Genomic DNA, 72089 nt, shown 5'->3' with positions numbered 1-72089 from the left:
TTCAATTGCTTCCTTTGTAATGGGTCACCTGTAGGTTTTTAAGCCTTGATATGTGAACACCAGGAATCAGAAGCCGAGGAAGATGTATGCTGCAGGCTCTCTCTAGACTTTACAGGAACTTAGTGCACAGATATGGAGGGAAAAATCCCAGTGGCCTGTGCAGCCCTTCCTCAGGAGTGTAAGGACAAATACAAATTGAAATAACACCAAAGCACCAAACCAATTGCAATCAGATTGCACTCCAAAGGTTTTTCATGGCCATGACCTTTTCAGAAGCGGATCGTCGTGTCTTTCTTCTGAGGCACCTCTGGGTGGGTCCAAACCACCAACCTTTTGGTTAGTAGCCAAGCACTTAACTGTTTGTACCACCCAGGGACCTTAAATTGAAAATCCGTTGTTGTTGTTAGTTGCTGTGGAGTTGATTCTGGCAAATTTTCTCTGTTGAAAATAAGGGAAGAAGTTTCCTTCCTCCTTTGTTCTTTCAGAACTCACTTTCAATAGCTTGTAATCATAAAATCTTCCCCTGTCTCTATGGAAAGTACCTAAATATAAGGTGTTAGCTCAAGATCTAGAAGCCAATTCTTTGAAGTGTGACTTCAGGTAATCTTCTCCTTCCAGGAAACTGGGAGGAGATTAGCATGACCTCAAGAGGCTCAGGCCCTTAGCTGCAAATCTACCTCCAGCCAAAAGGATACTAGAAAATTAGCAATTTTATCCTGATAACATGAATTCACTCATTGCAGTGGTTAAGAGCTTGGCTGCTAACCAAATTTTGGAAGTTCAAATCCACCACCCATTCCTTGGAAACCCTACGGGGCAGTTCTACTCTGTCCTATGGGGTCATTATGAGTTGGAATCGACTCAATGGCATCAATTTTTGTTTGTTTGTTTTTATCTAAAGGGCAAGGTTTCTTTCTGTCTTTGCAATTTCTTTAGTGGATGGCCTATGATGCATCACATTCTGGTTTAATGCTTATTATAATAAAATCTTTCTTTCTCTTCTATATTTGTGGAGAGGTTTTCTAGTTTAAGAGTAGATTATATTCTTAACTTTATTCCTCCAACAGGAGCCAGGCTTAGACAGAGTTTATAGGCACTAAGTACCGATTTCTCCTCACCCAGAAGAGATGGCAAAGTGCACAGCAGGCACTTACAAATGTTCGTAAATGCTTCACAGAGCATCATCAGTTACTGAGTTTCTTTCTGGAGAGGCTGAGATTCACTCCAGAAACATTTGAATTAACCTGCTTTATAGCATTCCTTCTTTCATATGTCAGCTTCTCCTTTGAGGCCCTTTAGGCTTCTCCTTCACTTTCTCATTCTTCACTGGTACCTAACCAGTTCCATCTCCTCCTCCTGCTCAGAGCCTCCTGTGGGCTCCCATGACACATTCACTTGGCTTCCTACCTGACTACAAATCTTTAAGAAGTAAAATGAATGTGGAGACTAGCCCGGGGCTTCAATGAGAGCAAGAGGTGACTCCTACACAACAGGGACACATGCTAGGTCATTGTTGACACTCCCTTGCCTCCTTGCTGGACTCCACTAAGAAAGCCATGAGAATGGCCAGAATTTCTCTTTGGGACTAGCATTGCAGGCGGACCTTCAAAAAGTCACTCCACTGAGCACTTAGGAGATTCCTAGATCCTAGATCAAGATTCTTTTGCTCAGGTCACTATGATGCTAAGAAATCAAAGGTGTTCTGGCTTTCCCAAAGCCTTGTCTTTTTCCTGGGAGAATGTCTCTCCACTGCGGTACCCAGTTCAGGCTCTGCTTTGGACCCCAGCAGCTTCCAGAGCCTTGTGCTGCTCAGCTCCCGCCCCTCCTCTCACTCTGTTCAGCCCTTCGCCTGGCCCTCCAAGACACTGCTTCCCCCTGAGAGGCTACCAGGGACACTGATCCCTGTATCTGGTAACAGTGTGTGGTGGAAAAAGGGAGAGAAGGGAGTGATAACGCTGAGATCTCCATTTTCATCAATTAGAAATAAAGTCAACTCAGTGACTTTCCCATCCCAGGGAGTGCCTCACAGCACACCCCAAATGCAGTGCACACCCCTTTCTGAGCTACATTTTTGGAAACACCCTCACCCCTGGATACTGGCCCCACCTGATGTGTGGATATATGAAGGTGGCATTTTAGGTATAAATTTCCTCGCTTTTTGTGATGAAGGTCACTGGAGTGATTTTTCCAGATATAATGCAATTTCTAGAGAACCAGCTCTCTAGCCATTTGTCCCTAGAAAATCTTCCTGTGACAGAAACTACCATTTGTCTACCAATATCAGTTTGCCCTTCTTCCTTAACTTCAAAACCTCTACGTTATCAAGGACAGCAGAGAACCCAGTGGGATGGGGGTGGAAGCCGACACATCTCAGCTTTCCTTGGAGATAAAGGTGGCCAATGAAATAGAGCATATGTCTAAAAGTGGAGCTTTAGGAAAGTTTAATGAAAGGGCTTACTGAGCTGGTAGACACTTTATAGCCACCCCTCTTCTCTCCTTCCCACCTGGGCTCCAGACATGATTGCAGCCCCAGCACCCAGTGCTCTGGTAATTTTATGGAAGGAAGCCAGCACTTAGAATGGAAGAAGAGAAAAGGAAAAAATTATATCCAGGTCTTTGATGACATCATGGTGCTCCCAAACAGCTCTAGACTACTTCTCTCTAGATTTTATGGTATGTGAAATAAAATAACTTTTTTTTTCTAAGTACTGTTAATTCAAATTTCTGTTACTGGCAGCCAAACCGACTTTCTAACACAGACCTATACACAAAAACAAGAGAAAATACAAATACAGACACACCAGAGGTTATGCTAACGTGGAAAAAAAAAAACAAAACGTGGAAGGAGCTGATAAATAAAGGATCTTCTCATCATGAAAGAAGCCCAAGAAGCTCAGGACAACACTGGGGAAGAAGGGGTAAGTTGCTCTCACTTACTGTAGATGACCTGACCTCAGACTAACTTAGGTTCCCTGTTAAGTGCTTCTGTACACAGTCTTTATTGTAACTGTTTAATATTCTGTCTCTTCCACTGGTCTAAAAGCTTTATACTCAATATACAATGCCCATATCATATGAACCATCAGTTGACCTTGAGTCAGTTCCATCTCATGGCAACACCATGTATGTCAAAGTAGAACTGTGTTCCATGGGATTTTCCATGGTTGATTAATTGGAAGTAAATACCAGGCCTTTCTTCCAAGGTGCCTCTAGGTGGACTCAAACTTCCAGTCTTTTGGTTAGCAGCTTAGCTGAGCACAGTAATGATTTGCAACACTCAGGGCCTCCATATGAAGTCTCCAATAAATATCTGGTAAATAGATAAAAATATGAAGGTATTTTTCCTTGAGAGTACAGAACATTTTTAGAAGCAGCTGATATGCAAATTAGAGATGAACTTATAATATTATGTCGATGCTCCTGTTATTGATGATGATGATGATAATGTGTGGTGTGGTAATAGTGGTGAACAAACCTCTTGGTCATTCTCTTGTATATTCTTGCTTCCATACGTGGTGCCATCACCTGAACAATTATCAGTGGTAAAGGTGATGTTTATTGATGGTCATAGTCTTAGCAGTTTCACCCTCTCCCTTCTCTTTTTCCCTCCCTTACCTTATATTACTTGAATAAGATGTCAGTGTTTATGTATCTATTCTCTTAATGCTGGATATTTAGACTATCACTGAATATTCCTAAACTATAAATTCTGCTCTAGACCTGCTTTTATGTATATCCTTGTGTTCATATACAAGCAGTTGACTAGTAAACAGACCAAGAAATTAAGTTGTTGGGACACACAGTATGGCAATTTTCATTGTTATAAAATAAATAAATAAAAATTTTCATTGTTATAGATGTGGGAAATTTACCTCCATGACGATCACAATTAATACTCCCGTTTATAATCTATACAAATATCTCTTTCCCAAACATAGTCAATAGTTTATATTATAAAGCTTTAAAAAATTGTCTTGACAAATAGAAAGGCAAAAATGATATCAAATTATTTATTAAATGCAGTTCTGTAAATACCTATGAGGTTTAGAATCTCTTTTTACATTTATTTGCTATATGGATTTTTTCTAATGTATGAGTCCTGTCCATACACTTGTTCATTTTTCTTGGAATTATTTTTCTTTTTTTGTAGGAATTTATATGAGTCATTTCTATATTCTAGATTTATTCCCTTGTCTATTTATGTGTATTGGAAATTTTCCCTCAATCTATTGCTCATGTTTCAACCTTTTAAAGGGTAACATGGCCATTATAATCACACTGATTAGCCTTTTACTTTTTGACTTTGTGTGCATTAGAAAAGAAAGTATACTTGGCTGCTGTTGGGTGGAGTGTTCTCTGCATGTCTATGAGGTCAAGCTGGTTGATTGTGGCACTTAGATCTTCCATGTCTTTATTGAGCTTCTTTCTGGATGTTCTGTCCTTCACCGAACGTGGTATGTTGAAATCTCCTACTATTACTGTGGAGCTGTCTATCTCACTTTTCAAAGCTGTTACAGTTTGTTTTATGTATCTTGAAGCCCTGTCATTGGGTGCATAAATATTTAATATGGTTATATCCTCCTGGTATATTGCCCCTTTAATCATTATATAGCGTTCTTTCTTATCCTTTGTGGTGGATTTAACTTTAAAGTCTATTCTGTCAGAAATTAATATTGCCACTCCTCTTTTTTGATTGTTGTTTGCTTGATGTATTTTTTTCCATCCTTTGAGTTTTTGTTTGTGTCTCTAAGTCTAAGCTGTGTCTCTTGTAGGCAACATATAGACAGATCATTTTTTTTTAATCCGTTCTGCCACTCTCTGTCTCTTTATTGGGGCATTTAGTCCATTTGCATTCAGCGTAATTATGGATAGGTATGAGTTTAGTGCTGTGATTTTGATGTCTTTTGTGTGTGTGTGTGTGTGTGTGTTGTTGACAGTTTCTTTTTCCCACTTAATTTTTTGTGCTGAGTAGTTTATATATTGTCTGTTCCTATTATTCATTGTTGTTGATTTTGTTTTTGCTGAGTCTTTATGTTTTCTTGTATTTTATTTTGATGAGTAAGATTATTAGTCTCCTTTGTGGTTACCTTAATATTTACCCCTATTTTTCTAAGTTTAAACATAACTTTTATTTCTTTATATCATCTTGACTTCCTCTCCATATGAAAGATCTATGACTACATTTCTTAGTCCCTCTTTATTGTTTTAATGTTGTCTTCTTTTACATAATAACATCGCTATTTCCCTGTTTTGAGCAGTTTTTATCTTGATTTATTTTTGTGATTTCCCTATCTGGGTTGACACCTGATTACTCCTTCCTGTGTTCTAGTCTTGGGCTGATATCTGATATTATTGATTTTCTAACCAGAGAACTCCCTTTAGCATTTTTTGTAGTTCTGGTTTCATTTTTACTAATTCCCTAAATTTCTGTTTATCTGGAAATGTCCTAATTTCACCTTCATATTTGAGAGACAGTTTTGCTAGACATACGATTCTCGGCTGGCAATTTTTTTCCTTCAGTGCTTTATATAAGTCATCCTTCTTGTTTGTATGGTTTCTGCCGAATAGTCCCAGCTCATTCTTATTGACTCTCCTTTGTAAGTGACTTTTTGTTTATCCCTAGCCACTCTTAAAATTCTCTATCTTTAGTTTTGGAAAGTTTGATTATAAATATGTCTTGGTGAATTTCTTTTGAGATCTACCTTATGTGAGGTTCAATGAGCATCTTGGATAGGTATCTTCTCATCTTTTAAGATGTCAGGGAAATTTTCTGCCAACCAATCTTCAACAATTCTCTCTGTATTTTCTGTTATCCCTCCCTGTTCTGGTACTGAAATCACTTGTAGGTTATTTCTCCTGAAAGAGTCCCACATGATTCGTAGGGTTTCTTCATTTTTTTTTTAATTCCTTTATCTGATTTTTCTTTGAATATATTGGTGCCGAGTATTTTATCTTCAATGTCACTAATTCTACCTTCCACCTCCTCAATTCTGCTCCTTTGACTTCCTTTCGAGTTGTGTAATTCTGTAATTTTATTGTTAATCTTCTGCATTTCTGATTGCTGTCTCTCTATGGATTCTCACAGCCTATAAATTTTTCACTATGTTCTTGAATAACCTTTTTAATTTCTTCAACTGCGTATCTGTGTATTCTTTGGCTTGTTCTAAATTTTGCCTAATCTCCTTCCTGATGTCTTGAAGAGTTCTGTATATTAATCTTTTGTATTCTGCATCTGGTAATTCCAAGAAGACACCTTCATCCAGGAGATTCCTTGATTCTTTGTTTTGAGAGCTTGTTGAAGCCATCATGATCTGCTTCCTTATGTGATTTGATATGGACTGTTGTCTCCAAACCATCTGTAAATTATTGTATTTGTTTATTTTATATTTGCTTACCATAGCCTATCTTCTTGCTTTGTTCGGTTTGATATGCCCGAATAGGCTGCTTGAGTGAGCTAGTCTGATTATTTTTGCCTTTGAAGCTCTAACGTCCTGTCACCAGATGGCTAGAGCTGTTACCAGGTATATTAGCCTAGGAGTCCATTCACTTTTCTTGTATGGATTCAGCTCAGGTGTCCAGGTAGTTGGTCATCAAGTGTGTGGTACAGGCTCTGTCCTACAGTCTTAGAGGAGCAGTGGTGATTGGTGTAGGTACAGGTATCTGGTTGCGGCAGGGAGTCATGCTCTGAACAAGACAGGGGGCTGACAACTGTCCCCTGAGTTTGAGGAAAGTGTGTCCCTTTTCCCTTGAGCACACAGATGACTGGGTTCTGCAACCCGGCCATGAGCACCCAATGCTTTTTTTGTAAGGACTGGGAGGTACCACTTATCCTTGAACCTCTGTCACAGGTGGCTAGGTGACATGAGTGGAGCCACCAGTCCTTAGGTCCCTGATGTGGGTAGGTGAGGCCTCTGTTTAATAGGCAAAGTGGTGTCAAACATTAAACACCTACCTCTCCACTGTACAGCTGAAATAGTTGCTGTCTGTCAACAAGTGCCTATTCTCCTGAAATGGGCCCACAGAGGTCCATACATGGATGAAAGGTACTCAAAGTCCATGGACCATATGTGCCTGGAAAAGAGACGCTTCTGTCCTGAGCTCGCCATCTTAGTGAAGCTGGCAGATTATCTTTTCCCCCAATTGTTAATTTATTCCTTCTCCAAGTCCGCGAGAATGGCTCAGTGTGTGAGGCAGGACCATCTCAGGCCCAGGGAAATCAATAGCCACTGAAGCCAGCTTGGGGACTGCGGATGCAGTAAAATAAAAACCAAGTAATTAGCTTTTGCCAAGAGTGCTGTTCTCTGGTTCTGGAGGTGTGAGTAGGCTGTGCGACTCACTGTCTCTCCCTGAGTAAACCATGTCTGGAACCCTACCACCAGCCTGGCTGTGTTTGCTCCAGGGAATGCTGCCTGAGGGTTCCTGGCCATTCAGGTCCAGCAACTCCCCACTGCTTCTGAGCCTTCTGTCCCTCCCTCTGCAGCTCAGCCAGTTTTCTAAAGTTGCCTTTGATGTTCAGGGCTCCTAGCTTGTCATAAATATGATTGTTTCACTTGTTTTTTCTGGTCTTTGTTGTAAGAGATAACTGGAAATATCTGATTACGCCACCATCTTGGCCTCTCTCAAAAAAATTTTTTTTAACTTTTATAATATAAAATATTGACTAAGTTTGGGAAACAGATATTTGTATAGATTATGGTGGGAGTGTTAATTGTGATCGTCATGGAGGTAAATTTCCCATATCTATAATAATGAAAATTGCCATATTGTTTGTCCCAACAATTTAATTTCTTGGTCTGTTTACTGGTCAACTGCTTGTATGTGCACACAAGGACATCCATAAAAGCAGGTCTAGAGCAGAATTTATAGTTAAGGAATATTCAGTAATAGTCTAAATATCCAGCATTAAGAGAAAAGATACATAAATCCTGACATCTTATTCAAGTAATACAAGATAAGGGAGGGAAAAAGAGAAGGGAGAGGGTGAAACTGCCAAGACTATGACCATCAATAAACATCACCTTTACCACTGACACATGTTCAGGTGATGGCATTAGGTATGGAAGCAAGAATAGACAGAGAATGACCAAGAGGTTTGGTCACCACTATCATCAACATCATCATTGCCAGTAACAGCAGCATGGACTACTTATTATAAGTTCATCTCTAATTTGCATATCAGCTTCTTTCTAAAAAGCTCTTTCTGTACTCTCAAGGAAAAATACTGTCATTCTTTTATTTATCTGTTCACCAAATTTTCACTAGAGAATTCATATAGAGTCCCTGAGCATTGCAAATGCTTAATGTGCTCATCTGAGCTGCTAACCAAAGGCTGGAATTCTATTAGTCCCAGTAGCTTTCTTGTGGAGTCGCGGGGGTTTTCTATATGTATATGATCATATCATCTGTGACAGTTTTACTTCTTCCTTACCAGTTTGGATGTCCTTTATTTCCCTTTCTTGCCTTATTGCTCTAGCTAGGACCTTCAGTGCAATGTTGAATAAGAGTGGTGATAAAGTGCATCCTTGTCTGGTTCCTGCTGCCAAGGAGAATGATTTTAGTGTCTGTCCATTGAGTATAATGTTGGCTGCTGGTTTTTGTCCAGGCATGGGCCAGTACCTTCAAATTTGTCTCCAAAACGAGGGTGCTGAGAGATTGAAGAAAGAGGCAGGCAACTCCAGTGTGGTGGCAAAGGAGTTTTATTAGGGAGACTTATGTACAAGCCAGTTCCATGTGGCAACAGGATCTAAGTAAATCTCCACACCCAGCAGTAGGGGGTGGGGGTTTTATGGTGATCAAGGACAAAAGTGCCTACATGCCAGGGAGTTACATAAGACTGCCTCAGCGAGGTCCCATAACAGTGGCTTGGAAAAGAGCAGTGAACTAACTGAAAGGACAAAGAACTAATGGAAAGCATGAGAGCAGTCATGTACTGTTGTGTTCGGCCTCAGAAAGCCATGTGTTTCCCCTTCAGTTTTGCATATGTGTTGAGAAATATCCCTTCTATCCTGATTGTGCTGAGAGTTTTTATCAACAAGAGGTGTTGGAATTTATCAAATGTCTTTTCTGCATTGATCGAGATGATCATGTGATTCTTGCTGTTTGTTTTATGTGATGAATTACATTGGTTGACTTTCTAATGTTGAACCATCCTTGCATACCTAGTGTGAATCCCATTTGGTCATGATGTATTATTATTAGTTTGATATGCTGTTGAATCCTATTGGTTAGAATTTTGTTGAGAATTTTTGCATTTACATTCATGAGAGATATTGGTCTATAGTTTTCTTATCTCATCGTCTGGTTTTGGTATCAGGATTAAGCCAGCTTCATAGAGTGAATTTGGGAGTATTCTGTCCTTTTTTACTTTCTGAAATAGTTTGGATAGTATTGGTGTCAACTCTTCTCTGAATGTTTGGTAGAATTCTCCAGTGAAGTTGTCTGGGCCAGGGTTTTTTTTGTGGGGGGTGGGAGTGGGGATTATTACCTCTTCAATCTCTTTTCTCGTTATGGGCTTATTTAGATTTTGTACCTCAGTTTGTGTTAGTTTGGGTAGGCAATGATTTTCTAGACATTTTTCCATTTCTTCAAGGTTTTCAAATTTGTTGAGGCATAATTTTTCATAATATTCTGTTATGATTCTTTTTAATTCAGTTGGTTCTGTCATAATGTCATCCGTCTCATTTCTTATTTGTTTTTTTGTATCTTCTTGTTTTCTTTTGTCAATTTGGCCAGCATTTTGTCAATTTCATTGATCTTTTCAAGGAACCAACTTCTAGTCTTGATGATTCCTTTGCTCTTTTCTGATTCATTTATTTCTGCTCTAATCTTTATTTCCTTTCTTCTGGCAGATGTGAGCTTCTTTTGCTGCTCTTTTTTCTATTTGTTTGAGTTGTAAGGTTAAGGCATTGATTTTGGTCCATTCTTCCTTTTTAATATGTGTATTTATTGCTCTAAATTGACCTCTGAGCACTGCTTTTGTTGTATCCCAAAGGATTTATTATGTTGTGCTTTCATTTTTGTTTGATTCTAGCAATTTTTTAATTTCATTTTTGATTTTTTCTGTTGCCCAGTGTTTTTTTAATGTAGTTCAGTTCCCACATATTTGATTTTTTTCCTTGATCTTCCAGTGATTAATTTCTAGTTTTCTACCACTGTTATCTGTATTATTTTAATATTTTTGAATTTATTGAGGCTTGTTTTCTGGCCTAAAATATGGTCTATTCTGGAGAATGATCTATGTGTGTTAGAGGGGAATGTGTCTGTGCTGCTGTTGGGTGGAGTGTCCTACATATGTGTATGAGGTCAAGTTGACTGATTGTGATGTTCCAATCTTCTGTATCTTTGTTGAGTTTCTTTCTAGTTGTTCTGTCCCTCATCAAAAGTGGTGTGTTAAATTCTCCTACTACTATTGTGGAATTGTCTGTTTCTCTTTTCATACTGTTAGAGTTTGTTTTATGTAGTTTTGATCTCTGTCGTTGAGTGAGTGTGATGGTTCTGTGTCAAGTTGGCTTGGCCATGATCCTCAGTGGTTTGCAGTTATATAATCATGTAATTTGCAAGATATGGAATGATATAGCTATCCTCTATTTTGTGATGTAATGTATCAACTCTGTGATGTGGTCTAATGTGATCAGCCAGTCTGTTGTAAGGGGAGTTTACTCAGGGTGTGCTTTACATCCAATATATATGGATATTCTGAGAAAGCTCATTGGCTTTTGCTCACTCTGGATCCTGACCCTGGCTTGTCATCATCTGACCTCTTGTTCTTGAGGCTTGAGCCAGTGGTCTGCTGTATTGCCTGCTGATCCTGGGATTTGTTGTCATCCAGAGTCTGTGAGCCAGCAGCCTGACGTCTGACCTACTGATCTTGGGTTTTTTCAGCCCCTATAGCTATGTGAGTCAGCAGCCTCCAGCCTGAGGCCTGACCCATGGACTTGATACTTGCCAGCTTCTACAACAGCATAGTCCATTTCCTTAAGATAAATCTCTATCCCTTTATATACATATTGCACACTCCTCTGCCACAGGTTTCACTTCTCTAGAGAACAGCCTAATTCAGTGTGTAAATATTTATTATGCTTCTGTCCTCTTGGTTGATTGACACTTTAATCATTAAATAATGCTCTTCCTTGTTTTTGTAATGGATTTTGACTTAAAGTGTATTTTATCAGAGGTTGTTATTGCCACTTCTGCTTTCTCTTGGTTACTGTTAGTTTGATATATTTTTTCCATCCTTCAATTTTTAACCTAGTTGTGTCTTTTTGTCTAAAGTGTGTCTGCTATACACAGCATATTGATGGGTCATTTTTTAATTTTTTTTTAATCCATTCTGTTACTGTCTCTCTACAGGTGCATTTAACCTCAGTGTGATTATCAATAGGTGTGAATTTACTGCTGTCTTTTTTTTTTTTTTTTTTTGTGGTGTTGATGGTTTCTTTGTTCAGCTTACTTCTCCATACTGAGGTCTTTTTTTTATAGATTTTCTTTTCACTTCCTTTGTTGTTTTTGATTTTGAGTTTACTGAGTCCTTATGGTTTTCTTCTTTTTTATTTTGGTGAGTAGGTTTATTAATTTTTGTGGTTACTTTGAGATTTATCTTTATCTTCCTAAGTTTAAAATGGTCCATCTTAATATTGCCTTGACTTTCTCTCCATGTGGAAGTTCTGTAGCTACACCATTTATTCCCCCTTTTTTATTTTGAAGTTGTTGTTTACAGATTGATATCTCTGGTTCCCTGTTTTCTGTCTTGTAGATCTATTTTATTTTTTGTGAATTCTTTGCCTTGTTTGGTATCTGGGTGATATAATGTGTCTTAATCTCAGGTTGTTGTCTGATGTTGTTGGTTCACTATCTGAACAACTCCCTTTAATATTTCTTGTAAGGGTGGCCTAGTTTTTACAAATTTCCTTAAATTCTGTTTATATGAAAATGTCCTAGTTTCATTGTCATATTTGAGAAACAATTTTGCCTGGTATATGATTCTTGGTTGGCAAATCTTTTTCTTGTAGGGTTTTCTATATGTCATTCCATTGCTTTGTTGCCAACATGGTTTCTGCTGAGAAATCAGAGCTTAGTCTTATGAGTTCTCCTTTGTAGGTGACAGTTTGTTTTTCCTGTGCTGCTCTCAGAATTTTTCTTTGTCTGTGGTTTTGACAAGTTTGTCTATGACATGCCTTGATGGCTTTCTTTTGGGCGCTATCCTGTATAGAGTTTGTTGCACTTCTTGGATGGATATATTCCATCTTTTATGATGTTAGGAAAGTTTTCTGCCAGCAAATCTTCAAACATTTTCTCTGTGCTTTTTTTTTGTCTCCATTCTGGAATTCCTATCATGCATAAATGATTCCTCGTACACTGTCCCACATAACTCTTAAGTTTCCCCATCTTTTTTCATTCTTCTTCCTGAATGTTCCTCAAATAAATTAATATCAAGGAATTTGCCTTCCAATTGCTGATTCTATCTTCCATTTATTCAATTCTACTTCTACATCCCTCCACTGAGTCACCTATTTCTGAAATTTTGTTGTTAATCTTCTGGATTTCTAGTTGCTGTTTTATAAGTTTTCTAATTGTCTATTTTTGTGTGTGTGTCATTTTGTTCTTGTATTTTTTTTGGAATTCTTCTAGAATTTTTGTCTCTGTTTTCCTTGATTTTGTCTTTGTTTTCCTTGACCTTTTTTTAATCACTTGTAGGGTCCTATATATATATCTCGAATTCCTTATCAGTTAGTTCTATTACCATTTTGTTCTCTCAGGAAGGTTTTCTGACCCTGTATCTTGGTCACTTGCTTGAGCCATCTTTTCCTGCTCCTATATGGGATTTGATATTGTCTGTTGTCTTCAAGGCATTAAGGTGTTATTATATTTATTGATTGATTGTATGTTTGTTTATTTTGTCCTGATTTTTTGTTTTAATATATCTGGGATGGCAGGGTGTGTGTGCTACTCTGGTTGCTAGTCTGGTAACACTGGAGTGCTCACCACCTGTTTCCAGGTAGGTGGGGCAGAGGCTGAGGGTGTGAAATCCTTGATGACTTCAATATTTTCTCTTTTTGTCATGATGTTATTTACTAGTCCAGTTATGAGGATTCTGTTTTCTTTATGTTGAAGTGTAATTCATACTGAAGGCTGTGGTCTTTGACCTTCATCAATATGTGCTTCATGTTGTCTTCATTTTTGGCAAGTGAGATTGTGTCATTTGTGCATTGCAGTTTATTAATGAGTCTTCTTCTAATCCTGATGCCGTTGTTTAGTTTACCGATTGCATAAACAAGGTGAAATGATACAGACCTTTGGACCACCTTTTCTAATTTTGAACCCTTCAATATCTTCTTGTTCTGTTTGAATGACTACCTCTTGATCCATGGGTATGTTCCACATGAGCAAAATTGAGTGCTTTGGAATTTTCATTCTTCATAACGTTAGCCTTAATTTGTTGTGCTCCACACTATACCTGGTAGACCCCCAAATCTGTCATTGAGGGAAGGCCTTGTGGTTGGGTCTTAATGTGAATTTCTACCAACATTTGAAAACCCCACTAGAATGGCCTCACCCACCAGAATGCCTATGATTAGTGATTATATGTATTATTTTTATTTCTTAAACCTGTCTCCCCAATGGAATATAGTTCTTGGCAGGCAGAGATTAAATCTCTTTTATATCATCTTGAATTTCCAGAGTTGGCCACACAATCAATAAATACTTGCTCAGAGTGTATGGGAGTGGATTCATGAAATTTGATTCTTGATCTTTTGGTGAGACAGTTCAAGAAGACCTTTGAATTTTCCCCTTTGGACAAGCTTTGCTCTTTTTATTCACCCTAGCATACTCCTCTCTCATTTATTCTCATAAGACGTGCTTGATTTTGATTTACTTTGCTCAGCACGGTTTCTTTGGGAATAGTTTCTTGGTCAAGGGCATTCCAAGGCATGATACACAATGATTGCTTAAGGTTTCACTAATTCTAACCTATTTATCTAAAACATCTTCTAATTCTAATAATTAAAATGATTTTATACTGTATATAAATGATCTTAGTTGCTGAGGTCATTTATGTACATATGAGTGTGTGCGTTTGTGTAGTGATGGTATCTGTGGTGAGCAAAATAAGGTCCCCCCACAACAATCAGGCCCTATTCCTGGAACCTATAAATGTTAACTTTAAAGGAAAAAGGACCTTGGCAGATGTAATTAAGTTCAAGATCTTGAGATGAAGAACTTGTCCTGAAAAATCCAGGTGGGCCCAAAATGCAACATATGTATCTTTATAAGGCAGAATGAGATTTTATGACACAGAGCAGAAAAGGCAATATGAAGATGGAAAAGAGAAAGATTTCAAGATGATAGCTTTGTAGGTATGTTCAGAAGACAGAGAATGATATGTCCACAAGTGATAGAATGCTGGAACTCCCCAGAACCTGAAAAGGCAAGGGGCAAATTCTCTCCTGGAGCTTCTAGAGGGAGTGTGGCTGGTGACAAAAGCATCAACTCATAGAGTCAGAGATGTGAAGGCAGCCTTGTCCCAAAAACACAACTCCATTCACCCTGGGCTTCAGGGGAAAATGGAGGGGGGTGTTTCCCTGAAGTGAGGGAGAAAGGGTGAGTAGGGGTCATTAGAAATATGATCCAAGAGAAAGAAGAAGGACTGACAGTGACAAAGACATGAAATAATAGTTTCCACCTCACTTGGGGTAAAGTAACAATCCTTGACAGAACCTTTGGACAATACTTGAGGGACAGAAACATCTATTTATTAAATCCTGCATCCCAACACAGCTGTAACGCCAGGAGGACAGGAGAAGAAGCGTGAGGCTGGGATGCCCGTGGTCTTTGTACTTTGGTTCCTCAGAAGTGTGGTCAGTAGCAGCCATGACCCAGACCACTGCCACATCAGCTGGAGCTCTGGGAGCCTGTGGTGGCTCAAGCAGTAGCTGTCCCCAGTGCTTATAAGATATGCTAACACCAAGCTCTGAAGTGAGTTTTAGCTCTAGTGGGAACAGGGCAAGTGAATGATCTGGTAGTCCCTTGCCTTTTGTTTCCTTCCCAACCTGGAAGGTCATGGACATTGTCTTGCTGTCCCTCTGGTGCCCATGAACCAGATGGGACTTCATCAATGAACCAATATTGTCCTGGGCTCTGGAGACTCACTTCCCTATTACCATCTCTCCTTAGGAAACTGGACGTTTAAATTATCCAGAACTTGAAAATAAGTCAAAACCTATTTTTGATCATTCTTTCAAATTTATATTAGACTCTACTAAGTAACAAGCCCACCTAAGGGTCATATGACTCTCTAGGGGATATTTTATTTGTTGCACTTTTGATTAGGTCTCAAACACTAAAGGTAAATTTAACTTAAAGAAGATTTATAAGTTCCAAATTATTTGTGTCTAGTAGAAACGATAACCCAATGGTTTCATTGCTCTTTGAGACATGAACTAATTTTGCATCTAAATTTGCAATCTTATTTCAACATTCTTTCTTTCTCTGGCAATATAACCTTTAGACTCTCATATTCTCCTTGGGGGCCTTGGTGATACATTGGTTAAGATCTATGGCATGCTACAGCTGCTAACCAAAAGATGGGCAGTTCAAATCCACCAGCCACTTCTCGGAAACTCTGTGGAACAATTCTACTCTGTCTTATAGGGTCATTATGAGTCAGAATTGACTCCATGGCAATGGGTGTTGGTTATTCTCTGTTGAACCAATATCACCATCCTCCAAACATTTGATTCAGAGTCTTAGATATGTGCATACGTACAATACCAAGAAAAAAAGAGAAAACAAACCCACTGTCGTTGAGTCAATTCTGACTTATGGCAACTCCTTTTGTTACAGAATAGAACTGAGCTCCATGGGGTTTTCTTGGATGTAATCTTTACAGAAGCAGATTGCCAGGTCTTTGTTGTGTGGCAGTGCTGGATGGATTCAACCTGTGAACCTTTAAGTTAATTAGTAAGCACAAATGGTTGTGCCACCCAAGGGCCTTATGTTCACATACATTCTCATGTCCATACAACACACACACACACACACACAGCTTTGCTTCCTCACTTACACGATGGTTACAAACATATTTGTTGAAAGAATGAGGAAACTGAGGGTGATACTACTAAGAAGATGCTGAATGAACCAATGCATTCTAATCTCACTGGGAGATTCAGAACTATACCCAAAACCCAGTGTCGTCTAGTCGATTCTAACTCTTAGCGACCATATAGGTCAGAGTAGAACTGCCCCACAGAATTTCCGAGGAGCTCCTGGTGGATTCGAACTGCTGATCTTTTGGTTAGCAGCCATAGCACTTAACCACTACCCCACGAGGGTTTCCTTTTAGAACTATATAAGTATACAAATTCTAAACATATGTACTTATTATGTGGTGTGTTCTTTTCTGAGTGCTTGATGTGTGATTTCTTAATTTACACAACAATCTTTTAAGTAGTTACAATTATGAGCCACATTTTTTAGATCAAAAAATGGAGACAGATGATTTAAAAACTTGCTTAAGGTTTCATAGCAAATATCTGGTTCTCAGAATTTGAACCATAGTCGTTCAGTTGTAGAAATTTGGTCCTCACCAGGTGTCTGTAGTTGAACTGAGAAGGACCATACTATTTCTAATATGTAATATCCAAACAGTTTAGAATAATTTCTTCTCAATCAGCTAGACTCAGACCAACTTTTGCCTTCTCTCTGGCCCCATGAGCAATTGTTTCTGGGCTAGTTCCCACACTGTACAGAATACATTTCTGTTTCTCATGCCCTTCTCTTCTTCTTTGTCCCTCTGTATTTTCTTCAATCCATTCTCCCAGTGGGGCTCTCTATTTGCCTGCCCCACTCTTGCTCAGAGCCAGTTCCACGGCTCCCATGGATAAACTCACAATAATGATGGATGAAGAAAAGGAGAGGTCCCTGACAAGGCAAAACAGATGAAGGAGAGAACTATGACCAGGAATCCCTTAAATAAGGGGTCCTGGACCAGGCTCCAGGGTGTGTCCTGGCTGTGAAAGAAGGGGATATGACTCTTTCACATAAGGGTACATGCATACTTATTACTGATATTTATGTCTCCTCTCCTTCCCTCCAGAAAGTCATGGAAGATGTCAGACTGCCTAACTTTTATCCAGAAACTAGATGTGATTTCAGTAAGGATTGAGACACTAGTCAATGGCTGCAGGTACCCAGGTCACTACTTGTCTATCCTTTTTTAGGAAACTGTGGGTCACACCCTAGCCTCCAGGCCTGGTCTATGAGCTGGGGCCTGAAGATGTGGATTGTCTGTTTTGAGTGGAGAGAAGAGGTTGGAATGAATTGAGAGATGCATTTACAAGAAAGAAACTGTAATGTAATTCATCCATTTTTTGTGGAAGGTAGAGAGAGATGAATGGATGGCATTGGTAAGGTTCCATACCTGGTGAATAGGAGAGGTGTTGCTACAAAAAGAGAGTATATTTGGGAGGTGAGTAGGCTTTGTGGTAGAAGGAGTGTAATATTACAGCAAGGCCATTGCATCTCTACGAGACATTTGGCAGGATCAACTTGTAGGTCAGTGACTTTCTAAGCAAAGGGAAGGTGGTTAAAGGGAAGTATCTCAAATACTCCCCAGGTCATTCTCCTAATAACATTTAATTCATGGATTCATTCATCTAATCAGAATTCCATGAACAGTTGCCAGACTCCCCAGGTAAGGAACACCTCGAAGTTCTCACGTTCTGGTGATGTGATGTGATATGTTGTGATGTGATGGTGATATGGCGACTGTAGAAGCAGACCCAAGAATACCTAGAATTCTTATACGCTGGTGCCAAAGGTCATGATGACTTGATTCCCAACACTGGCTGTTTATATTAGATTACAAAATGATACATAGAAGAAGTTTTACCTTCTGATGCTGGCTTTCTGGTGATGGGGTGCCCTTCGGCTTCTATCCAATCCCTCATCTACAGCTCTGAGTTTGTGCATGAGCATGTTAACATGCATTTGTACAGACACTGTGTACACATGCCAACCATAAAGGCACAGCTTTCTCATTCTCTTCCTTCAATGTTGCTATCATCTCTGTCTATGAGAATGAGGAAAACTAGAATGACATCACTGAAGGCATTGTCGGGTGAATCCATATCCCAAGAATCCCACTAGGAAATGGTGGCTCAGGCAAATCTAGGCCCTAAACCTCATCTTCTTTGTGCAGATGGGTTTTCACAGTAGTCTTCAGAATGCCCACTTGACTGTGAGTGCCTGGAGGTCACAACACACACATTCACCTCTATAAACCTAAGTGTTTGGGCAGAACGTGCACTCAACATCTAGTAGATATTCAAACAACAATTTTTTAATTAATTATGCATGTCCACAAATCAAAAATTTTCTCATTTTTTCTGAAAACCCTCAGGGTAGGGGACTATGACTATATACGAGACTAGATAATGAACAAATTTAAGAAAGGCCATGTCTTAGTCAGATATACATTTAAACATCATCTACTCTCACCTGCTAGATGGGAAATGTGAAGGAAGAGATTGTCTCTCTTTTTCCAAGGTATATTCCCAGTTCATGCCATACATTACAGTAAAGGTTTGATGAATGAATAAAATGAATCAATTAATGGTTGAATGAGCTTAATGCAAATCTACCTTGTCATTTAATAACAAGATTAAATAAACCATTTAATTCCCATTATCCCCTGGCTGGAAATAATTTTATTTCTTAGGATCCTGAAGTCATAATGTCATTTTCCAGAATTTTTACTAGCCTAGTAATATTTTGAAATAAACTTCCTGAGGGTAACAACTGAATATTTTCCATCTCTCTGTCTCACACACCGACCACACTAAGTGCCTGGATCTAGCAAACATTCTTTAAAAATTGATGTTCATTAAGAATCTTCTTTGTGCCTTCTCAGGTCACAACAAATCAGTGAAGAAGGCAATAACCTGCCTGTTTTACAACTGAGGGCTTATATTGTCTAAAAGAATATCTCGAGGTACTCCAGCCCATAAATGGCAGAGTTATAATTTGAACCCTGATCTCCTGATTGCAATTTGGTAGAATATTTGCTTTATTAGTCAGGGTTCTCCAGAGAACAAAATAGGAGACCTATCTACCTACCTACTTACTCACTACCTACTGACCGACCAATGTATCTATCTATCTATCTATCTATCTATCTATCTATCAAGAGAAACTTATTTTAAAGAATTGGCTCTCACCACTGTAGTTGCCGTTAAGTCCAAAACCCATACAAGGGGCAGCAAGCTGGAAAGGCTGGGAGGAAAACTATGTTACAGTCTTGAGGCAGAATTCCTTCTCTCATGAAACCTCAGTTTTGCTCTTAAGGCCTTCAGTTGATTGGATGAGGCCCACCCATTTTATTGAGGGTAATTGGCTTTATTTAGAGTCAACTGATTTTAAGTGTTAGTCACATCTACAAAATTTCTCCACAGCAACATCCAGGCTAGTGTTTGACAAAACAACTGGGTACTATAGCCAAGCCAAGCTGACACATAAAATTAACTGTCATGATTGTCTTATAAAAATTGCCTTATAACAAAATATGCACTGGATTTTTGTAAGGCAAGGGGTTCAGTCATAATTATCGCAGTAAAAACAAAACAAAAAAAAGCTGAGTAATCCACCTTGATCCATCTAAAGTCCTGTCAGCAGGGACCTGAGGGCTACTGAAGGACCCAGAGTCAGGAGGTCAAGGAGGGTGGGTATATGGAGGGTCACATCCTAGGAAGGAGAGGTCCCCTGGTTCTGTGTTCAGGAAAAATCAGCCTGATTGTGGAAACAGGGATTGGAAGATCATCCTTGGGGATGGGAGGAAGATGGAGTAAAATATTTCTACAAAGACATTGTGGTGTGGACCTCAGTTTCCTCAGAGCTCATCTGCTAAGCCTTTGTCCAGGCCCTGGCTCTTTGGGAATTCCCAGGCAGCTTCTCTGAGATCTGGCCTACGGCAGGCTGTAAAAGGCCAAAGCCTCTCTAGACTCCAGCCCCAGAAAGCATCATGGAAGCTCCCAAGGCCTCCTGGGAATGCAGGGACAGACAGGAATGGGAATGTCAGGAATGACCCAGCAGGTTCCCTGGTTGTACAACAGTTGCCACCTGCCCCTCTCAGAGCCAAGCTGGGAGAACCCCTATAAAAGCCATGCCTGGCTGGAGCAGCTCATCTACTCGAACTCCCCAGGGTTGTGTCTGTGCTAGTGTCTGTGACCAGGGTGAGTGTGAGAGGGGGAGCCCCAAGGGACTCTGAGAGGACTAGGGAAGAGTTGACATCTGGGAAGTGGAAGGCAGTAAGAGGGATGTGGAGGAAGAGGGGAGACTGAGGAAAGAGGGTCCTGCCTTGATTCTGTGATATGCTGAACAGAAGTAAGACTCAGGCTGAACCAAGTCTGCAGAAATCTGTCCTCATCTCAGGCATGTGTGGGTCCCTCAGTTTGGTTAGGGGCATTACTCTCTTGTTAATAGAATGGGCACATCAGCGTGTGAATACTTTCTGCTGGCTCAGGAAGGATAAGAAATCCTGGCTACTTATTGTATACAAGAGTGAGAAGCTCCTTACTATGTCTGATTGTTGAGACTGCGTATTTTATTCAGGGGAAAGATTTCAGTTTTTTCTTTTCCTTACTGATGTGTATATGCTAGATATCCTTAACTATCACCATGTGATTTCATTTTAAAAGAGACCAAATTATCTTTCTTGCTTTAGGTGTCTAAAGAGTTTCATTATTCATTTTCAGGTTGAAAAGTCCTGCTAAGATGTCCTGCCAGCAGAGCCAGCAACAGTGCCAGCCCCTTCCCAAATGCCCCCCCAAGTGCCCTCCCAAGTGTCCCACACCCAAGTGCCCCCCAAAGTGTCCCCCAAAGTGCCCTCCAGTCTCTCCCTGCTGCAGTGGTAGCTCTGGGGCTAGCAGCTGCTGCCTGAGCCACCACCACAGGCCTCATCTCTTCCACCGGCACAGGCACCAGAGCCCTGACTGCTGTGAGTGTGAGCCCTCTGGGGGTTCTGGCTGCTGCTCTGACTCTGGAGGTTGCTGCTGACTCAGACCTTGGGCATCATAGAGAAACACTTATGAAGCAACCCCAAGACATGGATCTACCCTAGGGTGATGCTTCTCCTGCTCTGTCTTCTCCTGTTCATGGGGCTGATGATCCTATGAAAGAGTTCTGTGTGTTCTAATGTTCCAAGTCCATCCTGGATCCTGATCATCTCTTCCTCCTTTACTTCATACAACAATAAAGCTCCTATTGTGTATTCAGAAGGTATCCTGGTCATCGTCAATTCTTTCATTCTTTCCAAGTCCCTAAAGCCCAGACCTCCAGCAACGCACTTAGGGTGCCTTGGTAAGAGTAGAGTCTGAGAAAGGGATAAGCTAGAAACAGTTTCCAGGGATACAAGCATCTAAGAACAATCTTACATTAGAGTATTGAATGGGATTATCTCTGCACACTTGATCTTCTTGGCCCCGGCAGTAGTAGGAAGGGTCTGGGAGCCCCAGGGCTGAACACTTTTGGCTGTGAGCCTCCTGGCCAGCTTAACCCACTGCACTCAAAATTATTCTCATTTTCTCTGTGTGCCACACTTTAAGAAAATTTGAAACTTCTTTGGAATTCTAAGGAGATGGACAAAAGTGTATTTAACAGAGCTGTTCCATTTGGTTAAAAAAATGCTTTGCATAGAATTAAAATCTTGATCTACTTCTGAAAGATCAGCCATTGAGAACTCTATGGAGCACAGTTCTACTCTGAAACTCATGGCGTTCCCATGAGTTGGAACTGACTCAATGGCAACTGGTTAGGGACAAGCTTAAGTGACAACACATTGCCACTAACCTGCTTGCCAGGGAAGGTAAGTCTGCTTAGCTCTTGCCTTTATTCATGTTCCAGCCCCTCATCTGAACAGCTGTTAAATAAATATTTAAACCATTTAAGGCTGGAGAAGCACCCAAGTATGAATCTACCCTGTCCCACTGACTCAGTCCATTGCTCAGTGAGACGTAGAATGCTCTGAGGGTCACAGGGTGTGAGACTGGAATGTAGGCCAATCCCCCACTATTATTCCTGCCACCTGCCTCACCTGCTGAGGCTGAGGCCTGGTGGATGAGGAGGGTAATTAATAGAAATGATGCTGTCATATACCTGCAAAATGAGCTTCACAGCCCAGCAATCCAGACTGGGCCTGGCCTTCCTTAAATTCACATCTTCTCAGCTCAATCACTGACAATTTTAGGGTACAGAAGCAGCTTGCTCTGATGGTTGGGACTCTGTGACTGGAGGAGGAGGTTTGAAGGAAAGGTAAGGACACCGTGAGCGGACATACAGAATCATAGTCTATCAGCCAGGCTGAGAGGTCTCTATGTAGAAATGATCGACTCAGATTGGAGCGAGACCCTGATGAGGCTGGGCTCCCTAAACAAGGCTTCCCACCCCCTTCTCTGGATGAGAGCAGTAGCTACTACCTTACATCTCTATAAGCTGCCACTCTAATTCCTTCCCTATAATGCCGAGGGCTTTTTCCTTGTTGCTTTTTGTAATTGCAACTTTGTAATTGTTAATTTAATTTGAAATTCTGTACTAGCAATTTTGGGAGTACCTGGGTAGTGCAAATGGTTAAGCACTCTACTATTAGCTGAAAAGTTGGCGGTTCAAACCCACCCAGAGGTACCTCAGAAGACAGGCCTGATGATCTGCTTCAGAAAGGTAATAGCAGTGAAAACCCTGTGGAGCAGTTCTACTTTGCATACGTGGGGTTCCCACAAGCCATAATCGACTCAAGTGCAACCAACAACAACTTGTTCTTATTAACGTAATTAATTAATACCTAATTGCACCAGAATCATATATTTACATTTTATCCTTTTCCTACTTTTCTGAACTATCACCTGTGCCATATGTCAAGGGCACAAATGTAGGTATACCTATCTCTAGGCATTCTATTCTGTTCCATTTTTCTATTTGTCCACTCCTGCTCCAATATCACATTGGTATAATTAATATAGTTAAATAGAAAATCTTGGTATCTAGTAGATACCCAATCTTGTTCTACATCAAGAATGACTTGACACTTTTGGTTGTTTGAACTTCTATACATGTATTCCAATTTTTGTGGGTTTTTTAAATTGTTAAAAAATGAAAAAAATAATAAAACTCTCATGTATATGCATATTTATTGATATAAATTGATCTCTGAGCACTGCTTTAGCTGTGTCCCAAAGGTTCTGATAGGAATTGTTTTCATTCTCATTGGGTTCTATGCATTTCTTTATTCCATCCTTCATGTCTTTTTTCCAAGTCGTTTTTCAGCAGGCTGTTGTTCAGTTTACAAGTGTTTGATTTGTTTTCCCTGCTACTTCTGTTATTGATTTCTACTTTTATGGCCCTATAATCAGAGAAGATGCTTTGTGATATTTCGATATTTTGGATTCTGCTAAGGCTTGCTTTATGACCTAATATGTGGTCTATTCTAGAGAATATTCCGTGTGCGCTGGAAAAGAAAGTATACTTGCTGCTGTTGGGTGGAGTGTTCTGTATATGTCTATGAGGTCAAGTTGATTTATTATGGCGTTTATATCTTCTGTGTCTTTTTTGAGCTTCTTTCTAGATGTTCTGTCCTTCACCAAAAGTAGTGTGTTGAATTCTCCTACTATTATTGTGGAGCCATCTATCTCACTTTTCAATGCTGTTAGAGTTTGTTTTATGTGTCTTGAAGCCCTGTCATTGGGTGCATAAATATATAGTATGGTTATATCCTCCTGTTATATTGTCCCTTTAATCAATATACAGTGTCCTTCCTTATCCTTTGTGGTGGATTTAACTTTAAAGTCTATTTTGTCAGAAATTAATATTGCTACTCCTGCTCTTTTTTGATTGTTTGCTTGATATACATTTTTCCCATCCCTTGAGTTTTTTTTTTTTTTTTTTTTTTTGAGTTTTAGTTTGTGTCTTTAAGTCTAAGGTGTCTCTCATAGGCAGCATATAGACAGTGTTTTTTTAATCCATTCTGCCGCTCTCTGTCTCATTATTGGTGCATTTAGTCCATTTATTTTCAGCATAATTATGGATAGGTACGAGTTTAGTGCTGTTATTTTGATGTGTTTTGTGTGTATTCTTGACATTTTCTTTTTCACACTTAATATTCTAATGCTGAGTAGTTTATCTTTATATGTTGTCTGTTCCTCTTGTTCTTTGTTGCTGATTCTGTTTTTCCTGAGCCTTTATTTTTTTCTTGTGTTTTATTTTGATAAGTAGAATTGTTAGTCTACTTTGTGGCTACCTTAACATTTACCCCTATTTTTCTAAGTTTAAACCTGACTTTTGTTTCTTTATATCACCTTTACTTCCTCTCCATATGAAAGATCTATGACTACATCTTATAGTCCCTCTTCATTGCTTTACTGTCATCTTTTACATAATGACATCACTGTTTCCCTGTTCTGAGCATTTTTTAATCTTGATTTATTTTTGTGATTTTCCTATCTGGGTTGACATCTGGTTGCTCTGTCCTGTGTTCTGGTCTTGGGTTGATATCTGATATTGATTTTCTAACCAGTGAACTCCCTTAAGAATTTCTTGTAGTTTTGGTTTGGTTTTTACAAACTCTCTAAACTTCTGTTTATCTGGAAATATCCTAATTTTGCCTTCATATTTGCGAGAGAGTTTTGCTAGGTATATGATTCTTGGTGGGCAATCTTTTTTTCCTTCAGTGCTTTGTGTAAGTCATCCCTGTGCCTTCTTGCCTGCACAGTTTCTGCCAAGTAGTCCAAGTTTATTCTTATTGACTCTTCTTTGTAGGTGACTTTTTGTTTATGCCTAGCCACTCTTAAAATTCTCTCTTATTTTGGTTTTGGAAAGTTTGATTATAATATGCCCTGGTGACTCTCTTTTGAGCTCTATCTTATGTGAAGTTCAATGAGCATCTTGGATAGATATCTTCTCATCTTTCATGATATCAGAGAAGTTGTCTGCCAACAACTCTTCAACAATTCTCTTTGTTTTTTTCTGATATCCCTCTCTGTTTTGGTACTGCAATCACTAGTACATTATCTCTCTTGAAAGGGTCCCATGTGATTCTTAGGGTTTCTTCATTTTTTTAAGTTCTTTTTTCTGGTTTTTCCTCTACTATATTGGTCCCAAGTGTTTTACCTTCGGTCTCACTAATTCTGCCTTCCAGTTCCTCAATTCTGCTCCTCTGATTTTCTATTGAGTTGTCTGATTCCATAATTTTATTAATAATTTTCTGAATTTCTGATTACTCTCTTTGGATTCTTGTAGTCTATTAAATTTTTAATTATGTTTTTGAATAGCCTTTTTAATTTCTTCCACTGCTTTATCTGTGTGTCCCTTGGCTTTTCTAAGTTTTGCTTGATCTCCTTCCTGATGTCTTGAATAGTTCTGTATATTAACCTTTTGTATGCTGCATCGGGTAATTCCAGGAAGACACCTTTATCTGGAAGATTCCTTAATTCTTTGTTTTGAAAGCTTGTTGAAGCCAGCATGGTCTTCTTCTTTATGTGATTTGATATTGACTGTTGTCTCCCAGCCATCTATAAGTTATTGTATTAATTTATCTTATGTTTGTTTACTGTAGCCTAGCTTCACATTTGTTTTGTTTTGATATGCCCAAATATGCCGCTTGAGTGAGCTAGCTTGATTATTTTCACCTTTGAAGTTCTAATGTTCTGTCACCAGAAGGCTAGAGCTCTTACCAGGTATATGAGCCTAGGAGTCCATTCACTTTTCTTGAATGGATTCAGCTCGGGTGTACAGGTAGTAGGTCATCAAGTATGTGATACAGGCTCTGTCCTACAGTCTTAGAGGGGCAGCTGTGATTGGTGCTGGCACAGGTATCTGGTTGCAGCAGGGTGTCATGCTCTGAACAAGGCAGGGGGCTAACAACTGTCTCCCGAGTGTCTGTGAAGAAAGCACATCCCTGTTCCCTAGACTGCATAGGTGGGTGGGTTGTGTAGGCAGGCCGTGGACACCAAACACTTTTGGTTGTAAGGACTGAGAGGTACCACTTATTCTTGGATCCCTGTTGTGGGTGGCTAGATGAGATGGGTGGAGCCACCAGTCCTTAGGTCCCTGATGTGGGTAAGTGAGGACCCCGTTTAGTAGGCAAACTGGTGACAAACATCAAACACTCACCTATCCACCACACAGCTGAAACATTTGCTGTCTGCCAACAAGGACCTATTCTCCTGAAATGGGCCCACACAGGTCCATGCATGGGTGAAAGTTATTTAAAGTTCGTGGCTCATTTGTGCCTGAACAGGAGCTGCTTCTGTCCTGAAAGAGCCAACTTAGTGAACCTGGCAGATTATCTTTTCCCCTAATTGTTAAATGACTCAGACCTATCTGAGGCCCAGGAAAATTGACAGCCACAGAAGCCAGCATGGGGCTGGGGGTGAGGTAAAATAAAAGCAAGTAATTAGCTTTTGCCAAGAGCACCATTCTTTTCTGGTTCTAGAGGTATAAGCAGGTTGTGTGGTTCCTTGTCTCTCCCTGAAGAAACTAAGTCCAGAATGCTACCACGAGCCTCACCGTGGTCACTCAGATCATGCCTGAGGGTTCTCGCAGAATCAGGTCCTGCAGCTCCTCGCCACTTCTGAACCATCTCTCCCTCCCCCTGTCCCTCAGTCTGTTTTCTAACTTTGCCTTTGCTGTTCAGGGCTCCTAGCTTGTCATATGTACAATGGTTTCATTTGTGTTTTCAAGTCTTTGTTGTAAGAGGGATCACCGGAAGCATCTTACTACTCTGCAGTCTTGGCCCAACCTCCAGAAATCTGTTTAACATTTTTCAGGAACTGTCAAACTGTTTCCCAAAGTGAATGTGTCCTCTTACATTCCCACCAGCAATGTTTGAAGGTTCCAATTTCTCCGCATCCTTGTCAACTCTTGTTGTTGCATGTCTTTTTGATTATAGCCATCCTAGTATGTGTGAATGATATTACATTGTGGTTTTTATTTGCATTTCTCTGATGTGTTTCTTTTCATGGGCATTTGGCCACTTGTATACCTTCTTGGAAGAAATGTCTGTTCAGATACTTTTCCTATTTTTTAATTAAGTTATTTGTCTTTTTATTATTGAGTTGTAAACGTTCTTTATATATTCGGGATATAATCTCTTACCAGATATACGGTTTCTAAATATTTTCTCCCATTCTGAAGACGGTCTTTTCACTTTCTAGGTAGTGTCCTTTGAAGCACAAAGTTTTAACTTTTGATTAAGTTTAATTTGTCAGTTTTTCCTTTTGTCACTTGTGAATTTGGTGCCATAGCTAAGAAACCATTTCCTGACCCAAGAAAATAAAGATTTATACCTATGTTTTCTTTAAGAGTTTAATAGTTTTGGGGTCTTATATTCAGGTTTATGGACCAAATTGAGTTAATTTTTCTGTATGATGTGAGAAACAGGTTCAACTTCATTCTTTTGCGTGTAGTTATCCAGTTGTCTCAGCACCATTTGTTGAAAAGAGTATTCTTTGTTCCATTTAATTGTTTTGGCACCTTTGTCAAATTAATTAATTAATTATAAATGTAATAGTTTATTTCTGGGCTCTCAATTTCATTTCATTAATCTCTATGTCTGTTCTTATGAGCTCTGGAGACCCAGTGCATAAAAGCTTGGCTGCTAACCAAAAGGTTGGCAACTCAAATCAAACACCCTTTCTTGGAAACCCTGTGGGGTGATTCTACTTTCTCCTATATGGTCTCTGTGTGTCAGAATAGACTCGATGCCAACAGGTTTTACTCTTATGGAATATCACAGTCCTGATTACTGAAGCTTGATAGTAAGGTTTTAAATCAGGAAGCATAAGACCTCCAGCTTTGTTCTTTTTCAAGAATGTTATGGCTATTCTAGGTCCCTTGTATTTCCATAAGAATTTTATTATTTTTTCATTTTTTAGCAATTTAACAAGTTAAGGGAAATATATATATAGAAGTTCAAATGGTCAAAAGTGTCAAGTCATTTTTGATGTAGAACAAGATTGGATATCTACTAGATATCAAGATTTACTGTTTAACTATATTAATTATAGCAGTATGATATTGGAGCACAAGTAGACAAATAGAAAAATGGAACAGAATAGAATGTCCCACATTTGTGCCTTTGACATATGGCATAGGTGATAGTTCAGAAAAATAGTAAAAGGATAAAATGTAAATATATGATTCTGAGGCAATTAAGTATTAATTAAGTTAATAACCATTAAGAAGTTGTTGTTGGTTGCCTTTGAGTCTATCCTGGCTCACGGAAACCCCATGTCTGCAAGGTAGAACTGCTCCACAGGGTTTCCATGGCTGTGACCTTTCTGAAGCAGATCTCCAAGCTTGTCTTCTGAGGTACCTCTGGGTGGATTTGAACCACCAAATTTCAGCTAATAGTAGAGTGCTTAACCATTTGCACTACCCAGGTACTCCCAAAATTGCTAGTACAGAATTTCAAATGAAACCAACAATGACATTACAAAATGCATTACAAAACCATAATTACAGAAGACAAGGAGAAAGCCTCAGCATTTCAGGGAAGGAATTAGAGTGGAAATCCATAGAGATGTAAGTTGGTAGCTACTGCTGTCACCCAGAGAAGAAGGTGGGAAACATTTTTTAGAGAGCCAAGTCTCATCAGAGTCTTGCTCCAATCTGAGTCAATCGTTTCCCACATAGAGACCTCTCAGCCTGGCTGATAGACTATGATTCCGTATGTCCCCTCATGGTGTCCTTACCTCCCTTCAAACCTCCTCCTCAAAACGTAGAGTGACAACCATCAGAGCAAACTGCTTCTGTGCCTTAAATTCTAAGTGACTGATCTGAGAAGATGGGAATTTAAGGATGGCCGGTCCCAGTCCTGATTGCTTGGGTTGTGAAGTTCATTTTGCAGGTACACAACAGTGTTGTTACTATTAGTTATCCTCCTCATCCACCAGGCCTGAACCTCATTAGCTGAGCCAGGTGGCAGGAATAAAAGTGGGGTGTGGGTCCACATTGCAGTTTCACACTCTGTGATCCTCAGACCACTCTACTTCTCACTGAGAAATGGACTGAGCCAGTGGGAATGGGTGGATTCATACTTGGGTACTTCTCAAGCTTCAGGTTGTTTAAATATTTAACATCTGTTCAGAGGTGAGGCTGGAACATGAACAAAGGCAAGAACTAAGAAGACTTACCTTCCCTGGCAAGCAGCTAAGTGGCAATGTGTTGTCACTTAAGCTTGCCCATAACCAGTGCCATCAACTCAGTTCCAACTCACAGCAACCCCATGAGTTTCAGAGTAGAACTGAACTCCATAGAGTTTTCAATGTCTTGTCTTTCAGAACTAGATCGGGATTTTATGTCTATACAAAGCATTTTTTTTTTTAATCAAATGAGACGGGTTCTGTTAAATACAACTTTGTCCATCTCCTTGGATTTCCAAAGAATTTTCAAATTTTATTAAAGCATTGCACACAGAGAAAATGAAAATAATTTTCAGCATGGTGGGTTAAACTGGCCAGGAGGCTCACAGCCAAAAGTGCTCATCTCTGGTGCTCCCAGACCCTTCCATCTACCACCTGGACAAAGAAGATAGAGTTCACAGAGATAATCCCATTGAATGCTCTAATACAAGATTGTTCTTAGATGCTTGTATCCCTGGAAACTGTTTCTAGCTTATCCCTTTCTCAGACTCTACTCTTACCATGGCACCCTAAGTGTGTTGCTGGAGGTCTGGGCTTTAGGGACTTGGAAAGAATGAAAGAATTGACAATGACCAGGATAACTTCTGAATACACAATAGGAGCTTTATTGTTGTATGATGCAAAGGAGGAAGAGATGATCAGGATCCAGGATGGACTTGGGACTTTAGAACACACAGAACTCTTTCATAGGACCATCAGCCCCATGAACAGGAGAAGAGAGAGCAGGAAAAGCATCACCCTAGGGTAGATCCATGCCTTGGGGTTGCTTCATAAGTGTTTCTCTGTGATGCCCAAGGTCTGAGTCAGCAGCAACCTCCAGAGTCAGAGCAGCAGCCAGAGCCACCGGAGGGCTCACACTCACAGCAGTCAGGGCTCTGGTGCCTGTGCCGGTGGAAGAGATGAGGCCTGTGGTGGTGGCTCAGGCAGCAGCTGCCAGCCCCAGAGCTACCACTGCAGCAGGGAGAGACTGGAGGGCACTTTGGGGGACACTTTGGGGGGCACTTGGGTGTGGGACACTTGGGAGGGCACTTGGGGGGGCATTTGGGAAGGGGCTGGCACTGTTGCTGGCTCTGCTGGCAGGACATCTTAGCAGGACTTTTCAACCTGAAAATGAATAATGAAACTCTTTAGACACCTAAAGCAAGAAAGATAATTTGGTCTCTTTTAAAATGAAATCACATGGTGATAGTTAAGGATATCTAGCATATACACATCAGTAAGGAAAAGAAAAAACTGAAACCTTTCCCCTGAATAAAATATGCCGTCTCAACAATCAGACATAGTAAGGAGCTTCTCACTCTTGTATACAATAAGTAGCCAGGATTTCTTATCCTTCCTCAGCCTGCAGAAAGCATTCACACGCTGACGTACCCATTCTATTAACAAGAGAGTAATGCCCCTAACCAAACTGAGGGACCCACACATGCCTGAGATGAGGACAGATTTCCACAGACTTGGTTCAGGCTGAGTCTTGCTTACTTTCAGTATATTACAGAATCAAGGCAGGACCTTCTTTCATCAGTCCCCCATCCCTCCCTCACCATCTCTCTGCCTACCTACCACCTCCCAGCTGTCTCATCTTCTCTGTTACTCTCAGAGCACCTTGGGCTTCCCACACTCACACTGGTTAGAGACAGGAGCACAGACACGTCCCAGGGAAGTTCGAGTAGATGAGGTGCTCCAGCCAGGCTTGGCTTTTATAGGGGTTTCCCCAGCTTGGCTCTGGGAGGGGCAGGAGGTAACTGTTGCACAACCAGGCCACGTGCTGGGTCATTCCTGACATTCCCCTGCCTCCCTGTCCCTGCAGTTCCAGAAGATCTTGGGAGCTCCCAGCACACCCTCTGAGGCTAAAGCCTAGAAGGGCTTTGGCCAGTCGCAGCCTGCCACAGGCCAGGTCTCTGAGAAGCTGCATGGGAATTCCCAAAAATCCAGGTCCTAGACAAAGGCTTAGCAGATGACCTCTGAGGAAACTGAGGTCCACACCACAACTTCTTTGTAGAGGTGTTTTACTCCATCTTCCTCCCATTCCCATGGTTGATCTTCCAAGCCTGCTTCCATAGTGAGCCTGGTTTCTCTGAAACAGAGAAACAGGGAATGTCTCCTTCCTATGATGTGCTCCTCTACATACCCACCCTCCTTGCCCTGACCCCTGATCCTTGAGTAGCCCTCAGATTCCTGCTGACAGATTTCTAGATGGATCAAGGTGGTTTCCTCAGCTTTTTTTTTTTTTTAATGGTAAAGATTGTGACTAAACCCCTCCACTTGCAAACAAACTGAGTGCATATTTTGCTACAAGTTAGTTTTTATAAGACAATCATGACAGTTAATTTTATGTGTCAATTGGCTGGCCTATAGTGCCCAGTTGTTTTGTCAAACACTAGTCTAGATGTTGCTGTGAAGAAATTTTCTAAACGTGATTAACATTTACTATTAGTTGACTCTAAGTAGATTACCCTCAATAATATGGGTAGGACTCATCCAATCAGCTGACGGCCTTAAGAGCAAAAACTGTGGTTTCGTGGAGAAAAGAAATTATGCCTCAAGACTGTAACATAGTTTTCCCCCCAGTGTTTCCAGTCTGTTGCCCATTCTATGGGCTTTGGACTTACCAGCTCCTATAGTTGTATAAGCCAATTCCTTAGAATGAATTTCTCTTGATAGATAAATAGATAGGTAGATAGCTAGGTAGGTAGGTAGGTTATTATGTAGTAGGTCAGTAAGTAGGTAGAAAGATATATCTCTTATTCTGTTTCTCTGAAGAACTCTGACTAATAAACCAATATTCTACCAAATGGCAATGAGGAGATCAGGGTTCAAATTATAACAACTCTGCCATTTATGACCTGGGGTGCCTCAAGATATTCATTTAGACAATATAACCTCTCAACTGTAAAACAGGCAGGTTAGTACCTTCCTCACTGAATTAGTGAGACCTGAGAAGGCACAAAGAAGATTCTTAATGAGCTTCAATTATTAAAGAATGTTTGCTAGATCCAGACATGTTGTCTGGTCAGTATGTGAGACAGAGAAATGGAAAATACTCATTGCTGTCCTCAAGAAGCTTATTTCAAATTATTATTAGACTAGTGAAAATTCTCCTGGAAAATGACATAATGCCTTTAGGATCCTAAAAAGTAATTATTTCTAGCCAAAGGATGATGGGAATTAAATAATCTTGTTATTGACTGAGAGGGTAGTCAGATTTGGATTAGACTCATTCAATAATTAATTGATTTTTTTAATCATCAAATGTTTAATGTATGGAATGAACTGGGAATATACCTTGGAAAAAGAGAGACAATCTCCATCTCACTTATCCCCTCTAGCAGGTAAGAATATATGATGTTTCAGTGTATATCGGACTGAGATATGGCCTATCTTAAATTTGCTCATTATCTAGTCTCATATATAGTCATAGTCCCCTACTCTGAGGGTTTTCAGAAAAAATGAGAAAATTTTTGATTTGTGAACATACATAATTAATTATAAAAATGCTGTTTGAATATCTACTAGATGTCGAGTGCACGTTCTGCCCAAACACTTAGGTTTACAGAGGTGAACGTGTGTGTTGTAACCTCCAGGCATTCACAGTCAAGTGGGCATTCTGAATACTACTGTGAAAACCCATATGCATAAAAGAAGATGAGGTTTAGGGGCCCAAATTGTCTGAGCCACCATTTCCCAATGAGATTCTTGGGACACTGGTTCACCTCACAGTTCCTTCAGTGATGTCATTCTAGGTTTCCTCATTCTTGTTGACACAGATGATAGTAACAATGAAGGAAGAGAAAGAAAAAGCTGTATCTTTATGGTTGGAAGTGTGTACATGGCCATGCACAACCTCAGAAATTTAGATGAGGGGTTGGATAGAAGGCTACAAAGCTGATGGGTACCCCATCACAAGAAAGCCAGTATAAGGAGGGGAAAAGTCCTTCTGTGTATCCTTTGGTGATCTAATATAAACAGCCAGTGTTGGGAATCAACTCATCATGACCTCTGGCACCAGCATATAAGAATTCTAGGTATTCTTGAGTCTATACCTACAGTCAGCATATCACCATCACATTACAACACATCACCAGAATGTGAGAATCCGAGGTGATCCTGACCTGGGGAGTCTAGCAACTGTCCATGGAGTGCTGATTAGATGAATGAATCAATGAATTAAATGTTATTAGAAGAATGACCTGGGGAGTATTTGAGATGCTCCCCTTGAACCACCTCTACACTGCCTAGAAAGTCACTGACCTGCAGATTGATCTTGCCAAATGTCTCTCAAAGATGCAAAAGCCTTTCTGTAACATTACACTTACTCTGCCACAAAGCCTACTCACCTCCCAAATATACTCTTTCTTTTTGGCAACACCTCTCTATTCACCAGGTATGGGACTTTACCAATGCCATCCATTCATCTCTCTCTACCTTCCACAAAGGATGGATGAATTACTTATGGTTTATTCCTATAAAATATATCTCTCAATTCAACCTCCTCTCCCAACTGAAAACAGATAATCCACATATTGAGGCCCCAATTCACAGACCAGGCCTGGAGACTAGGGTGTGACCTACACTTTCCTAAGAAATGATGGATACATAGTGACCTGGGTACCTACAGCCTTTGACCAATGTCTCAGTCCTTACTGAAGTCACATCTAGATTCTAGATATCAGTTAGGCACCCTGGCATCTTCCATGACTTTCTGGGGGGGAATAGAGGAGACATGACTATCAGGAATAAGCATGCATGCACCCCTATGTGTAAGAGTCATATCCCCTCCTCTCACAGCTAGGACACACCCTGGAGCTTGGTGCAGGACCCCTTATATAAGGGGTTGCTGGTCATTGTTCTCTCCCTCATCTGTTTTGCCTTGTCGGGGACCTCTCCTCTTCTTCATCCATCATTATTTTGAGTTTATCTATGGAAGTCACGGAAGTGGTTCTTAACAGGTGTGGGGCAGGCAAATAGAGAGCCCCACTGGGAGAGCTGGTTCAAGAAAAGACAGAAGGACAAGGAAGAAGAGAAAGGCATGAGAAACAGAAATGTATTCTGTGCAGTGTGGGAACTAGCCCAGAATTAATAGTTCTTGGGGGCAGAGGAGAAGGCAACAGTTGCTCTGACTCTAGCTTGTTGAGAAGAACTTACTCTAAACTGTTTTGATATCACATGTGATAAATGGTGTGGGCCTTCTCAGTTCAGCTGCAGAGTACTGGTTAGGAACAAGTTTCTGGAGCTGAACTACTTGGGTTCGAATGCTCAGAACCATATACTTGCTATAAAACCTTAAGTGAGTTCTTAAATTGTGTCTTCATTTTTGCATCTGAGGAAAAACAAAAAATCAGGACAACATAAACAAACATACAATCAATAAATATAATAACACCTTAATGTCTCATAGACAACAGACAATATCAAATCACATAAAGAAGCAGAACAAAATGGCTCAAGCAAGTGGCCATACTAAAGGGTCAAAAAATCTTTCTGAGGAAGAAATCTAGTAGAACTAACTGATAAGGAATTCAAGACTTATATAAAGGACCCTCCAAGAGATTAAGAAAGAGAGCAAGGAAAACACAGATAAAACCAGGGAAAACACAGACAAAAATTCTAGAAGAATTCAGGAAAACAATACAGGAACAAAATGACAAGATAAATAGACAATTAGAAACCATACAAAACAGCAACTAGAAATCCAGAAGATTAAAAACAAAATTTCAGAAATAGATAACTTAGTGGAGGGATGTAAGAGTAATATTGAATTAATGGAAGACAGAATCAGCAAATAGAAGGCAAATCCCTTGATACTAATTTATTTGAAGAACATTCAGAAAAAAAGAATGAAGATGGAGAAACCAAAGAGTTGTGTGGGTCATTATAAGAGGAGTAATTTATTCATGATAGGAATTCCAGAACAGATGGAGACTAAATAAATAAATAACAACAACAACAAAGCACAGAATAAATGTTTGAAGATTTGCTGGCAGAAAACTTCCCTAATGTGATAAAAGATGTAAAATATTCAACAAAGAAGTGCTACAAACCCCATACAGGATAAACCCCAAAAGAAACTCATCAAGGAGTATTATAGTCAAACTTGTCAAAACCAAAGAAAAATTCTGGGACCAGCAAAGAGAAAACGAGCTTTCACCTATAAAGGAGAACCAGTAAGACTAAGTAAGCTCTGATTTCTCAGCAGAAATCACGTTGGCAAGAAGACAATGGAATGACATATACAAAACCCTACAAGAAAAAGATTTGCCAACCAAAAATTTCATATCTAGCAAAATTGTTTCTCAAATATGTCAATGAAACGAGGACAATTCCATATAAAGAGAATTTAAGAGAATTTCTAAAAACTAGAGAAACCTTACAAGAAATATTAAAGGGAGTTGTTCAGATAGTGAGCCAACATCAGACAACCTGAAATTAAGACAATGTTATATCACCCAGATACCAACAAGACAAAGAATTCAAAATAAATAAATAAATAAACCTACAAGACAGAAAACAGGGAGCCAGAGATAGCAATCCCTAAACAATGACAACTTCAAAATAAGAAAGGGGGAACAAATGGTGTAACTACAGAACTTCCACATGGAGAGGAAATCAAGGCAATATCAAGATACAACAGGACCATTTTAAACCTAGGACTATAAAGGTAAATTTCAAGGTAACCACAAAAAAAGTAAAAAACCTACTCTCCAAAATAAAAAAGAAGAAAATCATAAAGACTCAATAAACACAAAATCAACAACAAAGGAAATGAAGAGAAAATCCATAAAAAAAAAAGACCTCAATACAAAAAAGTAAGCTGAACAAAGAAACCATCAACATCACACACACACACACACACAAAAAGATGGGAGTAGATTCATACCTATTGATCAACACACTGACGTTAAATGCAACAGTGAAGAGACAGAGTAACAGAATGGATTAAAAATTTAAAAAATAACCCATCAGTATCCTGCCTACAGGAGACACACTTTAGAAAAAAAGGCATAATTAGGTTAAAATCAAAGGATGGAAAAAAATATGTCAAGCAAATGGCAACCAAGAGAAAGCAGGAGTGGCAATAACAACCTCTGATAAAATAGACTTAAAGTCAAAATCCAATATAAGAGACAAAGAAGAACATAATTTAATGACTAAAGGGTCAATCAACCAAGAGGAAATAAACATAATAAATATTTACACACCGAATTCGGCTGGGTTCTTTAGAAAAGGGAAACCCATGAAATTTATATATGCATTTCATGGGTTAGATATATATATAGATATATATAGGGATAGATATATATACAGATATATATATATCTATTCCTTCATATATATCTATATATATGTATATATATATGGAGGGATTTTTTTTTTTTTAGAGATTTATCTTAAGGAAATGGCCCACACTGCTGTAGAATCCGGCAAATCCCAAGTCCATGGGTCAGATGTCAGGCTGGTTGCTTCCCTGACTCAGGTAGCTACAGGGGCTGAGAAAACCAAGATCAGTAGGTCGGATGGTAGGCACACAGGCTGCTGAGACTGATGAAGCCAAGATTCTCATGTAAGACAGAAGACTGCTGGCTCACAGACTCTGCAGGTCAACAAATCCTGAGATCAGCAGGCAATACAGCAGGCCACTGGCTCATGTCTCAAGAACAAGAGGTCAGATGATGACAAGCCAGATGCCGGATCCAGAGTGAGCAAAAGCCAATGAGCTTTCTCAGAATATCCATATATATTGGATGTAAAGCACACCCCAAGTAAACTCCCCTCACAACAGACTGGCTGATCACATTAGACCACATCACAGAGTTGATACATTACATCACAAAATAGAGGATAGCTATATCATTCCATATCTTGCAAATTACATGATTATATAACTGCAAACCACTGAGGATCATGGCCAAGCTAACTTGACACAGAACCATCACACTCACTCAACAACAGAGATCAAAAATACATAAAACAAACTCTAACAGTATGAAAAGAGAAACAGACAATTCCACAATAATAGTAGGAGAATTTAACACACCACTTTTGATGAGGGACAGAACAACTAGAAACTCAACAAAGATACAGAAGCTCGGAACATCACAATCAGTCAACCTGGCCTCATACACATATGTAGGACACTCCACCCAACAGCAGCACAGACACATTCCCCTCCAACACACATAGATCATTCTCCAGAATAGACCATATTTTAGGCCAAAAAGCAAGCCTCAAAAATTCAAAAATACACAAATAATACAGATAACAGTGCTATAAAACCAGAAATTGATAACAGGAAGATCAAGGAAAAAAAAAATCAAATACGTGGAAACTGAATTACACTTTTTTTAAAAAACCACTGGTAACAGAAAAAATTAAAAATGAAATAAAAAATTGCTAGAATCAACAAAAATGAAAACACAACATAATAAAACCTTTGGGACACAACAAAAGCAGTGCTCAGAGGTCAATTTAGAGCAATAAATACACATATCAAAAAAGAAGAAAGGAACAAAGTTAATACCTTAATCCTACAACTCAAACAAATAGAAGAAAAGAGCAACAAAAAAGCTCATATCTGCCAGAAGAAAGGAAATAAAAAAGATTAGAGTAGAAATAAATGGATCAGAAAATAGCAAAAGAATCAACAAGAGTAGAAGTTGGTTCCTTGAAAAGAACAATAAAATTGACAAACTGCTGGCCAAATTGACAAAAAAAAACAAAACCCAGTGCCATAGAGTCGATTCCAACTCGTAACAACCCTTTAGGACAAAAGAAAACTGCCCCATAGAGTTTCCAAGGAGCACCTGGCGGATTCGAACTGCTGACTCTTTTGTAGCAGCCGTAGCACTTAACCACTACGCCACCAGGGTTTCCAAAAACAAGAAGATACAAATAACCAAATAAGAAATGAGACGGATGACATTATGACAGAACCAACTGAAATAAAAAGAATCATAACAGAATATTATGAAAAATTATACCCCAACAAATATGAAAACCTACAAGAAATGGAAAAGTGTCTAGAAACACATTACCTACCCAAACTAACACAAACTGGTAGAGGTAGAAAATCTAAACAAGCCCATAACAAGAAAAGAGATTTCAGTGGTAATAACCCCTGACCCCCTCCTTCCCCCACAAAAAAAATTCTGGCCCAGAGAACTTCACTGGAGAATTCTACCAAACAGTCACAGAACAGTTGACACCAATACTATGCAAACTATTCCAAAACATAGAACAGGACAATACTGCCAAATTCACTCTATGAAGCCAGCATAATCCTGATACCAAAACCAGGCAAAGATGGAAATAAGTACAAAATTATAGGCCAATATCCCTCAAGAATGTAAATGCAAAAATTCTCAGGAAAATTCTAACCAATAGAATTCAACAGCATATCAAAAATAAATAATAAATAACACATCATGACCAAATGGGATTCATACCAGCTATGCAAAGATGGTTCAACATTAGAAAGTCAATCAATTTTAATCCACCACATAAAAAAAATGAGCAAGAATCACATGATCATCTAAATCAATGCAGAAAAGGCATTTTCTGCATTGAAAAGTCCAATGCCTCTTCTTGATAAAAACTCTCAGCAAAATAAGGCTAGAAAGGAAATTTCTCAACATAATTAAGAACATATGTACAAAACTGAAGGGGAAAACAGGCTTTCCAAAGCCAAGCATGACTGTACATGACTGCTCTCACGCTTTCGCTTTGCTGCCATTTAACTTAGTTCAGTGCTGCTTTCCAAGCCACTGTTATGTGACCTCGCTGAGGCAGTCATATATAACACTCTGGCATGTACCCACTTTTGTCTTTGATCACCATAAAACCTCTGCCCCTTTCTGCTGGGCCTGGAGATCCACTTAGATCCTACTGCCACCAGGGACCAACTTGTGCGTAAGTCTCCCTAATAAAACTCCTTTGCCACCACACTGGAGTTGCCTGCCTCTTTCTTCAGTCTCTCAGCACCTTATTTTTGGAGACAAATTTCTAGGCACTGGCCCATGCCTGGACAAAAATCAACAGCCAACCTTATGCTCAATGGACAGAGACTAAAAGCATTCTCCTTGGCAGCAGGAACCAGACAAGGATGTACTCTATCACCATTCTTATTCAACATTATACGGAAAGTACTAGCTAGAGCAATAAGGCAAAAAAGGGAAATAAAGGGCAGGCAAATTGGTAAGGAAGAAGTAAAACTATCATAGATAATATAATCATAATCATATACATATAGAAAATCTCAGAGACTCCATATGAAGGATACTGGAACTAATAGAAGAATTCCAGTCTTTGGTTAGCAGATCAGCTGAGAGCTTTAACCATTTTCAACACTCAGGGACTCCGTACGAAGTCACCAATAAATATTTACTGAATAGATAAATAAAATAATGCAAGCATTTTTCCTTGAGAGTATAGAAAGAGCATTTTTAGAAAGCAGCTGATATGGAAATTAGAGATGAACTTACAATAAGTTGTCTACGCTGCTATGTCTGGTGACGGGATGATGTTTATGATAGTGGTGAGCAAACCTCTTGGTCAATCTCTGTCTATCCTTGCTTCCATACCTGTTGCCATCACCTGAACATGTGTCAGTGGTAAAGGTGTTGTTTATTGACAGTCATAGTTTTGGCAGTTTCACCCTCTCCCTTCTCTTTTTCCCTCCCTTGAAAAAAAAAATTTTTAATTTTTTTCACCTTACATTACCTGAATAAGATGTCAGAGTTTATGTATCTATTCTCTTAATGTTGGGCATTCAAACTATTACCGAATATTCCTTAATTATAAATTTTGCTGTAGACCTGTTTTTATGGATGTCCTTGTATGTATATACAAGCAGTTGACTAGTAAACATACCAAGAAATTAAACCATCAGGACAAACAGCATGGCAATTTTCATTATTATAGTAATGAGAAATTTACCTCCATGATGATCACAAACAACACTCCCACCATAATCTATACAAATATCTCTTTCCCAAACTTAGTCAACAGTTTATATTATAAAACTTAAAATAAAAATTTTGCCAAATTGAAAGGCAAAAATGATACCGAATTGTTTATTAACTGCAGCTCTCTAAATACCTATGAGGTTTAGCATCTCATTTTATATTTATTTGCTATATGGATTTTTTCTAATGTACAAGGCCTGTCCATACACTTCTTCATTTTTCTTGGAATTATTTTTCTTTTTATATGAATTTATGTAGTTGTTTCTGTATTCTGGAGTTATTCCGTTGTCTATTTATGTGTATTGGAAATGTTTCTCTCAATGTATTGCTCAGGTTTCACCCTTTTAAAAGGTAACATGGCCATTACAATCACACTGATTAGCCATTTACTTTTTGGCTTTGAGTGTGTCTTGTTTTAAAAACAAGAAACCCTGACTCTATTAGCACTCAGACCACATTCTCGCCAAGGTCGAGGCAACCACTGATATACTTTCTGCCTCTATAGATTGGCCTATTCTAGACATTTCATATAAATGGAGTCATATAATATGTGGTCTTTTGTAATTGACATCTTTCACATAAAACAGTTTTCAAGGTTCGTCCATGTTATAGTAATATCGCTACTTCATTTTTTTTATCACTAGGTAACATTAAATTGTATGAATATACCACATTCTTTTATCCATTCATTAGTTCATGGGCATTTGGATTGTTACTAGTTTTCAGCTGTTATGAATAACGCTGCTATGATTGTTCACGAACAAATTTTTGAGTGTGTGTATATGTCTTTATTTCTCTTGGAGGCATAACTAGGAGTGGAAGTGCTGAGTAATATGGTACCTCTTTTTTTTTTCTTTACCACTTTTAAGAAACTGTGAAAATGTTTCCCAAGGTGAATGTGTCATTTTAAATACCCACCAGCAATGTATGAGGGTTCCAATTTCCCCACATCCTTGTCAACTCTCGTTGTTGTATGTCTTTTTAATTATAGCCATCCTAGCAGGTATGAATGATATTGCCCTGTGGATTTTATTTGCATTTCCCTGATGACTAATGATGTTGTGTTCCTTTTCATGGGCAATTGGCCACTTGTATACCTTCTTTGAAGAAATGTCTATTCAGATCTTTTGCCTATTTTTTAACTCGGTAATTTGTCTTTTTACCATTGAGTTGCAAGTATTCTTCATATATTCTGGATAAAATCCCTTACCAGATATATGATTTTCAAGTTTTTTTTTTTTTTTTTCATTCTGCAGATGCTCTTTTCACTTTCTTGATAGTGTCTTCTGAGGCACAAAGTTTTAAATTTTGATGAAGTCTAATTTGTCAATTTTTCCTTTTGTCACTTGTGAATTTGGTGCCATAGCTAAGAAACTATTTCTTAACCCAAGAAAACAAAGATTCATACCTGTGTTTTCTTCTAGGAGTTTAATAGTTTTGGGCTCTTCTGTTCAGGTTTATGGACCAAATTGAGTTAATTTTTCTGTAGGATGTGAGAAAAGAGTTCAACTTAATTCTTTTGTATGTGGTTATCCACTTGTCCCAGCACCATTTGTTGAAAAGACTGTTCTTTGTTTCATATAATTGTCTTAACACCTTTCTCAAAAATCAATTAATTATAAATGTAAGGATTTATTTCTGGACTCTCAATTTTATTTCATTAATCTCTATGTCTGTTCTTATGAGCCCTGGAGACCCAGTGCCTAAAAGCTTGGCTGCTAACCAAAAGAAGGGCTGCTCGAATCCACTAGCCCCTCCTTGGAAACCCTGTAGGGTAGTTCTAGTCTGTCCCATGAGGTGCCTGTGTATTGGAATCTATTTGATGCCAACAGGTTCTATTCTTATGCAATATCACAGTCTGATTACTGAAGCTTGATAGTAAGAGTTGAGATCAAGAAGCATGAGACCTCCAGCTTTGTTCTTTTTCAAGAATGTTTTGGCTATTCTAGGTCCCTTGCATTTCTTTCCATTCGAATTTTATTATTTTTTTTCATTTTTAGCAATTTAACAAGTTAATGGAAAATATGTATACAAGTTCAAACGGCCAAAAGTGTCATGTTATTCCTGATGTAGAACAAGACTGGATATCTACTAGATATCAAGATTTACTATTTAGCTCTATTAAGTATAGCAATGTGATATCAGAGCTGGAGTAGACAAATAGAAAAATGGAACAGAATAGAATGCCTAGAGATAGATATAGCAAAATTTGTGCCCTTGACATACGGCATAGGTGATAGTTCAGAAAAGTAATGACAGGATAAAATGTAAATATACGATTCTGGGGCAATTAGGTATGAATTAATTAAGTTAATAACAATTAACAAGTTGTTGCTGGTTGCACTTGAGTCGATTTTGGCCAATGGGAACCCCATGTGTGCAAAGTAGAACTGCTTCACAGGGTTTTCATGGCTGTGACCTTCTGAAGCAGATCTCCAGGCCAGTCTTCTGAGGTACCTCTGGCTGGGTTTGAACCAACAACTTTTCAGCTAATAGTAAAGTGCTTAACTACTTGTACTACCCAAGTACTCCCAATATTGCTACTACGGAATTTCAAATTAAATTAACAACGACATTACAAAATGCATTACAAAGTTATAATTACAAAAAGCAACAAGGAAAAAGCCCTCAGCATTACAGGGAAGGAATTAGAGTGGGAATCTACAGAGATGTAAGTTGGTAGCCACTGCTCTCATCCAGAGAAGAGGATGGGAAGCCTTGTTTACAGAGCCTGGTCTCATCAGGTCTTGCTCCAATCTGAGTCCATCATTTCCCACATAGAGGCCTCTCAGCCTGGCTGATAGACTATGATTCCTTATGTCCCCTCATGGTGTCCTTACCTCCCTTCAAACCTCCCCCTCCAGTCACAGAGTTTCAAACATCAGAGCAAGCTGCTTCTGTGCCCTAAGATTCTGAGTGACTGAGCTGAGAAGATGTGAATTTAAGGAAGGCCAGCCCCAGTCTGGAATGCTGGGTTATGAAGCTCATTTTGAAGATGCATGACAGCATTGTTTCCATTAATTATGCCTGTCATCTACCAGGCCTGAGTCTCAGCAGGTGAGCCAGGTGGCAAGAATCAAAATGTGTGTTGGTCCACTCTCCAGTTTCACACCATGTGACCCTCAGACCACTCTACATCTCGCTGAGCAAGTGGGATTGGGTAGATGCATACTTGGATTCTTCTCAAGTTTTACATTGTTTAAATATTTATTTAACAGCTGTTCAGAGGAGAGGCTGGAGCATGAATAACTAAGCAGGCTTACCTTCCCTGGCAAGCAGGTAAGGGGCAATGTGTCGACACTTAAGCTTGCCCATAACTAGTTGCCATTGAGTCAATTCCCACTCATGGCAACCCCATGAATTTCAGAGCAGAGCTGTGCCCCATAGAGTTTTCAGTGGATGATCTTTCAGAAGTAGATCAGGATTTTAATTCTATGCAAGACATTTTTTTAAATCAAATGAAAAGAGTTCTGCTAAATACACCTTTGACCATTTACTTAGAATTCCAAAGTATTTTCAGATTTTGTTAAATCATGGCACACAGAGAAAATGAAAATAATTTTCAGAGTGGTGGGATAAGCTGGCCAGGAGGCTCACAGCCAAAAGTGCTCATCTCTGGGGCTCCCAGACCCTTCCAATAACCACCTGGGCCAAGAAGATGGAGTGTGCAGAGATAATTCCATTGCAAAGCTCTAGTACAAAATTGTTCTTAGATAATTGTATGCTTGGCAACTGTTTCTAGCTTATCTCTTTGTTAGGCTCTACTCTTACCAAAGCACCATAAGCCTGTTGCTGGAGGTACGGACTTTAGGGACTTGGAAAGAATGAAAGAATCAACAAAGACCAGGATATCTTGAGAATATACAATAGGAGCTTTACTGTTGTATGAAGTAAAGGAGGAAGAGACGATCAGGATCCAGGATGCACTTGGGACACTAGAACACACAGAGCTCTTTCATAAGATCCTCTGACACATGAACAGGAGAAGAGAGAGCAGGAGAAGCATCACCCTAGGGTAGATCCATGCCTTGAGGTTGCTTCATAAGTGTTTCTCTATGATGCCCAAGGTCTGAGTCAGCAGCAACCTCCAGAGTCAGAGCAGCAGCCAGAACCCCCAGAGGGCTCACACTCACAGCAGTCAGGGCTCTGGTGCCTGTGCCGGTGGAAGAGATGAGGCCTGTGGTGGTGGCTCAGGCAGCAGCTGCCAGCCCCAGAGCTAACACTGCAGCAGGGAGAGACTGGAGGGCACTTTGGGGGACACTTTGGGGGGCACTTGGGCGTGGGACACTTGGGGGGGCATTTGGGAAGGGGCTGACACTGTTGCTGGCTCTGCTGGCAGGACATCTTAGCAGGACTTTTCAACCTGAAAATTAACAATGAAACTATTTAGATTTCTAAAGCAAGAATGATAATTTGATCTCTTTTAAAATTAAACCATATGGTGATTGTCAAGGACATCTAGCATATACACATCAGTAGGGAAAAGAAAAAACTGAAATCTTTCCCCTGAATAAAATATGCAGTCTCAACAATCAGACATAGTAAGGAGCTTCTCATTCTTGTATACAATAAGTAGCCAGTATTTCTTATCCTTCCTAAGCCTGCAGAAAGCATTCACATACTGATATACCCATTCTATAATGCCCCTGACCAAATTGAGGGTTCCACACATGTCTGAGGTGAGGACAGATTTCTGCAGACTTGGTTCAGGCTGAGTCTTCTTCTGCTCAGCATATCACAGAATCAAGGCAGGACCCTCTTTCCTCAGTCCCCGCTCCCTCCATATCCCTCTGCCTGTCCTCCACCTCCCAGCTGTCAGCTATTCCCTTGTCCTCTCAGAGCCCCTTGGGGCTCTCACTCACACTCACCCTGGTCACAGACAGGAGCACAGAAATGTCCCTGGGGAGTTTGAGTAGATGAGGTTCTGCAGCCACACATGGCTTTTATATGGGTTCCCTGAGCTTGGCTATTGCACAACCAGAACACCTGCTAAGTCATTCTTGACATTCCCCTTCCTCCCTGTCCCTGCCTTCCCAGAAGGCTTTCAGAGCTCCCAGGATGACCTCCGTGGCTAGAGTTTAGAGAGGCTTTGGCCGTTTACAACCTGTCACAGGCCAGGTCTCAGAGGAGCTGCCTGGGATTTCCCAAAAAGCCTGAGCCTAGACAAAGGCTTAGGGGGTGACCTCTGAGGAAACTGAGGTCCACACCACAATGTCTTTGTAGAAGTGTTTTACTCCATCTTCCTCCCATCCCCAAGAATGATCTTCCAAGTCCTGCTTCCACAGTCAGGCTGATTTCTATGGAACATAGAACCAGGGAACGTCTCCTTCCGAAGACATGCTCCTTCCCCACCCCACCTCCTTGACCTCCTGATCCCAGGTCCTTGTGTAGTCCTCAGGTCTTTGCTGACAGTGTTATTAGACGGATCAAGGTGGTTGTCTCAGCTTTTTTTATTTTTATTTTTCAATGGCAATAATTGTGACTAAACCCCTTCACTTACAAAAATCAAATGCATATTTTGTTACAAGGCAATTTTTAAAAGACAATCATGACAGTCAATTTTATGTGTCAGCTTAGCTAGGCTATAGTGCCCAGTTGTTTTGTCAAGCACTAGTCTAGATGTTGCTGTGGAGAAATTTTATAGATGTGATTAACATTTATAATCAATTGACCCCAAGTAATGAAGATTACCCTCAATAATATGGGCGGGCCTCATCCAGTCAGCTGAAGGCCTTAAGAGCAAGAACTGAGGCTCCCTGGAGAGGAGGAATTCTGCCTCAAGACTGTAACATAGTTTTCCTCCCAACATTTCCAGCCTGCTGCCCTTTCTAAGGGTTTTGGACTTACCAGCTTTTACACTTGTGTGAGCCAGTTCTTTAAAATAAATTTCTCTTGATAGATAGATAGGTAGGTAGGTAGGAAGGTAGGTAAGTCGGTCCGTCGGTCAGTCAGCAGGTAGTAAGTGAGTAAGTAGGTAGATAGATAGGTCTCCCATTTGTTTCTCTGAGAACCCTGACTAATAAAGCAATATTCTACCAAATGGCATTCAGGAAATCAGGGTTTAAGCTATAACTCTGCCGTTTATGAGCTCAGGTACCTCAAGATACTCATTTAGACAATATAAGCTCTCAACTGTAAACAGGCAGGGTAGTACCTTCTTCACTGAATTTTTGGGCACAAACAAGTTTCTTGATGAACATCAATTTTTAAAGAAAGTGTGCTAAATCCAAACACTTTATCTGGTCAGTGTGTGAGACAGAGAGATGGAAAATATTCAGTTGTTGTCCTCAGAAACTTTATTTAAAAAATATTATTAGGCTAGTGAAAATTCCCCAGGAAAATGACATTATGCCTTCAGGATTCTGAGAAATAAAATTATTTCTAGCCAGAAGATGATGAGAGTTAAATGGTTTATTTAATCTTGTTATTGAATGAGAGGGTAGTCAAATTTGGATAAGGCTCATTCAACCATTAATTGATTAATTTTATTCATGCATCAAACATTTACCATGAAGTAATGTATGGCATGAACTGGGAATACACCTTGGAAAAAGAGAGACAAACTCCTCCTTCACATATCCAGTTTAGCAGATGAGAACATATCACGTTTAAATGTGTATCTGACTAAGATATGGCCTATCTTAAATTTGTTCATTATCTAGTCTCATATATAGTCCCCTACTCTGAGGGTTTTCAGATAAAATGTGAAAAATTTTGATTTGTGAACATACACTATTAATTATAAAAATGCTGTTTGAACTCCTACCAAGTGTTAGGTGAATGTTCTGCCCAAAACACTTAGGTTTATAGAGGTGAACTTGTGTGTTGCAACCTCCAGGCACTCACAGTCCAGTGGGCATTCTGAAGACTACTGTGAAAACCTGTATGCATAAAAGAAGATGAGGTTTAGGGACTGGGATTATCTGAGCCACCTTTTCCCAGTGGGATTCTTGGAACACTGGTTCATCTGACAATGCCTTCAGTGATGTCATTCTAGGGTTCCTCATTCTGTTAGGCAGAGATGATAGCAACAATGAAGGAACAGAATGAGAAAGCTGTGCCTTTATGCTTGGATGTGAGTACACAATAGGTAGAGATGCATTTTTGCATGCCCATGCACAAGTTCAGAAATGTAGATGAGGGGTTGGATAGAAGGCTACAAAGCTGAAGGGGACCCCATCCCCAGAAAGCCAGTATCAGGAGGTTAAAAGTCCTTCTGTATATCCTTTTGTGATCTAATATAAACAGCCAGTATTGGGAATCAACTCATGACCTTTGCAGCCAGAGTATGAAAATTTTAGGTATTCTTGGGTCTACAGTTACCATATCACCAGCACATCACATTACAGCACCAGAATGTGAGAACTCTGAGGTGTTCCTTACCTGGGGAGTCTGGCAACTGTCCATGGAATGCTGATTAGATGAATGAATCAATTAAGTGCTATTAGGAGAATGACCTGGGAAGTATTTGAGATACTTACCTTGAACCATCTCTCCTTTTCCTAGAAAGTCACTGACCTGCAAGTCGATTCTGCCAAATGTCTCCTGAAGATGCAAAGGCCGTGCTGTAACATTACACTCATTCTACCACAAAGCCTACTCACCTCCCAAATAAAACTCTGTCTTTGTAGCAACACCTCTTCTATTTACCAGGTATGGGACCTTATCAATGCCATCTAATCATCTCTCTCTACCTTCCACAAACAATAAGTTAATTACTTTACAGTTTTTTTCCTGTAAAATTAGTCTCTCAATTCATTTCAACCTCTTCTGCCCACTGAAAACAGATAATCCAAACCCTGAGGCCCTAACTCATAGACCAGGCCTGGAGGTAAGGCAAGGATGTGACCTATAGTTTTCTAAGGAACGATGGAGATGTAGTGACCTGGGTACCTACAGCCATTGATCAATGGCTCAATTCTTACTGAAGTCACATCTAGTTTCTGGATATCAGTTAGGCAGGTTGGAATCTTCCATGATTTTCCAAGGGGGAAAGAGAGGAGACATGAATATCAGGAATAAGCATGCCTGCACCCTTATGTGTAAGAGTCATATCTCCTCCTCTCACAGCTAGGGCACCCTCTGGAGTTTGGTCCAGGACCCTTATACAAGGGATTCCTGGTCATGGCTCTCTCCCTTATCCATTTTGCCTTATCAGGGACCTTTCCTTTTCTTCATCTGTCATTATTGTGAGTTTATCCATGGGGGCCATGGAAGTGGCTCTGAGCAGGAGTGGGGCAGGAAAATAGAGAGCCCCACTAGGGGAGTGGGTTAAAGAAAAGACAGAAGGACAAAGAAGAAGAGAAGGACATAAGAAACAGAAATGTATTCTGTACAGTGTGGGAACTAGCCCCAAAACAATAGTTCTTGGAGCTAGAGGAGAAGGCAACAGTTGCTTTGAGTCTAGCTTGTTGAGAAGAACTTACTCTAATCTGTTTGGATATCACATATTATAAATAGTGTGGCCCTTTACAGTTCAACTACAGAGTACGGGTTAGAAACAAGGCTCTGGAGCTGAACTACTTGTGAATTCTGAGATCCAGATATTTGCTATGAAACCTTAAGCAAGTTCTTAAATTCTGTGTTTCCATTTTTGCATCCAATAATAATCGTAATTATTTAATAAGATTGTTGTGTAAATTAAGGAATCACACATAAAGTACTCAGAAGAGAAGAGGCCACATAATAAGCGTGAATGCTTAGAATTTGTGTAATTATATAGTTCTGAATCTCCCAATGAGGTTGGAACACTTTGGTTCATTCAACTATCTTCTTGGTGATATCATCCTCAGTTTCCTCATTCTCTTTGACAAATGTGTTTGTAACTACGGTGTAAGTGAGGAAGCAAAGCTGTGTGTGTATATGTGTGTGTGCGAGTGTGTGTGTGTGTGTTTTATTTACAGGAGGATGTATGTGAACATAAGGCCCTGAGTGGCACAACCATTTGTGCTTGCCTACTAACTAAAAGTTTGGCAGTTCAAATCCACCCAGCAGTACCACACAACAAAGGCCTGGAAATATGCTTCTGTAAAGATTACAGCCAAGAAAACCCCATGGAGCTCAGTTCTACTCTGTAACAGATGGAGTTGCCATCAGTCAGAATTGATTCAACGACAATGGGTTTGTTTTTTCTTTTTTTTTTTTTGTATGTGAACATAAGTATGCCCATACATAAGACTCTGAATCAAATGGTTGGAGGATGGTAAAGTTGGTTCAAAAGAGAATAAAACAAAACCCATTGCCACTGAATCGATTCCAACTCATAGTGACCTTATAAGACAGAATAGAATTGCTCCATAGAGTTTCCAAGGAGCAGGTGGTGAATTCAAACTGCCGAACTTTTGGTTAGGAGCTATAGCTCTTAAACCACTGAGCCACCAGCGCCCACAAAAAAGAACAGGATAGTCCAAAGTATATATAGCCAGAGAAAGAAAGTTGAAATAAGATTGCAAACTTACGTACGAAATTAATTAATGTCTTAAAGAGCAATGGAACCATTGGGTTATCATTTCTACTAGACACAAATAATTTGGAACTTACAAATCTTCTTCAAGTTAAATCAGTGCTTAGTGTTTGAGCCCTAATCAAAAGTAAAACAAATTAAAAATCCCCTAGAGAGTCATATGACCCTTAGTTGGGCTTGAAATTTAGTAGCATCTAGTATAAATTTGAAAGAATGATCAAAAATCTGTTTTTGCCTTGTTTTCAAGTTCTGGATAATTTAAACCCCCAGTTTCCAAAGGAGAGATGGTAATAAAGAAGTGAGTCTCCAGAGCTCAGGACTACATTGGGTCATTGCTGAAGTCACATCTGGTTCATGGGCAGCAGAGGGACAGCCTGGAAACTTCCATGACCTTCCAGGTTGGGAAGGAAGAAAGAAGCAGGGGACTACCAGGTGATTCACTTGTCCTGTTCTCACTAGAGCTGAAACTCACTTCAGAGCTTGGTGTTAGCATATCTTATAAGCACTGGGGGCAGCTACTACCTGAGCCATCACAGTCTCCCAGAGCTCCAACTGATGTGGCAGTGGTCTGGGTCTTGGCTACTACTGACCACACTTCTGAGGAACCAAAGTGCAAAGACCAAGGGCATCCCAGCCTCATGCTTCTTCTCCTGGCCTCCAGGCATTATAGCTGTCTAGGAACTCAAGGGTTGATAGGTAGACATTTCTGTGCCCTCAAGTATTCTCCAAAAGCTCCGTCAAGGAATATTACTTTACCCCAAGTGAGGATGAAACTATTATTTCATGTGTCCCATTTGTCTTGGTCACTGTCAGCCCCTCTTTCTCTTGGAACGAATTTCTAATGACCCCTATTTAGCGTTCTAGCCCCTCGCTCGAGGGAAACATCTCACCTCCATTTTCCCCTGAAGCCCAGGCTGAGTGGAGTTGTGCTTTTGGGAAAAAGTCCCCTCCAAACTCTCTGACTTTATGAGGTGATGCTTTTGACACCAGCCACACTCCACCTGGAAGCTTGAGGAGTGAATTTGCCCCTTGCTCCTTCAGATTCTTGTGGCTGCCAGCATTCTTTGGCTCTTGAACATATCATTCTTTGGCTCATGGACATACCTACTAGGCTATTACCTTCAAATCTTTCTCTTTTCCACCTTCGCATTGCCTTTTTTTCACTGTGTCATAAAATCTCATTCTGCCTTATAAGAATAAAAGAATATATACGGTATATTTAGGACCCACCTGGATAATTCAAGCCAAACTCTTCATATCAAGATCTTAATTACATCTGCCAAGGTCCTTTCTCCTTTTAAGGTAACATTTATAGGTTTCAGGGATAGCACCTGATTGTTTTGGGGGGATATTATTTTGCTCACCGCAGATACCATCATTACACATACACACACACACACACACACATATATACCCCAATGACCTCACAGACTGTTACCATTTGTATACAGTATTAGATCAATTTAATCGTTAAAATTAGAAGATGTTTTAGATAAATAGGTTAGGATTAGTGAAACCTTAACCAACCTTTGTATATCATGACTTTGAATGCCTTTGACCAAGAAACTATTCCCAAAGAAACTGTGCTGAGCAAATTAAATAAAAATCAAGCAGGTCTTATTAGAATAAATGACAGAGGAGTATGGTAGGGTGAATAAAAAGAGCAAAGCATGTCCAAAGGGGAAAATTCAAAGGTTTTCTTGAACTACCTCACCAACAGATCAAGAATCAGAGTTCACAAATTCACTCCCACACACTCTGCCATTTCAGTTAGTTCACTGCTCTTTTCCAAGCCACTGTTATGTGACCTTGCTGAGGCAGTCTTATGTAACTCCCTGCCATGTAGCCACTTTTGTCCTTGACTGCCATAAAACCTCCACCTCCTACCACTGGGTGTGGAGATCTACTTAGATCCTGCTGCCTCCTGGAACTGACTTGTACAAAAACCTCCCTAATAAAACTCCTTTGCCACTACACTGGAGTTGTCTGCCTCTTTCTTCAGTCTCTCGGCATCCTATTTTTGGAGGCAAATTTCAAGGTACTGGCCCATGCCGGACAAAAACCAACAGCCAACATTATGCTCAATGGACAGAGACAGAAGGCATTCCTCTTGACAGCAGAAACCAGTCAAGGATGCACTTTATCACCACTCTTAGTCAACATTGTACTGAAAGTCCTAGCTAGAGAAATGAGGCAAGAACAGAAATAAAGGCCATTGAAATTGGTAAGGATGAAGTAAAATTATCACAGATGATGTGATCATGTACATATAGAAAATCCCAGAGACTCCACAAAAAAAGCTAGTAGAACTAACAGAATTTGTCAAAGTGGCAGGATACAAGGTAAACATTAAAAAATCAGTTGGATTCCTCTATACCAACAAAGAGAACTAGAAAAGAAAATTAGGAAAACAATACCACTTACAATAGCCCTCAAAAAGGTAAAATTCTTAGGAATAAATCTAACCAGGGACATAAAATACTTATGCAAAGAAAACTACAAAACGCTACCGCAAGAAACCAAAAGAGACTTGCATAAATGGAAAAACATACCATGCTCATGGACTGGAAGACTTAACATTGTGAAAATGTCAATACTACCCAAAGCAATCTTCAAATGTAATGCAAGTCTGATTCAAATTCCAACAACATTCTTTAATGAGATGGAAAAACTAGTCACCAACTTTATATGGAAAGGAAAGAAGCCCCAGATAAGCAAAGAGTAAACATATGAACACCCATGTTCATTGCAGCATTATTCACAATAGCAAAAAATGGAAACAACGTAAGTGTCCATCAGTGAATGAATGGATAAACAAACTGTGGTAAATACACACAATGGAACACTATGTAACAATAAAGAATAATGATGAATCCATGAAATATCTCACAACATGGATGAATCTGGAGGACATTACACTGAGTGAAATAAGACAATCACAGAAGTACAAATATTGTATGAGACCACTATTATAAATAGCCAAGAAAAGGTTTACACACTGAAAGAAATATTTTTTATGGTTTTCAGGGATGAGAGGGGAAGGGAGAGAAAATTACTTACTAGAGAGTAGACATGTGTTAACTTTGGTGAAGGGAAAGGTAGTACCCAATAAGAGGGAAGTCAGCACAACAGGACCAAGGCAAAGGAAAACACTGAATGGTATGCAAGAATAAAAGGCAATGATGGTAAATACTATAACATATACAATCCTGCAACAACAATAATAACAAATAAGAATTTATGACAGGATACATAGGTAGATGTTGTTGTTGTTAGGTACTCTTGAGTTGATTCTGAGACATAGCCACCCTATAAAACAGTGTAGAACTGCCCCATGGATTTCCAAGGAGTGGCTGGTAGATTTGAACTGCCGACCTATCAGTTAGCAGCCAGGCTCTTAACCACTGCACCACCAGGGCTCCACATAGGTAGATACATATGCTTAATAGGTGTTGGAGGGTGTATGGGAGTACACCCATGTGCATATATAGGTTTGGCTGTGGACACTTCTTCATACATGTTTGTATGTGCTGCATGTATATTCATATATGTATATAATAGAGCACGCAGGGGGCTCAGTCGTGGAAACATCCTAGACATAACCAAACAACTTGCAGGACTGAGTTACTGGGCTTGAAAACCAAGGACCATAGTCTCAGGGGACATCTAAGTCAATTGGCATTACAGTTCATAAAGATCTTTGCAAAATTTTACTTGTGTGTGATATAATTGATATCACTAGATAATTTCCAAAATCTGTTGGATCACCTTTCTTTGAAATGGGTACAATTATGGACCTCTTCCAGCCAGTTGGCCAGGTAGCTGCCTCCCAAATTTATTGGCATAGACAAGTGAGCACTTCCAGCACTGTATCCGTTTGTTTAAACATCTCGGTTGGTATTATATTAATTGCTGGAACCTTTGTCTTAGTTATCTAGTGCTGCTGTAACAGAAATACCACAAGTGGATGGCTTTATCAAACAGAAGTTTATTCTTTCACAGCCTACTAGGCTGGAAGTCCAAGTTCAGGGTGTCAGCACCAGGGGAAGGCTTTCTCTGTCAGCTCTGGAGGAAGGTCCTTGTCATCTATCTCCCCTGCACTAGGAGCTTCTCCACAGAGGACCTCTGGATCCAAAGGATGCACTCTGCTCCCAGCACTGCTTTCGTGGTGGTATGAGGTCCCCCTGTCTCTCTGCTCACTTTTCTCTTTTATATCTCAAAAGAGATCAGCCCAAGACACAATCAAACCCTGCAGATTGAGCCCTGCCTCATTAACATAACTGCCCCCATCCCACGTAATTAATATCATAGAAGCAGGATTTACAACACTTAGAAAAATCACACCAGATAACAAAATGGTGGACAATCACACAACACTGGGAATCATAGCCTAGCCAAACTGATAGACGTATTTTGGGGGGTCACAATTCAATCCATGAGAGCCTTGTTTTTCACCAATGTCTTCAGTGTAACTTGGACTTCTTCCTTCAGTACCATCAGTTCTTGATCATATGCTATCTCCTGAAATGGTTGAACATCAGCCTATTCTTCTTGGTATAGTGACTCTGTGTATTCCTTCCATCTTCTTCTGATGCTTCCTTGTATTGTTTAATATTTTTCCAGTAGAATCCTTCAACATTGCAAATCAAGGCTTGAATTTTTCTTAGGTTCTTTCAGCTTGAAAAATGCCAAATATGTGCTTCCTTTTTGGTTTTCTATCTCCAAGTCTTTGCACATTTCATTATAATACTTTACTTTGTTTTCTTGAGCCTCGCTTTGAAATCATCTCTTTGGCTCTTTCACTTTGTCATTTTTTCCTTTCGCTTTAGTTACTCTACCTTTAAAAGCAACTTTCAGAGTGTCTTCTGACATCCACTTTGATCTTTTCTTTCTTTCCTGTCTTTTTTAATAATGTTTTGCTTTCTTCATCTATGATGTCCTTGATGTCATTCTACAAGTTGTCTGGGATTCTGTCATTAATATCACACAAAGTCAAATTTTGCTAAATCATTCAAAAGTGGTTGCAGTTGCAGCAGTGTGTTAACAGGGAACTGCCAGAAATTCAGATCAGATTCAGAAGAGGATGTGGAACCAGGGATATCATTGCTGATGTCACATGGATCCTGGCTGAAAGCAGAGAATACCAGAAAGATGTTTACCTGTGTTTTATTAACTAAGCAAAGGCATTTGACTGTATGGATCATAACAAATTATGGATAACGTTGTGAAGAATGGGAATTCCAGGACACTAAATTGTGCTCATGAGGAACCTGTACTTAGAATAAGAGGCAGTCATTTGAACAGAACAAGGGGATATTACATGATTTAAAGTCAAGAAAGGTGTGAGTCAGGGTTGTATCTTTTCACCATTCTTATTCAATCTGTATTCTGAGCAGATAATCCCAGAAACTGTACTGTATGAAGAAGAATGTGGCATAAGGACTGGAGGAAGACTCATGAACAACCTGCAATATATACATGACACAACTTTGCTTGCTGAAAGTGAAGAGGACTTGAAGCACTTACTGATGAAGATCAAAGACTACAGCCTTCAGTATGGATTACACCTCAACAAAAATGAAAAAAAAAATCCTCAACAATGTCGTGACAAAGGGAGAAAATATTGAAGTTTTAAAGTGTTTCATTTTACTTGGATCCACGATCAACACCCATGGAAGCAGCAGTCCGCAAATCAAACAATGCATTGTATTGGGCAAATCTGCTGCAAAAGATATCTTTAAAATGTTAAAAAGCAAAGATGTCACCTTAAGGACCAAGGTGTGCCTGTCCCAAGCCATGGTGTTTTTCGATCTCCTCATGTGGATGCAAAAGCTGGACAGTGAATAAGGAAGACCCTTATTGATGCCTTTGAATTATGTTTTTGGCAAAGAATATTGAATATACCATGGACTGCCAGAAGAACGAACCAATCTGTCTTAGAAGAAATACAGCCAGAATGCTCATTAGAAACAAAGGATGGTGAAACTCTATCTCGCATACTTTAGACATGCTATCAGGAGGGACCAGACCCTGGAGAAGGAGATCATGCTTGGTAAAGTGGGGGGTCATAGAAAAAGAAGAAGACCCTCAACAAGATGGATTGACACAGTGGCTGCAACAATGAGCTCAAGCATGGCAAGGATTGTGAGGATGGCACAGGAGCAGGCAGTGTTTCATTTTGTTGTACTTAGGGTCATGATGAATTGGAACCAACTCCATGACACCTAACAACAACAGTTCATAAAGACAATGTTCTACATCCTACTTTGGTGAGTAGTGTCTGAGGTCTTAAAAGCTTGCAGGCAGCCATCTAAGATTGGTCTATTTCCATGCAGAGAAAAGAATGAAGAAAACAAAAGACTCAAGGAAACAATTAGTCCAAAGGCCTAATGGACCACAGGAACCAAGGCCTCCACTAACCTGAGACCAGAAGAACTAGATGGTGTCTGGCTACCACTACCAACCAGTCTGACTAGGATCACAATAGAAGGTCCCAGTTGGGGTGGGAAACAATGTAGAAAAAAATCAAATTTATAAAAAAAATTAAGACCAGGTTTACTGGCCTGAGAAAGACTGAAGGACCTCTGAGATTTCAGCCCTTAGATACCCTTCTAACTTCGAACTGAACCCATTCCCAGAGATCAACTTACAGCCAAATAATAGACAAAAAAAAAAAAAAAACCCAAACCAAACCAGTTGCCGTTGAATCGATTCCAACTCATAGTTACCCTATAGGACAGAGTAAAACTGCCCCATGGGGTTTCCAAGGAGCAGCTGGTGGATTCAAACTGCCGACCTTTTGGTTAGCAGCCATAGCTCTTAACCACTGCCTGGCCACCAGGGCTCCAAATAATAGATAGGCCTATGAAATAAACAGTAACACCCATGAGGAAAGTACTCCTTAGAACAATCATCTATATGAAACCAAAAGAGCTATATCTGCCCAAAAGCAATGATGAGAAGGCAGGAAGGGGGCAGGAAAACCAAACGAATGGAAATGGGGAACCAAGGGTGGTAATGGGGAGAGTGCTGATACGTTGCAGGGATTGCAACCAATATCACGGAAAAACTTGCATATAAACTATTGGATGGGAAACTAATTTGCTCTGTAAACCTTCACCTAAAGACACACACACACACGCAACTAACTCAGCAGCAAAGCCAGAGTACAAATTTATAGGTTAATCATATTTTATTATAAGGGCACTAAGGAAGCAATGGAAACCCTGGTGGCGTAGTGGTTAAGAGCTCAGCTGTTAACCAAAAGATCAGCAGTTCAAATCCACCAGCTGCTCTCTGGAAACCCTATGGGGCAATTCTACTCTGTCCTATAGGGTCCTATGAGTTGGAATTGACTCAAGAGCAATGCGTTTCATTTTTTTTTTTTTTTTGGTTTAAGGAAGCAATGACTAAATTAAATTTTTTTATGTATATAAAATAAAATTGGTATTCTGTTAATTCCTGGAGCCTTGTTTCTTTCTTTAATAGTTACATAAAATATATGATTGTTTTAAGGGAAATTTTGGAACTATTTTTATAATAAGATTCTCCTGGGTACACCAGTATATCCCTAATTTATTTGCATAGTATGTCTAATTTTAGATTTATTAAAACAAAGCACACATGTATTTTTAAAAAGTAATTTCCTGTATTTGGTAGGTTGACTTTTCTCCTATTCAGCCAAAATTAAGACCCTAGAAATCTATTCAGAAAGAAGGAGTAGGACTTAGAAAATGGAGTTGTTGTGGTTGTTAGGTGCTGTCGAGTGGGTTCTGATTCATAGCGACCCTAAGTACCACAGAACAATACACTGCCCAGTCCTGCGCCATCCTCACAATCTTTGTTATGCTTGAACCCATTGTTGCAGTCACTGTGTCAATCCATCTCATTGAGGGTCTTTCTCTTTTCCACTGACCCTCAACTTTACCAAGCATGCCGTGCTTCTCCAGGGACTGATTCCTCCTGACAACATGTCCAAAGTACGTAAGACGCAGTCTTGCCATCCTTGCTTCTAAGGAGCATTCTGGTTGTACTTCTTCCATGACAGGTTTGTTCATTCTTTTGGCAGTCTATGGTATATTCAATATTCTTTGCCAACACCACAATTCAAAGGGGTCAACAAGGGCCTTCTTTATTCATTGTCCAGCTTTCACATGCATATGACGTGGTTGAAAATACCACAGCTGGGACAGGCGCACTTTAGTCTTCAAGGTGACATCTTTACTTTTCAACACTTTAAAGAAGTCCTTTGCAGCAGATTTGCCCGATGCAATGTGTCTTTTGATTTCTTGACTGCTGCTTCCATGGGTGTTGATGGGGTAGTATTGTACCAAAGCTCAAGGTCACCAACAAAAGCACAAACCATATGCTCTGACAGTGTATGAAACAATGCCTTACTCACACAAAAAAGAAACAGAGCGAGATCAGCTTCACTAGAGCTTACAGATCTCCCATGGCCAGCAAGTCACCCCTGACGGCCAGTGCAGGGCTGATGGTCCACACACACCCCTTCTTGTGCAGCAATCAAGGGAAAACCCGTTTCCTCCCTGCCAGGAATAGGTAAAGAAATGGGGTTGGCCAGGTGCCCATGCATGGACAAGAGACCAAGAGGCAGAGAGAGTCACTGTGTGTCCAGAACAGGGAGGAAGGCTTCCCTGATAATGAGAAGGAACTGGGAAGGACAAAGAGACCCAATTCCTAGCCTCCTTATCAGAGAGTGTTCTAGGCTCAAGGCCTCTGCTTAGGCAGCCCAGGTGGGAAACAGAAGCTGAACATCCTGCCAACAAGCAGAAACACGAACTTGAAAAAAAAAGACAATGATGATCTTGAAAATATTTATTGCAGCAAAACAGCTCTTTCAGAGCAGTAGTGTCTGGAAAGCAAGTTTGAACTCAGCCCCAAAGTCACAGGTCTACAGGTGATGGCTCATGAAGGGATGAAGACAGAGTGATGGGTGAAGAGCATAAGACTGGCTCAGGTCTTTGGCTTTTGGGTTATTCAAATGATGAGCCCAGGTGGGCAGAGGCCCTAAAGCAGTCAGTGGTGATAAGTAGTAGTCAGGTGCCAGTGTCAGCTGGGGTCACAGCACCCCTGCAGCTAGGGCTACAGCTGGAAGAGACTGGAGCAGGGTAACTTGGGAGGGTCCTTTGGGGGACACTTTGGGGGGCATTCAGTAATGGGGCCTTTAAGAGGAGGCTGGATTTGCTGGCAGGACATCTTGGTGGGAGTTCAGTCAACCTAAAACCAATACAGATGTTTATGGACTTATGAAATCTTTATTTAGAATCTACCCCTAGACCATCAATTTCTTGAGTTAATCATAACTACAAAAACTAAAAAACAAAGTTCAGGCCAAGGACCCTGTCTTGCTCATTTTTATATCTCTCAGATATGGTTCAGTTCCTGTAACAGAAAACAAAACAAAAAAACCCAAACCCGTTGCCTTCAAGTTGATTCTGACTCATAACGACCCATACGACAGTGTAGAACTGCCCCATAGGGTTTCCAAGGACCGGCTGATGGATTCAAACTGCCGACCTTTTGATTAGCAACCAAGCTCTTAACCACTGCACCACCAGGGATCCTTAATATAAAAGGTGTTCAATAAATGGAGATATTTTTCCCTGTTTTGCACATTGCTATATACCAGTGTTCAAAACAGTGCCTGTCACTTAATAGGACTCAATAAATATTTGTTGAATATATAAATAAATAGGAGCCTTGGTGGCACAATGGTGAAGCACTCAACTCCCTACCGAAAGGTCAGTGGTTCCAACCAAACAGTGGCTCCACTCACCAGCTGCTCCACTAGAGAAAACAATGGGCAATCTGCTCCTGTAAAGATTACCAAACCAAACCCACTGCTGTCAAGCCAATTCCAACTCATAGCAACCCTATAGGACAGAGTACAGGTGCCCTGTAGGGCTTCGAAGGTTGTAATCTTTACAGAAACAGACTGCCACATCTTTCTCCCATGAAGCTGCTGGTCGGTTGAAACCACCCACCTTTCAGTTAGCAGCCTAGCACTTAACCACTGTACCACAAGGGCACACAACAACAATGAATAAGTAAATGAATCAATTGAATAAGGAAAGAGAGACAAGAAGGAAAGAAGGGAGAGAAAGAAGTAGGGATGGAGGGATGATGGAAAGAGGCAAGGAAGAAGATAGAAAATGAGGAAGGAGGGAGGATATTACATTTGAGATAGAGGCAAGGAAAGGAGATGGAGGAGTCCATTTCAAGGTAATAATTTTCTCTGTAAGCATCAGCCATCCTTTCTAAGCATGTACAAATGTGTCTGTGAGAAGTAAATGGCCTAAGATCAGCCGGCCCCATCTGGGCTGCCTCAGCTGCCACAGACCAAATATTGGCAAGAATTTAGACTTGTCAATCACTCCCCTTTCAGTTTCAGAGACTATAATTTTCAGGCTGAGTCCTACTAGACCCAGGGCAAAAACACTACTATCCCCCTCCTCTTTCCTCTATTCCCTTCCCCCTGGTGATCTCCAACAGCTATCTCCTTTCAGCTGTGCTGTCTGGTCTCCCAAAGACCAACTCACCCTGGTCAGTCCCAGGTGTGGACCAGGCAGTCCCTGAAGTGTCAGGACCAATGAGGAGCTGTGCCTGAGATGCATTTTATAGGCACTTGGCTGACTGGGCTTCTGGTGAACCAGAACTCTGGGAGGAGCAGGAAGTGACTCCTGGAACAATCCAGGCACCTGTAGGGTAATTCTTTACATTCCGTTCCCTGCTTCCCCATCCCATCCTTTCTGGGGCGACCCTGAATGGCTCTGCTGAAGCTGGAGACATAAACCTCACCAGCCCATATTCTCCTAGGCTTGGGACTGTGGAGCAGCAGGGGAATTCCTGGCCTCTGGACCAAGAATCTGGTTGCCCAAGACGCTATGATCCTATGCCTTCTTGAAAAAATAATAAAAGAACTGCCCCCTCGATCTAGCCTGTGCTATCTAGCCTTCCTCGGTCTTTAAGGAAATGATGTCCTTTAACTCCACAGGCCAACTTTGACCCCAGGCAGCTTCTAGGCTGATTTCTCTCTCTCTCTCTCACACACACAACTGCGTAACATTTTATTGTGGCAAATATGTTTATAACAAAGTATTTGCCTTTTCAATATTCTTCACATGTGTAATTTAGTGACATTAATTGCTGTGCAACCATCACTGTTACCCATTTCCAAGTTTTTCCATCACTTTTAACAGAACTTCAGTGTCTCCTAACCAGTGAGGCCTCTTATCCCCATCTCTCCCATTTGCCCTTGGTAACCACTAATAACCTTAAGTCTGTATATATTTGCCTATTCTGATATTTCACGTAGGTGGAATCATACACTATTTGTCCTTTTGTAACTGACTTATTTCACTCAATATAATGTTTTTAGGTTAATCTATGTTGTAGCCTATTATCTGGACTTCATTTCTCTTTATGGCTAAGTAATATTTCATTATAAGTATGTGCTATATTTTGTTTATCCATTCATTTGTTGATGGACATAAGTTATTTCCATCTTTTGGCTATTGTGAATAGTGCTGCAATGAACATTGGTGCACAAATACCTGTTTAAATCCCTGCTTTCAGTTCTTTGGGTATATACCTAGGAATGGGATTGCTGAACCATGTGTCAATTCTCTGCTTAGCTTTTTGAGAAACTGCTGAACTGTTTTCCACAGTAGCTGTGCTATCCCATAACCCCACCAGCAATGGGTGAGGGTTCCCATTTCTCCACATACTTGCCAACACCTGTTGTTTTGTGTTTCTTTCTTTTTTAAAATCACTGCCATCTTAGTGGACATGAATTGATAACTCATTGTGGTTTTTATTTGCATTTTCCTAATGACTAATGATGTTGAGCATCTTCTCATGTGTTTGTTGGCCACGCGTATATCTTCTTTGGTGAAATGTCTTCATGTGTCCTTTGCCCGTTTTCTGAAACTGAAGCTAGGCTGCAAAAGGTATAGAGGAGACGAATAGGTACTCCTTGAGCTTTGATCTATAGCATGATAATGTTCTCTTTATTTATCAAAGGCGGGGTATATGAATTAGGTAATTATACTCTTCTCCCTTTACAAAATCTTCCTAGTTTTGAGGAATTATGTATTTTTTCTCCTATACTTAGCATTTGAAATTTCTGTGACTCTCTATAACAAGAGCTGGTAGATAATAAAACAAATTAAGTTAAAGGAAAATTCAGAAATTAAATTTATTTAAAAATAAATTAGGTTATAATTGTTTTTGAAATATATAGACCTACTTTCATTTAATACTCATATCTTCTGCCAGTTAAATTGTTACTAGTTTACAATATGGAATATATGCATCACTATTTCAGGATTTTTTTTTTTCAGCTATTCTACCACATTAACCTATTAGAGATTTTATCAGTCTGTACCTATTTAAAAAAACAGAAAACTTTATTTTGACAGAAATAATAAGGAATTGGTTTAACAGGTATTGGAGGATTGAAAAGGCAAATGGAGAATACTACAGTAACATAGAACAACTACTACCACCTCTAGGGCTGGGGGCACAAAGGGAAGAAGTTGGAGTTCTTGGAACTTGGAAGAGAGACCCACAGGAACTGAAGCCAAGACCTCTGAGGAAGGGGCACTGACTAGTGATGCTGGAGTTTCTGAAGGAGGGACCTGAGGCTAATCCTGGAAATGTGAGAACGATGGTAACAATAACCAGCTGCTGCTTCTATATTAAAAAAAAAAAAAAAAAAAAAAAAAATCTAGGGTGAAGCTTACAGGAACAGGAAGCAAAATCTAAAGAAGCAAGTCCCTTCTTTCTTCTCTAGCCTTCTGTAGACCTCTAGCGCCCCCTACTGACAGCGCCTAATAGAGGCTCGACTGGCAAAGGAAAGTGGTTTGCAAAGTCCAGGTCCTGCATCACAAAGTGTAGAAAGGTAGGTTTGGAGCTGAGAGACAAAAGCTTAATATTCAATAAAGAACTTCCGGGATAGATGGAGAAGATGGAAGATGGTGTTTCAGGCAGGGATGCTAGCACGATTCAATGCTTCAAAGATGCAACATGTAGTCAAGAAATAAAGTGTAAGTAGGTCTATGTGACTCAAATTGAGTGTTTGCATAGGCCAATAATGGGGTTTAATATCAGAAAACCAAACAGTAGTCAGGTAGCAGATGAAGCTGAAAATTAGGAGAATTTTTATTTCTTTCTCTCAGGAGTAAGGGACACTGCAGGGTTTTGTGCAAGCCTCAGACAAGGTGTTTGGGGTTCAGCACTGAACAGAGAAATCAAAAGGCTTGAGTTTAGTTCTGACTTTGCCAGTATCTTCATTTGCAATATAAAATATAAAGGCAGCTTTATAAATGAAGTATTCATCTGATGGTCCAATATGGTGAAAGTATCATTATCCTAATAGACTGTGAAATATGCTTTGATAACAAAGTGATGGGATAACATTCTTCTCTTAGCCAAAACCAAGAAAAAAATAAACATTTGAGTGTGCGTTTATAATGGCAGACAGAACACACACTGCAGTGTTTTGCCAGTTACTATTTAGTAGAATAAGAATATTCTCCCCTATGACAGGTCACTGAAGGTATAGATTGCAAGGAGTGTAAAACATTGTCATGGATTGAATTATGTCCCCCCAAATCTGTGTGCATCAATTAGGCTGGGCCATGATTTCCAGTATTGTGTCGTTGTCCTCCATTTTGTGATTACAATTTTATGTTAAAGAGGATTAGGGCCTTACTCAGGTCACATTCCTGATCCAATGTAAAGGGAGTTTCCCTAGGGTGTGGCCTGCACCACTTCTTATCTCTCAACAGATAAAAAGGAAAGGGAAGCAAGCAGAGAGTGGGGGACCTTATATCACCAAGAAAGCAGCAACAGAAGAGATTGCGTCCTTTGGACATGGCGTCTGTGCGCCTGAGAAGCTCCTCAACCAGGGAAAGATTGATGACAAGGAATCTTCCCCTAGAGCCAACAGAGAGAGAAAGCAGTCCTCTGGAGCTGACACTCTAAATTTCTGCTTATAACCTACTAGACTGTGAGGGAATAAGTTTCCTCTCTGTTAAAGCCATCCACTTGTGTTTTCTTCTGTTATAGCAGCACTAGATAACTAAGACAAACATTGAAAGTATAGATCGTAATGGGTATAAAACATTATCAAATGCTTTGTTTTACATCCTTTGAGATAATCTTTTGTTTCCCCCTGCCCTCTTTAATCTGTAAATATACTGAACTATGTCAATAGATTTTCTAATATCAAGGCATCATTGTAAACATTCACTACTGGGTAGAATGAAGTAGCTACTGGCAGACCAGTTCTCCTGATTAATATAACTAGAGAATTTAAATAAAACCAGAAACTGTCTTTGCAAGGCAGCAGAGAGCTGCTGTGGCAATGTGAAGTGGAGCCACTCTGACTCCTGTAGCCACTTTTACCCTGAAAGCATTTGTCAATTCCAGGCAGTAGAACACTGAGAATCTGGGTATTAAACCTATGGAGGGACACAAATGGGGAACGAAAGAATCAGCTGAGCTTTTAGCAGAGACTTGGGAACCCTCAAGCACATTGTCTGTTTTCTTCTAAGGATATTTGCAGAATTTGAGCCTATGCAAGACAGAAAGCTAAAACTTACGTGGAGAGTTTCTAGAAAATAGTGTAAGATTTACAGTGGTTTACAAGACAAAGAGTAGAGTTCAGAAATATATCAGTTAATCATGGCCTCAATTACAGTGTCTAGCAACTACAAAATGCAGACAGTAATCATCTTTTCTTTAGGTCACGGGGCTGCAGGTCATCTAGGTGGTGAAATGGTCTGACCTCGGCTGGGCTCAGCTCTGTTCCACATGTCTTTTTTCCTTTTGGATTCAGAAGGCTAGCTAGACATGTTTTTCTTATGGAGATATGCAGTGTGATTGATTACTTCTGTGTGGCCTTTCTAGCCATGGTCTTGTAACTCCCACTCTGGTGATAGGGATTGTGTGATAGGGTAATTGTGGCCTACTAAGGGGATTGGTCAGTTTTGGCTTAAAAGAGAGCCAATTTCAGAGCAGAGAGGAGGACCCTACAGTCACCAAGGAAGAAGAACCAGGAGCAGAGAGCATGTCCTTTGGACCTGGGATCCCTGTGCTGAAAAGCTCCTGGAAACAGGAGACCGAGAGAGAGGGCAAGTTGTAACCTTGAAGATGGCAAGAAGTGGTGGCAGGAGAGACCCGGCAGGAGGAGACAGCATGGTGGGCTTCCTGGCCCATGGAGAGAGAAAACTGAGTGCCTTTGGGCAGAGACTGAGGGCTAGGGAGAGGTGTGCCTGTGAGCACAGCTAGGAGAAAACTATCCTGATGGAAGAACTATATCCTGAGTGTTCTTGAGCCTGAATTGTAACTGTTATTTCCCCTAATAAACTCCATAATCGTGAATAGGATCTGTGGGTTCTGTGTGGCCATTGCAACGAATTAACAAACCCAGCAGAGAAGTAAAGAGTGCCATGGGAGGGACAGTTGGTATCAGAATTGGTAAAGATGGCAGAGAGAGGAGGCATGTCTGACCCTTGCCTCATAGAAATCAGCCTTGGGCTATTGATCTTGTGGGACTGGAGGAGATCAGATGCTGATCCCACGCCATTTTCACAAGATGAGAGAGGCACAAGGGGGCAAGTGGAAACACACAAGGCCCTTAAAGTCAAGGCTCTGAACTGGCACACTATCATTACTGCCTTATTCCATTGACCAAAGTGAGTGACAACCCAAGTTCAAGTTCTAGGGGCAGGAAAGTATAGTCTGCCTGTATAGCAGGAGAAACCGCAAAGTCACAAGGCAAAAGGACATGAGTACAGGGGGAAGTGAAGAGGGGAATGTACCAATAATGCAATCTATCACAAGAAGCCAAGGTGCACCATTTAACACCTCAAATAAATTCCAAATGTATCAAATAAATTCCATACGCATTAAAAACTTGAAGAAAAGAAAAAAAAAAAAGCTTGTATTTGGAAAAAGTAAGAGTAGATATATACTATGTTAAGTGAGTGGGGAATTAATTTATAAACTTAAACAGGAATGTGCATAGCTAGAAAAATAATGAAAAATCAATGTGATAAGCAAGCAACAAAATATGGAAAATATTTACTATAAAGAAAGCAAAAATTAACATGAGTGGAAACTTATTGTTGTTAGTTGCCATTGAGTGGATTATGACTTAAAGCAATCCATGTGTGCAAAGCAGAACTGCTCCATAGGCTGTGACCTTCCCAAGCACCTCTGTATGGGTTTGTTTGATGGATAACCAGGCATGTAGAATTCTCGATTAACATCCAAGGATCAAGAAATCTAGAAAAGTCAAGTATTGTGTTTACTGCTAATGGTGAACAAATGAACTTCGATGTGTGTATTTAGTCTAAATTGGGACTGAGCATGTGCAATATACAGTGCACATTTAGGATTCTTAAAATAGAAAGGGCCTACTGAAAGAGAAGATGCAGCAGTCTACATAAGTGTGCTGTCCAGATCCCCTCTGAACCTTTTTCACTGATCTTGTGCATACTGCCTACCCCAAGCCCCCACTTTTGGTGTGTTTTTACCTCCAACAGCCAACACCTGCATCTCTTCTTCAGTAGCTTGCATTTGGGTTACTAGAGCCACTTTGCCCACACCTGCAGAGAGAAGAAATTGCCTGGGCACAGGCCAGTTGTGCTGGCTACAAAATCTCTTAGTGTTCTCTCATCTAAGAAAGTTATTATTTTACCTTCATTCCTGAAAGATACAGAATTCTTTGCTGGGCATAGAATTCTTGGATGACCGTTTTTTGTTTTGTTTTGTTTTGTTTTGAATTTCAGCATGTTAAAAATGATGTCTCATTGCTCTGGCCTCCATGGTTTCTGACATTCACCCCTTTAGGTAATCGTCTTAGTTACCTAGTGCCGCTATAACAGAAATACAACAAATGGATGGCTTTAACAAACAGAAGTTTATTCTCTCAGAGTCTAAAAGGCTAGAAGTTCAAATTTAAGGTGTCAGCTCCAGGGGAAGGCTTTCCCTCCATGTCGACTCTGGAGGAAAGTCCTCATCATCAATCTTCCCCAGTCAGGGAGCTATTCTCCTGGTTCTCGTTTCTTGGTAGTATGAAGTCCCCAGTCTCTCTGCTCGCTTCTCCCTTTTATATCTCAAAAGAGATTGACTTAAAACACAACCTAATCTTGTAGATTCAGTCCTGCCTCATTAACATAACTGCCACTAATCCGACCTCATTAACATCATAGGAAAATCACGTCAGGCAACAAAATGTTGGACAATCACACAATACTGAGACTTGGACTAACCAAGTTGACATGCATTTTGGAGATGCATGTCAATTCAGTCCATAACAGTAATGAACCATTTTTCTCTGGCTGCTTTCAAGGTTATTTCTTTGTCTTTAGTCTTCAGCTGATGCATTTGGGTTTCTTTGGATTTATCCTGTTTGGGGTTTACTCTATTTTTTCAATCTGTATGTTTGTTTTTTTCACTAAACTTGGAAAGCTTTCAACCATTATTTCTTTAAACACTTTTTAAATTTTATTTTTATTGTGCTTTAAGTGAAAGTTTATAGATCAAGTCAGTCTTTCATACAAAATTTATATATACCTTGCTGTGTACTCCCAGTTGCTCTCCTCCTAATGAGACAGCACACTCCTTCTCTCCGCCCTGAATCCCCCATGTCCATTCAGCCAGCTTCTGTCCGCTTTTGCCTTCTCATCTCCCCTCCAGACAGGAGTTGCCCACATAGACTTATGCATCTACTTGAGCCAAGAAGCTCACTTCTCACCAGTATCATTTTCTATCTTATAGTTCAGTCCAATCCCTGTCTGAAGAGTTAGTTTGGGGAATGGTTCCAGTCTTGGGCTAACAGAAGGTCTGGGGACCATGACCTCCAGGGTCCTTCCAGTCTCAGTCAGACCATTAAGTCTGGTCTTTTTGTGAGAATTTGAGGTCTGCATCCCATTGGTTATAGCTGGGCACCATCTAGTTCTTTGGTCTCAGGCTGATGTAGTCGCTGATTTATGTGGCCCTTTCTGCCTCTTAGGCTCATAATTACCATGTGCCTTTGTTGTTCTTCATTTTCCTTTGCTCCAGGTGGGTTGAGACCAATTGATGCATCTTAGATGGCTGCTTGCTAGCGTTTAAGACCCCAGACGCCACCCACCAAAGTGGGATGCAGAACTTTTTTATTTTTTTGATCTGCACTCTTTGTCCTCTCTTCCTGGGATTCCCGTGACATGAATATTAGATATCTTGTTATTATCCTACATGTTCCCGATTCTCTGTTGAATTTTTTAATCTTTCTCTCTGTTGTTCAGATTGGATCATTTCTCTTGATCCATCTTCGAGTTCACTGATTGTTTCCTTTGTCACCTCCATTCTGCTGTTGAGTCCACCTAGTAAATTTTTTTTATTTCAATCATTGTATTTTCCAGTTCTAAAATTTCCATTTACTTCTCTTCATATCTTCTACTTTTTTTTTAATTTTCCTGAGACTTTTTATTCTAAAATTCTTTCAATAGTATTCATGATTTCTCATTTGAGCAATTTTATAATATAGCTACTTTGAAGCCTTTGTCAGTTAATTCTAACCTTTGTGTTATCTGGGACTTGGTGTCTGTTGACTGTATTTTCCCATACAAGTTGAAATTTTTATGGCTCTTCATATGCCAAGCAATTTTGGTTTGTATTCTGGACATTTTTAATATTCTGTCATGAGACTCTAGGTCTTGTTTAAATCCTATGCAGAATGTTGATACTTTTGCTTTAACAGGCAATCAATTAGATTAGGTTCATTTTGCAAACTCCAACCCACCTTCTATGTGATGTGATTCCAATACCAGTTATGTTTTCAAAACCTTTGTAGTGCTCTTTGCATCTGTCCAGAGTGTGTGTCACCTGATGGTCATTCTGGGACCTGCACAATAGTCTCTCTGTTAGCTAAATAAGTTCTCAAATATTATTGTTTGCTAATTAGGACCAGATACACGTGTGTGTGTCCTAAGACAGAATCCTGGCATTCATAAACAAGTTTATGGAGTAACTTCCCTGAGCTCCTCCCTCTCCGAAATCTCACCAGCACTTTCTTATTCCCTGGAGCTCCTCTTTATGATCTTCACTCCATAACTCTTATGCTCTGCCAGGCACTTATATGATTAGGCCCAAGAGATTGGAGGACAGAGAGAGAGAGAGAGAGAAAATAAAAAGAGGGGTTGGCCCCAGTGTCTTGGGAACACAGCTTCACCAAATGGAGAGGAAGTTCTCCCCTCCTCAGACTTGGCTCCTACTGGCTTCCTTACTACCTGCTGCCAGTGCCACCACAGAATTGCCTGGAATATGGGGCATGAGAGAACAGAGACAGGAAGAAATGGAGGCTTAGGGAGGAAGTAGGTCGAGTGCTGTCACACTGAGGGGAAAAAAATCGGGTATTTCCACACTCTCTCTGAACATTTTTTCTTCTTAAACTAGAACTGGAGAATGTTTCCAGAAGTGTTCTTTCTCTCTCTTTCCCTCTCTCTGCCACAGTGTTCATTTTCAAGTTTCCAGCTGCATTAAGTTCAGTCCAGGAGATACCAGAGAGAAAAAAAAGTAAACTTACCACAAGTTCAGCAGTGCTTTGGATTCTAGTATTCTTCCTCTATCTGTCTGCTGCAGTTTCAGAGTCCTCAAATAGCTGTTCCATGCATTCTGCTGAGGTTTTATAGTTAATCGGGGGGAAAAAGTGACGTGTATTCACTCCATCTTACATGAAATAAGAATCCCTAAATTATAATTTTAAATATTACTTCTATATACATTGTTTTCCTTTTCTTCTTCAGGTATACAAATTGTTTTCCTTTTCTTCTTCAGGTATACAAATTGTTTTCCTTTTCTTCTTCAGGTATACAAATTACATGTATGTTAGATCTTCATTAGCTGTCTCTTACATTTATCACTTTCTGTCTGACACTTTTTGTTTTACTTCTTTTTCCTTTTCTATCATTTCTGTCCCTTACTGTACTTTTGTCATATTTATTCTTCCTTGGGCACCTCATAAACAATTTTGTCTTTTTCTTCCATTTCTTTCCATGCTCAGTATGCTTATAACACTTTTTTAAAAATTATTGATCAATCATTTCTAATACTCCGATCTTAATGGAATCTTTTTAAATGCCTATGATCATTATGTATATTGTCACTTAGATCTGTGAGTTCATATTCTCCTGGAGACTAGTGGAGATTCTTACTGGAAATAATTATGAGGAGAGGGCTCTAAACCCAAGTCTATTCCAAGTCCCCAGTGAGACCAAGGACTGGGTGCTGCATGAGGGGCTCTAGTTAATAAAGTCCAAGCACCAGAAAATAAACTCCTTCGGTCAGGACTTTATTCCCACCACAGCCCACTCCCAAGGGGATAACATTACCCAGTCCTTAGATTGTAATCCAGCACTCCCTGAAGAGTTGGAGAAGGAGGGTTGGGATCATGAAAATTCAAAATGAGCTAGTCTTAACCTGTTATTCTGAGCTCCTCATGGAAGAGGAGCTTCTCTGTGTTGCCCTGACTTTACTCCCGAGGAAGATACAAGCCACTGGTGTGAGTGATCATTAGAATATAGACAGGAACTAACTATTCCCGGGAAATAGTGGGGTAAAGCAAGAGCAAAACTTCAAAATCTTCTTTTATGTTTTTTCTGTCTACAATTTAGCCTATTACAGTTTAGCATATCAAGCTAGAGCTACTACCCACACACACCAGTTCAGATAGCCCTCTCTTTGTAGATATTCCCCGTACCTTTAGAGTTCCTCCAGGTTACTGATAGTTCATGGTAGTTCAGCATCTGAAAACCAGACCAATCCAAAACCTCCTTGACCACTAAATCCTGGAATCTGAAAAGGGTTCGAAATTGAAATTTCCCACAAGTTCTCATCCTTTAAATAAAAGGATGTCCCAGTTCTAGAATAGACAAATACATCTGGCAAGATTGTTCCAGATAAAAAGGAGAAGATATAATTAAATAATATTATGAATTTAGAAGTTAGGTATTTGTATAACTATAATAGAGCAAAACATAAAAAATATTATCAATAATTATATGCTAATCATTATGAAAAAATCATTATGAAAGCTTAGTCAAAATGGGAAATGTGCATAGGAAAGTATAACCTACCAAAATGAGCGCAGGGAGAAACAAAAATATGAATATTCTTAAAGGTAATAAAGAAACTAAAATATTGTTTAAAAAATATTTTCACAAAGAAAACACCAACCCAGATGGTTTTACAGGCAAGTAACATCAAACTTTAAAGAAGAGGGTCATTCCAAATTTATTCAAGGATAGTGGGCATATAAATTTGTACAATCATTTTAAAAAATAGATTGACAATATCTAGTAAAAAGAAAACAGTAAATATGTAATACACTGAGATTTTCCAATCCTAGGAAAAATTTAGAAGAATGCTTAGAGCAATACTGCTCATGATAGCGAAAACCTAAAACCCACAAAAATGTCAATTTATGGGAAAGAGAATGCATAAACTGTGGTGTATTCACACAATGGAATATTATTCAATGGTTAAACTACAATGAAACACAACAATTTGGATAAATTTTAGGAATATAATCCAAAAACCCAAACAAATCCATTGCCCTTGAGTCAATTTTGACTCATAGCAACCCTATAGGACAGAGTAGAGCTGCCCCAAGGAGCAGCTGGTGAATTTGAACTGCCGAACTTTTCGTTAGCAGACATCGCTCTTTACCACTGCACCACCAGGGCTCTCTGACTCAGTAGTTGCCTGGTAATTAAATGAGGAAGGAATAGTAAAGACCAAAATACAATGTGAGCAGAAAATAAGAGATTTACTATCATTCAGGTGATGAAGAAAAACTCTGGATGTCTAGTGAACAACAGGAATTATGGATCAAATAGAAATGACTACATTTAAAATATCCCAGGCCTCCTTGGGGACTGTCATCCCCCAGGTTAGAGACAGAAAGAAGATTAAGGGAAAGTATCAGGCTAAGGCAGAGGGATGGTTATTTGATTCTTCCTTCATTGGTCTTCTGTGGTCCTCAAGGCCCAGGTCAGCAGCAACCCCCAGAGCCAGAGCAGAAGATGGAGTCCCTGGAGGGCTCACACTCACAGCAGTCATGGCTCTGGTGCCAGAGACAGTGGAAGAGATGGGGCCCGTGGTGGCTCAGGCAGCACTGCCACCCCTGGAGCTACTGCGGAGCCCCAGAGTGGAGACCACAGCAGAAAGAGACTGGGGCACTTTGAGGAATACTTTGGAGGGGTTTTAAGGGTGGGGCACTTGGAAGGACACTTGCAGGTACACTTGGGAGGGGGCTGGCACTGCTGCTGGTTTTGCTGCCAGGACATAGAATAAGAATATTTTTTATATTCTCAAAACTATTTACATTGTCTTAGTAACATGTTTGTAAAACATTCTCTTTTTTCAAAGCAAAAGGCACTGACTGAAAAGATGGGGTACAATCAACATTTA

At 39.9% G+C, this 72089-nt stretch overlaps 3 protein-coding genes across 3 annotated transcripts; 1 reads left to right on the top strand and 2 right to left on the bottom strand.

The window, feature by feature from the left end:
* The first annotated feature begins 20766 nt into the window (after positions 1-20766).
* Positions 20767-21048, top strand: LOC126073631 (late cornified envelope protein 2A-like). The gene has a single exon (XM_049880518.1). It carries the CDS (start codon positions 20767-20769, stop codon positions 21046-21048), a length of 282 nt encoding a protein of 93 aa, XP_049736475.1.
* An 8938-nt stretch (positions 21049-29986) lies between these two features.
* Positions 29987-30268, bottom strand: LOC126073630 (late cornified envelope protein 2A-like). Its single transcript, XM_049880517.1, has one exon. It carries the CDS (start codon positions 30266-30268, stop codon positions 29987-29989), a length of 282 nt encoding a protein of 93 aa, XP_049736474.1.
* A 13947-nt stretch (positions 30269-44215) lies between these two features.
* LOC126073636 (late cornified envelope protein 2A-like) lies at positions 44216-44485 on the bottom strand. Its single transcript, XM_049880521.1, has one exon. The coding sequence runs from the start codon at positions 44483-44485 to the stop codon at positions 44216-44218; it is 270 nt and encodes an 89-aa protein (XP_049736478.1).
* Between the last annotated feature and the right edge of the window lie 27604 nt (positions 44486-72089).

This window comes from Elephas maximus, chromosome 3 (genome assembly GCF_024166365.1).
Source record: "Elephas maximus indicus isolate mEleMax1 chromosome 3, mEleMax1 primary haplotype, whole genome shotgun sequence".
Taxonomy (NCBI): Eukaryota; Metazoa; Chordata; class Mammalia; order Proboscidea; family Elephantidae; genus Elephas; species Elephas maximus.
Note: the sequence above shows the minus strand (reverse complement) of the source record. Positions and strands in the feature narration are given on the sequence as shown.

Excerpts from the sequence above, each read along its gene's own strand:
- LOC126073636 (XM_049880521.1), bottom strand. The coding sequence starts at position 44,485 with ATGTCCTGCCAGCAGAGCCAGCAACAGTGTCAGCCCCTTCCCAAATGC.
- LOC126073630 (XM_049880517.1), bottom strand. The coding sequence starts at position 30,268 with ATGTCCTGCCAGCAGAGCCAGCAACAGTGCCAGCCCCTTCCCAAATGC.
- LOC126073631 (XM_049880518.1), top strand. The coding sequence starts at position 20,767 with ATGTCCTGCCAGCAGAGCCAGCAACAGTGCCAGCCCCTTCCCAAATGC.